Here is a 72,089-nt window from a genome sequence, read left to right as displayed (position 1 = left end):
AAGAGTCCTGCCACTTCTTCAGTTTTCCAAAACAGATGCGATATCCTGTTTTTACTAATACGGTTACATTACTGAGATTGCTACATGTACTCATTTGCTTGTGTGTGTAAGCAGCAGATCTGTAGAATGAGAAAAATAAATCTCATTTCTAAAGGATAGTTAAGAAACAGTATAGGCTATAAATGATATTTGGATTTAGGCATCCATACATTTTACAGGAGCTGAGATTGAAATAATAATTAAAATAATTGAAGTTTTTTTGCTTTCTATCTTAATAAACTTATGCCGGATACTTTGAGGCCAGACTTTGCTGCTCTTACAATTGTGCCAATGCAGAGTCTTTCCAGTCATATTGTGCATACTGGGCATCTTGTCATTCATTTGCAGTAATAATGCATGTAACAGTTTAAACCCATTCAGATCAGTCATGTGCTAATAGCCTGATTGGTGCACTCTGAATCTGAGGTAGGAGGCACACTGGGTCTCAATAAATATTTGTAAGACCAGATTTGGATCCATGTCTTTTCTTTTGAAGTACAGAGGCTGCGATACTATGTGAAATTCTCAATTAAAAATAATGATCTCTATTTTCGTGGTATTTATTTTTGTAGTCTGCTTAAACTCTCATTGACTTCACTGCATAGAGGAGCAATCCCAAAGTCTTCATCCAGCCTTGAAGATCTTCAGCACAAAAGGCACTTGGTGATACTAAATCAAACAAGATGACACTAAAGATAAAAAGTGTTCATGTTGTTTTAATGATCAGTGCGGTAGGAACAGCTGTTTTCAGAAGTATTACAGCTAAATGATTTAGATTCTTATTTTATGTTCTTCTGAAGTGACTGTTTTAGGTTGTGGTGGGACTGCCCACATAGGAAGTGTCAGGCATGTATGTGTTTGCAGGTTTGATGCCAGAATCTACGTTATTTGCAGATTAACTAAAGACGGTGGCAGGATAGTGATGTAGAACAGTGTGACTGCACTTCTTCGTGGACAAAACTGAGTACCTGAATATATAACATGCATTGCAAGTTCAAGAATTGCATGAAGCATGTCCTGTCAACTTCAGATGTTACTGTACTGTGAAATCCGGATCAGCTGGAGTCTTGCTCTGTATTAAGAAATGTAGTGTTTGTTCCTTTGGGTAGGCTTTTCCTGAACAACAGACCTGTTGAAATCCTGGCCTCCTGAGAGCCGGGAAATTTTTTCCACTGGCAAAGGGCAAAATATTCCTAATTGTGGCTGGTTTTCTCTTGAGGGATTTATACAAGCATCACCCATCCAGTCACTTGCATTCTCCACTCAGCTGTTTTTTGATAACTCCTATAATTTTTGAATGCTCATGTTGAAAAACACAAAGGTGACTGATGTCTTACCTGGCTAGATAAAGGGACCTACTCTGGGAATGCAGTATTGTTCTGTGGGCTGTCTGTGTATTACAGTCCAAATTTAGCCTAGGCTATAATTAAGAACAAAACTGAGGGAAGAAAGCACACTAATACATTTAATTTGCCACCAGTATAATTACTAACTTCTATACTCTGAAGTTAATCAGTTGCTTCCAATAGCATCCTAGCATGTGCAAGAGCTGGGTGGGATTGGGCCCACAAGAGTCCATGAAATCATACAGATAGAAGATTCAAACCAGCCCCCAGTATTTTAGAAGAAACTATTGCTATGATATGTTTTTAGTAATAACATGTACACAGTGATATTTTAAAAGTATATATCTAGCCATTTCTATAGTAAATACTAAGCATAACATAAGCTGTTTATGAAAGCAATTGAAGGAATTTCTCCAATGAGTCAAAGTCTACAGTTAAGAAAAAAAAACAATTTCTCTTTAAGAAGTTGTTCCCATCTGTTCCCAATGTGTTTACAGTGTTCTGGATCTGCTGGCAAAATTCCTTCAGTGCTTCTGATTAGCTGTCATTCCTATAGAGTGCATACACAGTATTGGCATTATCTCAGTGTTACGGTCACCTCTGTTCTAAAAGTGTGTGTAGCGATGTCATTGGGTTTCATATGTAGTGGTTTCCTCCGTTAAGCATTACACTTATTGAAAACAGTCCCTTAGTTGCTAATGTAAGTGTTCTGTTACTGGGAAATATTTTCAGTCTTTGGAATAGCAAATTGTCAGAGCTCTGGAATTAACTATATCCTTGGTACCGCTCTGTCAAGGAAGGAATTGATACTTTTATTACAAAAACAGGTATGAGTTGACAAACAAATAACTTTTAAGAAGTAAAATGTATCTGGAAGTGTGTTTGTGTATGTTTGTGTATTAGACATATACATATAATATTTCTATGTATATATGTACAATATATGCCAGTCTATATCGTGATGACTTTTATTATCCCTGATGTATCAACTAAAGAAAGAAAATGTACGTTTTTAAAGAGACTTTCAAAGTAAATGTCTTAAATCTCACCCTTTGTTTAGAAAACCCTGAGTCATGAATGTTGATATTTTAAATCGAGTAAATTTGAATGCTGTTTCCTTTTAATATTTAAAAGAAAAAGGAGAAAGCTTTCCATGGGTGTTCATAACCTTTTTTTTTTTTTTTTTTTGTGCTCACATTGGCAATTCTGATGTTTTCAGTGTCATATGCTTGTACACATTGCAGCAGTTAGCCTATTACTTACCTGTTATCTTAATGGAGAATTCCACAGCAGCGCGGTACAATACAAGATCTTCTTATTACATTTGTTTCCATTAAAGCATTTGTTTTTAGCAATACTTTTTCCTATTGTCCTATTTTAGAATCTGGGCAAAACTGGGTGGCTAAACTTTGGCGTTTTCAAAGTTTTGTTTTCACAGTTCTCTGTCATGCATATCTGCCTTAGTCTCCCAAGCTTGTTTATACTGTTTACATTTTCCCAGCAAAGTCATTCTTTTTTTGCCCTAGTTTTGTGCAAACACTTTCAATCATCGCTGCAGTATATGCTGTCCAAAAGAACAGAAGTGATTTATTTAGAGTTGCTTTTCCTTGGGAAGATGCATTTCAAATGCACTTAACTGAATGTAATGCATTAAAAAAAAAGACTTTCCATCAGAGAAGCAATGTACTCACTTCAAGAAAAGAAAACAGATTTCTCAACTGGTGTTAACTTGCATGTGTCTCTGAAATTTTTATCTTTCAATATAGCATAGATGTCACCTAGGACTTGTCTGACAGTTTTGGCCACTATTAAGCTGTACCTGACCGTAAAGATACTAGTTGAATTTTAGAAAATGAGTGTTGTATTTCTGGATTTATGCCTGGATCATGCAGGCCTTATTTGAAAAATATCCCAAACAAAATTAGTGATCAAGTTTTGTTTAATGAAGCCCATACCAGTCTGACTTCCCATATAAAACTAAGGACAAGGAGTGAAATACAGTGATTAGTGATTTTTATGTTATCATTATTGTTATGTCCAAAGCAGCTACCTCTTATACTGTGGTATACCATCAGGTGCATTTACACTGAATATCTTTTTAGTTCCTAAAAATTATGTAAACTTTTCAACATATTCTTTGATAATTCTGAGCTTGAAAAGTGCACAACCTTGATGTTTGTATGGGCATAAATTGTCACTCTTTGTATTACCATTCAGATTTTCCCCTCGTTGTTTTTCCTCCCCCCCTTACAGTGGTAAAATCTTGGAAATTAATTTTAATGACTTTTTTATTATTTTGATACTGGCAATGCTGGTAGAACTTCATTAGAGTAAAGGAAAGATGTACAGAGAAAATATTAGTTGTACCAAAACTTATTTGTTTTAGGGTTTAAAAATATTTTTCATATTAATATTATCAGAAATTAATATAGTTTGTCTCCCAGTGTTGTTTTCTGTAATCCTTCCTAGACAGAAGTTTAAATATATATATTTCAGAAGTGACTAAGAGCTTTAGACATCATGCTTCTTTCCTCTTTGATTGTATCTATGTATTTATTTGCTGCCCTAAATGGTGCAAAAAAAAATGCTACTGTATAAGCTCTCATTACTACAAGGACACATTTTTGCAGTGATTATCCTGAAATGTTCTGTATAATGGGGATATGTGCCCTTTTGTTTCTCTTGGTGAAATCCAGCAGGTGTCACTCTGGGAATTAAATAAGGAATATTTCACAAAGAGAGAGAAATTTGTTTGGGAGATGAGATATAGAATTTAAAGTATTTATTCTAGTACATTTTTCCATATTTTTGACCATGCATGCAATTTTAATTTTTAAATTTATTTTTTAATTACATGATTTAATGGGTGTATTCATCTTTCTGTGTATTCCTTTGAACATGAAAAATGACACAGTAGTTAGTATTGGACTATATAATTAAGAAGTTTTAATGACAGGTGTCAATTTTGAAACATAAAGAGCTGGCAATCAGTTGAATATTGCCTTTATTATATTAAAAAATATTTTGTTATCTTCTCCGGGAACCAAAATTATTCTTTTTGTGAATGGAAATTCTAGTTGCACAAGTAATGTGTTTTCAGTTATGATGCATCTAAGGAGGTGTGCTCTGCAGTGTGCTGCTGCAAGTGAACATATTTATTGAAACAGTCTGCATAGTTTTCTGTTTGAATCACCTAAATTGATGTGGTAGGTGGCTAATTATCTAAAGTTTCTACATTAAAAATATTTGGAGAAGAGAAACTTTTTCACATTGCACTGAGTTGCTAGTACAAGAAAGCCAATGCTGTATAGTTTGGAAAAAAAAAAAAAAAAAAAAGAAGTCTTGTTTATTGAAGTCTTTCTTTAGGGAATGGTATAACAATGTGTTGTATTCTGCTGAATATCTACATGAGTGTATAGCTCCATATTCTGTGGATTCCATATTGCATGGAAGAGGAGCATAATTGTTAAAAACTTGGGGATTTCTAGAAGGGATTCTTGTTTATTTCCCATACCATGTTAGTGCCACCTTGTACTGAAACAAGTGCCTCAGCAGGCAGTTTTGAAGACAATCACCAAATACATGTCTTTTCAAATAGAAAAAAGTTGGGTTTTAGAAATACATTTATACGTACATGTATTTTTATATATGTGTAAATGTTTTATATTTTTTTTTACATGTGTATAGATATATTTTACATTTATTTATTTTTTTTAAATCATCTCATTATAGAACCTGTAACCTCATGCCACTTTAAACAATCCAGCTTCCTTTCTCTCACTTCTTTCTCCTGTTTAAGCCCCCATCCTGTTCCGTTTTTTATTCTATTCAACTTCCTTTCCTGTGATGACTCGAATGAGTCACTTTGCCAGGCATTAAGAATGTGGCTTGACAGTATTTCCAAGGCTTATCCTATACTGGCCCATAGAGATGAAATTAACCTCTGCCTTATCCTTCCTCTCAAAGAGAAATGTCTGTCTTCACACGTCTAGTTTCTTGGAAGGGGGAGGTGGGGATGAGAACCCTTTCCATAAATGACTGTCTATTGAAATTCCGTCATATTTCTTGAAGAGGAACATCAGGTGTGTGTACCGTAACGGAATATCAAGATCGGTAACCTTTTTAAAATTGATTTAGTATTTAATTGGGAAAAAGTTAGTTTAAACAAGTTCAGGAAAGCCAAAATTAAGGCTCTTTTCCTGAGTGCTCTTCAAGTATTCTCTGCATGACCACCATTCCACATTCCTCATTTTTTATTAAATGTGGTGTTTATTGCATCATAATACATTGAAGGCCACCGGGATTGTGCTTTTTTTTCTGGGTAGCTAGCAGTAGTCGGAAAAAACACATGCTTAACACTAAGCTGGCACTTAAACAGTGAACAGAATTGTAGCCTTTCTTGTGGTGATTTGCATGCCAGTGTATTGTGGGCTTGTGGGGGTTTTTGGTTTTTTTCTCCTGTGGTTTTTTTTTTTTGTTGTTGTTGTTGTTCTTCCTCTGCTTTGGAAGGAGTGGGTAAAGAGGGATTTAAAAAAAAAATGTTTCTAATCTGTTAATCATGTATGTGCATCAGGAAATAAAAGCCTTTCTGCTGAAAACAAACGGGGAAAATTATAGAACTAGAGAAGACTAACTTTGGAAACAGTATGTAAATGAGTGTAAGAACTACTATCAAGTTAAACTCCGCTATTGCAGTCTTCTGCTTACCCCACAGAGCTGGGAAATCTCACACTCCATCAGTTTTCATTAAGGGAGATCTGAAAGTTTGTCTCTTCTATAATTTTCTGCGTGTTATGTCATAACTGTGATTAAGATGGACACAAATCACACACCAGTGAATGAAGTAGAAATAGAAAATTTCTTCATTTCTATTTACTGTCACAGTATAGGTTTTACATAAAATAAGAGTAATGGTTGTAACTGGGAAGTCAAACAATTCTGTCTGGAGTACAACCATTGGGTATTCATTTAAATTTGTTTAGTATTTAATTTTTGACTAAAGGACATGATTTGACCAGTCTTCAGATCCTTACGATGTTATTCTTAGAATGATTATGGAAGTCACAGCATGGTCTTAAAAGAGCCTTATGTCCCCCAACCCCACATGCTGGATGCTCTATCTCAGCATTTTTGGGTAAACTAGGTAGAAAAGCATCATTCAGATGTTTTTAATCTTTTAGCATGAACCACTGGAGTAGCTGCTGGGTCTAGATCTTTTTGCTTTGTTTTGTTTCAGAAGAGATTGTACAAGTAGAGTTTCTTCTCTAGAGAATATCCCTCTTCTAAAAACTATGCATGCAATCCAAAGGTAGAATTCAGACAGTGTAGTTTAACTGGCCACTTTTTATTTAGAGCTACAGAAATAAAATAGTCTGCTGACATGCTAAGCTTTTCCCCGGGTCACATTACAGCCCAGTGAAGGACATGGCAGTAATTCAGGGTTTGTTGGAAGGATGGCAAACTTGCAGCATCTCTGCAGGGGCACTGGGGCACCAGAGCATGTCAGTGTATACTGCCCTCCGTAAGATCAAGTGTATACAGTCAGGATGAAGTCAGCACCAAAAGAGCCCAGATTCAAAGCAGATTGTAGGGCCCAATTGCAATCAGCTTTCTAAGTCAGGTTAGGCAAGGAGAGAAAAGGTACTGTTGGAATACATTTTGTCCAATGAAGACAGACTGTATCTGTGATAACTCAGCTTCCTCAGGGAATGCATGTTTGCCAGACCAAAGTGTTAAAATAGCATTATAACATGCAGGAAAGTGGGACTTCTTAAGCCAGAGGTTTGGTTTCTTTTATTTTATTTTTACATTTCTTTAGCCATTCTTTTTAACAGATTTCCAAGCTTTTGTGTTTTTAAACATTTACAGCTTTTAAACAGGACAGTGGTCCAACTCTTCCTTCCTTGAGTGCTAACAGAAAAATGAAGTCTGGTAGCATGGAAGCAATGAAGATAAAATGATGGAAGGAATGACAAATGCACACACACAAAAAAAAATCTTAACCTCAAAATATAGTTCCCATAGGAAAGTAAACTGTAAACAAATTGGTAAATGGAATGATTTTGCCTTTAGCATGGCCACCTAATTGCAGAGACAAAGCTGAGTCAGGTATCCTGTGGTCAGTCAAAAGCCACTTCTTTACATATGTAGCCACATGGATAAAAAGAAAAAATTCCTTTAGATGGTGAGAAATCTGTATTTGGAGTTGTGTGTATGACATGAATTCACAGTAGGGTTGCTAAATTAATGGTCTATTCAATATTTTAATTTAGGAACAAAAGCAGATGCTGGGTTTCAGTACATGATTTGTACTAGTTAAGATGCCAGTAACTGCAGCAATAAGTTCACTCATCGTTTCTTATACAGAGGGAAGGTGAAACATCCAGTTGTCACACATGGAGGATGCTTACTACCACATCTCTTCTTCATCTGTGTAAAGGAAGGATTCTTCCTATCTCCTCAGTGTTTACAAATCCTTCAGGCATTTATAGGTAAATATTTTTACTTGTATTATTCAAGTTATGCAAAAACGTGGAGTTGTTTTGTAAGGCTCCACATACAGTTAACAGCCCGCTCCAAACTGCTCTCGGTGTGCCAGGGTCTTTTTCTCATCTCTGTTATGTGCCATGATTTGTGCACGTGCAGTCCCACATTACATTGGTTCCTTTGCTGCCATGCATCCGCTATTTAAAAAAAAATTGCTGAATGAGAGTAATAGAGAGGAACAATGGGCTATTACAGGATGTTCAAGACAGGGTCATTACAGTATATTTTCTTTTGCAATCTTGTTATGAACAAGCTTCATATTTACCAGCTTGCTTCATTTGTCAGCACCCTATTATTAGTGTTGTAAGGCTATGAACTGACAGTTTTCTAACAAAGTTCAATTTGATTAAATACAATTTTTATCTAATAACTCTGTGGAAAGCTGCTTTTCAATATTTATAATAATTTATATATTTTGTAAGCATTCACTATTTATTTGTCATAATTGGTAATAAGAAAAAGAGCCAGAAAATCTTTCACTATCAAACTGCAAATTAGCTCCAGTGTACTTAGCAAAATGAAATCACAGAAGCTTACGACGGACTGTTGAATTTAAAAGTCTAGACAGATCATTTAAAAAAAACTTTAGAGGTTTGAAAAGAAAACAGCTTATTCACAGTGCTGCTTTTTGACATTCATGGTATTTTTTCCATAATTTCCAACAGTTGGAATCCAAAGGGTCAGTTTGATGTGAAAGGTGAAGATAAGAAATGGCACCTAGTGGCCTTTGAAACAACTGTGGACTGTTTCTGTGGTGTGTGTGATTAAATTAACGATTCTCTAACTAAAGGACACCCACTAATGAGCACAGTTGCAAACATTTAAGGTTCCCAGATAATGTGAAATAAGGAGTTCAAGCAAGAGGACTCAGTCAGATTTGGAAAGATGATTTGGGGCTTGGGATCTAGTAGAATAGACTAGAAACCAGTCCACAGGGATTTGGGATGCTAATGAAAACTGCATATGTTTTCAGCATTGTATGAAAATGTCTCAATCTTTAATCAAGACACATCGTTTTCTTAGATGTGAAAATGGTCTTGTTTGTGTTCTTGGAATAAACACAGCCTAATTTGGAATACTAGGCTATATTTGTGTAATAGAGTCTAGCAAATGGAAAACTAAGGGTACTGTAGGTCAGTACTGAGGTTAGCAGAACTGTGAGGGGGAAGTCTGGCAGCAGAATATCCGACAGCATGTCTCAGTGCTGCTTTCTTTTGCATGCAAGGACAAGGGGGGTGGGGGAATCGGCCACTACAGGAATATACGTGTCGGTCTGTTTTTGTCACAGTAAGAAACATATTGACTGACATGAAGTGTCAGTGGATGAGCTTTGAATTAATGATAGTCATCAAAAGCTTTTCCAAACTGCACAGCTTTTGTCCAGTTTAACAAATGGCTCATTGGAAGTATTAGAGACCAACTGTTTTTCTTCAACTCTCTGACTCCATTTGGCTTTTGAGTCTTCAATCCCACAAAATCCTTGAACTCCCCAGTAATATATTTACACAGTTCCACATACTTGGTGATACTATATGGATGATATGCAGAGCACAAAACAAGGCCAAGGGTTTGCAAAACCAGCAACAATTTAAAGAGAGTTATAAGGGGGGTGGGGGCGGGCATGGAGCTAATGACTGGCAAGAAAATATTGAAGAGAAAGTATGTGTTGAAGAAAATGTCTTTTGTCGACTGGGTCCACACTACTACTCCTTTTGAAAGGTGAGACATAGAGTGTGCTCAGTAATTACTTACCATGCTTAATATTATTTGTATCTGTTTAACAAAGAATATTAATGTATCATTTGGTATAAGAAGGGGAGTATGCACTGCTTAATGTAAAAATAAAGCAGTTTATTAATTTCTGTCACATTAACTACAGCACCATAGTTAATGTGTTCCTCCTAAAATACTACATGATTTGTGGACATGAATGTAAGCAGTATTTTTGAACTGAAAAAGCTCCAAGAAATACATATGGATTTTCAGAATCCATTTGTAACTTTTTAAAGTGAACACTTAAATGCTTAGAGCATTGAATATGTCAAAAGGATTACATGGGATTATTTTTCAGATCAGCTGGGTTTTCTTAGAGGGTGAAAAAGCACTAGGCTTCTTGAGCATGTGTCATGCCAGGAAAGGGACAACAAATGTGGTTAAAAATTATTCTGTTGGGATTCCCATGGGGTAATCTGCAACTGATTGCTGAAAACCTTTCTCTTGACTCTCTCAAGAGAGACATTGTAAGCATACTTCAGTAGAAAATAAATGGGTTCCAGTCCCATAGAAGGGGATGAACTTGGCTTGTCACAGACAGACAGTTGTTTCCTGACATTGGGCACTTGGTTAACAACTTTCAGTGTTTGAAGATGTCATGGGTCATATGGATTCTGTGTGTTTGTGGCCCTTTGGGCTTAACAGGAAGGTTACGAAGTTATCAAGCAACTGCTGTCTGTTTGAAGAGATTCAACTGCCTTTCCTGCCCCGCTGTTACAGAACTTTCAAAGAGAAAACAGTGCTGCTCCTGTGAATTTGCCAGTATCTAGACCTTGTTTTCTAGCTAAAAACAGAAAAAAAACCAAAGAAGTGTAATTCTCTCATTTCCTTTATGTTCCATCTGATCCTATTGACCTTTTTTCATCTAGCATAATCTCTGCGGAGCAACCAAATATATCTTCACTCCATTGTTTTTTTCTGTGCTCTGATTTGTGGACTGTTGCCTTTCCAAAGCTGTCTGTATCCTCAAATCTTTAGGAGAAGGATTCCCGCTTCTCTGCAACCCTGTGGAAGAATTTAGTGTGTTTTCCACGTATCACCCAAGAATATATGTAGTAATAAAGCATAGACTAATCCTTGCTCACCAAACCTACATGGATAATACAAAGGGGGGTTGAGCCAGAAACCTTCCCCAACAGACCTTTTGATTTACTTTATCCTGATTGCATGAGAGCATAGTTATCAGAAGACCTGCTTCTAAGTGGCATTTCTTCCAAAGAAGTGCAAGATACATGGAAATTGTAGTTATGTGATCATTTGCAGGAATGTAACTGCCTCTTTTTGTAGCCGGTGTTAAGGGATAACTAACACAAAATCAGAATTGGGGTTTTTTTGTTTTGTTTTCCCTTTCAAAAATGTAGTAAGCATGTTATCATTGTTACTCATATAAGATCCCTTTTCACAGTCTTTCAATGAATTAACTATTTTCCTTGCTTTGTGTAAGGAGGGTAACCTTTGTAACACCGTTTTATTTACTATCTGTATCTGTAGGCTGCAGGAATCCTGTGTGTGAAGTCACAACACAGTGCTCAAGACAGAAATTCTTGATATTTATTAGGAAACCATTTGGTAACAAACTGAATAAAACTGTGACTCCTGGCAGGTGTTTTTAAATAGCACCAGCTAATACTTTTTTTCAAAACGAGGAAAGGGTGAAGTGATTCAAATGAAATCAGAGTTGTCTCGTGTCTTCCTCAAAATTCAGAGTGTACCATATTGTGCATTGGTGAGGAGTGGGGAAAGACAGTTTCATCACTCATCACTTTCTCTTTAAAGTTCACATGCCTCTTGCAGTTCTTACTCTTTTGCTGGAGTGGGAATCAAAGTACCAAAATGCTATGGAAAAAGGTTGCTCTTGCCTTATTTCTGTCAGGCTTACAACCTGGGAGTACCTAAAATACCATCAGATAGCCTGTTCTCACAAGGATCCTGTCTGAATTTCCAGACCAACAAATCTGTAACATTATCCAAAAGAAGTGTAGATACTTACACCATCACACAATTACAGCAGACCTTGTGGTTGAGTTTTTTGGTGTTCTGGTTTGGTTTTTTTGTTGCTGTTGTTTTGGTGTTGGGGTTTTTTTTGGTTGCAGTTCTTCCCTTTTAACTTTTTATATAAATTTTTTTTGCATAGTTTTAGCTCTTTTCTATTCTTTCACCCTTCTCAGCTGTGTAAGAACTTTCTTTGTCCCCTTCCCTTGTTAGTGGTTTTTCATTCAGGTTGATCACTGACCTTTATCTTAGAAATAAGTGTCTTTTTTTTTTTTTTTTTTTTTTTTTTTGTGAACAACAGTCTGTTAAAGTGGGTGGTGATGAGAACTTTGCAGAATGAACTATAGAAACCTGTTCATACTCATTTTCTAATTATCTGTCAGTATCGCTACTGAAGATTAACCCAAGTTAGTGGGTAGATATTATTTAAGAAAATGTTTTTTCTGTGCTTAGTTTCAGGTAAATTTAATAATGAGTTTACATTATATTGTTATATGAAATTCTCCTTACTAACAAATCTTTGTTAGATGTAAATGTTTCATAGTTTTAGACACAGTCAACTACTTTGTTCAAATATTTTTCTAGAAGTATGATACATGCAAAAAAATTCTGTGGTCACCATGAGGAAACAGCTTGTTTGCTAGACAGTATAGGTGTTGCAGTTGTCAGTGCTGTGCTGTGTTAGTATTTGTCAGTAATTAATTCCATTGCTCGAACAAGAGCGCACAGAGACCATGTTATCATTCTAGCAGAGTCCTGCCAAGCAGCTGGTGCTGTTTCTTGTTTTTGTTTTTGTTTTTTTTTCTCAGGGAAGTAGGATTGAGCTCACTGGAAATGTTTCTCATCTTTCACTGATATGAATCATTACACATAATCATTCAAAGAAAATCAGATTTGGCATACATTACCCATATGGACAAATATATATTGCGCAGCGGTGACACCTATTTATGGTTCATTGATTCTATAATAGGTAAACTAGTAAGATATGTATGGTTTAAATTTTATTTATGAGATTAGCATCCATATTCTCCTAAAATACACTTTGATCACATAAACTTAAATTAATTTGCCTTTTAGGAGGAAAAAGTCTTTATCTGTGTGATGAATGTGAGGGGAAAAACGTTGGTCAGCACGGCTTGTGACTACAGAATGTATTAGGGTGCTCTTTTAGAATTTATAGTTTTTTAGTTACATGTATTTTACTGGGGAAAATTAACTTCTCTAGCACCTACATACTGTTGCAGCTGCTCTGAGGAAATATTTGCATATAGGAATAATGTTCATTCCTCTATTAGGTGAGAGACTTATGAAAATATATTCACCGTGAATAAGGAGGGGGAAATCCAGCTCTTGGTAGACTGTTAGTGGTTTTTTGCGCTGAGCAGACCTGTGCTAGCATCTTTGTATAACCCTTAATTCAGCAAACATTAATGAGTTTTGTTTCAAAACAATAATGAGTTTAGTTTCAAAGTTGGACTTAGTAGTTAAACTGTTGTTCCTGGGTGCACTCTGTTAATAATATGGAGGAGCTTGCTTGTGCTTGGAAGAACATAAAGTATACAGAAGGCTACATGGTTTATCCAACTATGATGCTACTTCTTTGATGAGCTGAATTTGTACATCCATTCCTGATCCTTGGACTTCAGTCTCAGCACCCTCCCACCCCACCTAGTACAAATTTGCATAGAATTTTTCTGTGCATTTAACATGCAGATCAGCTGCGCTGAAAACACGTGCCTCCAAAATAAGTCAGGTCAGAGAGGACTTGCTACTAATGGTCTGTTCTCAAGCCTGAGAAGGTTTAGGTATGTACTTATATATGCTGATAAAGTTGATTTTGTTTTCCTTGGCTCTTAATTTGTGAATTGGCTCCTGGCTATTGCACCTAGCTAAGTAGCTTAGGTTTTACAAATTTTAAGTAGCTATCAGATAACTTTTATCACAAGGACTGGAAGTTTTCTGGCTTAAGCAGTTTCAAGGTATTGATGTTTTATATATAATCATACCACATATTCATGCCATATTTTATATGTATTTGTACCTTGCAACTGTAGCTGTAGCTTGAGATATATTGCAAAACTGACAAACATGACAAGTCTCCAGTAAACTAAAGAAAATGTTCAAGTTTGTTTAATTGTACTGGGACTGAGCTCTTTTTCCCACCGTCACCTTTTCTCCGATCCTGATGATTTTTTTTTCTTACGTTTATAAAAGTTTGGCTCCACAACAAATTGCTCATAAGACCAATTAATGTTGTTGTGGAAACAAATGTTTTTGATTTGTTAGCAGTGACATGTTGTTTTCAGGGGTTGGAATGTCACAGGGATATAATATTTTTGTAATGCAACTCATGCTTTTTCATATATTTTAGAACACTTAATGCTGTTTCACAGGTATAATTCAGCTGAACCTTTACACTCAAAATGGAGGATTTCCCATCTTGAATCCTATATAGGCCAGTGAGCTTTAGTATCCTTGTTTTGACTTCTGTCTGTACACTGTGCATGGTGGTTTCTGAAATGAAAAAAATATGCATCACCTTAAACTGAATTTCTTTTTGCAGTGCTTTACATAAAGAAAAAATAATTTCTTCTTGATGGTCTTGGGAATGAATTTACTACTCTGAAACTTGCATATATTTATCTAACTAGAAATTTAGCTAGCAAAGTTAGTATAGTATTATCCAGACTTTGAAAAAAGCCAGTGATTGAAAGCAGTTGAATGAAAGATCTTTAGTGTTTATGCAAGCTATATGCTGGACTATATAAAGTAACACAGTATTTTTATAATTATCACCCATTAATTGTGTTGACTTCCTTCTCCTCCTAGAATTAGCACAGAAAGGAAGGCACGCTTGTGTTTTGTTTAAAGCCTTGATCAACAACAGCTCCCTAACTTTCTTTTATCCTTTTGTAAAGTTTATGTGCTGGTAAATGGTCTTCATCACAGTAACAAAATTCACATTTGCCAGGTAGGCAGTATGCTTGTTAAGACTACAACTTCAGTTCTTCAAGAATGGTAATGAAATGTGTGTACAAAGACCGTTTGAGCATCTAGCGTTATTGAGGACAGAATCGTTTCTTGCCAGCTGCTCTAATCTTGTCCCTTCCTACGTCAACATGAGCAGATAATTGGATTAATAATGTGAACATGAAATATTCTGAATTTTAATAGTATTCCATGCCCTCACCATGATAGTTACGTTTCTATGACTGTTTTCTCTCATGATGGTGTAAGGGCCAATGGAGCATGGAGAAAAGTAAAAGAACTATGATCACAGTTTCTGTATTGAAGAAGCTTTTCAGGGAATAGTTACACCCAAGCTTCTTGTGGGCCGAGAGAGCTGACAAGCCACAGAAGAACTTAAGGGGAATAACACTGAAGAAATGACATCGAGCCGTGGATTCCCACAGCTGCGAGGAGAGAAGTAGCACAGGGAGAATGATAAATGTGTGAAGACTTGGATTTGTAGTTGTCTCAACACGTTGTCTCAACAACTGTCTCTGCAGTAAAATCAAAAGACCCCAATCAAAATTAACTATCACATGTACCAAGAAAATGACAGGACTTACAGATTTTTCACAGTTCTGAACAGCTCATAGCTCTTTAACAGTTGCATGGGAGATAAATAGTGTTTAGAGAGTAAAGACTTGCCTTTCAAAATTGTAGATTTGTGTAACCTAAGCAGCTCTGCATTCTTACTTCCATGTTTTTTAGTACAAACAAGAAATAATTTGCAAATAACACTGAAAGTTATTGAAACATTGCATCCCTTGGACATAAATGCAGCTAATGCCGCAAAAGCATAGCTCTGGAAAACAAAATTCTGAAATCCACAGCTCAGATAATAGCTTTCTGCAATAATTCCTTAGCTATTCCTATCGGATGTGGTAGATACAGCTAGGATGAAGAATGCTAACAAACCTCAGCATGTAGCAGCAAGTACGTCATAACACCTTTTGCCAAGAGTCTAATCCAGTCCCACAGTGGTCAGCTCCACCTATGTCACAGTCCTGTAGGAGAGAAAGGATGTGGCTTAGAAAAACACACTTGAGTTTTTTATGTGGTTTTTTTTTCCTCATTGCATAGATTTGCAATGAAAATTTAATATAAACCAGGTGGCTTTTTAAATTTTGGTTTGGCTTTGGATTCTTTTTTTTTTTTTCCCTTGAAGCCTAGAACAGGTTATCGTAAAGAAAATACCATATTATACTGGTTAGATGTGAAATGAAAATTATATGAAAGTGAAGTATGGAACAGACTTTTCACAGCCTAATTTTTTGTTCCCAAGAAATACATTAGAACTACACAGTGTAGCTTTCAAAGCTGACTACTTGAATATATTGAGGATAAAAAGTAATTCAAAATCATAGTTTGATTTTTAGATTTTTAGAGAGTAGGAGCCTATTACTTACAGTGTAGTATCTTCTATAAGTAAAAACACTTTTAATAGTTAAAATACAATTATGTGAAGGCTCCGTAAGCACACAGTGCACTACTGAGTGATGTTCATAACACACGGTTTTGGCTGTTGGAAGCTGTATTGTTAGGCTGCTGGCTGGGACTCAGGATATCCCTTGCTGCTTTCAGAAACTCTCCTGGGCCCTCAATTTCCACATGAACAGTCACCAAAGGTCCATGGAAGAAACCTTGAGTAAAACTTAGACCTAATACAGCAATGCGGATGCTTTGTTTGTTTGTTTTTAATGCTAGATCTGTTTGGTTATTTCAGCAATGTATGGCATTTCTTCTTGAATATATATTTCTTCATCAAACATTGTGTCTACAAAGATGTATTTCTTTTGGGCTCTTTTGGGAAGCAGAGAAGGGCACTGGTAAACTGCTTTTATAAGATTTTACCTTCAGAACTGACGTTTTTAGGACGGGCAAAACGTAGGAGTGCCGATTACAATCACAGAAGCAAGCGTCTAAGCTCAACAGATAATGATACTTAAGTGAAAATAATCTTTGTTGTGAAAGGATGCCACCCTTTCCTCCACCTCTTTTGTACTTCAAGATCATTTAATCTTTTGGTCACTTAAACTCTGGGAGGAGCTGTTTCCTGCAAAAATGACTCCATATTTCTGCGTTTGTCCGTGTTTCTGGTATACATTGTTTAAAAAAAAGCTTGCGTAAACAGAACAAATTAAACACAGCCTACAGTACTCATCTGCGTTAGTGACTGTAATAGATTGCAGTTGCTGGAAAACTGCACAAGTTGAATTTGCAACGTTCTTCCAGTTGTCTTCTGGATTCTGATAACCGTGCTGCAATGATGTTTCAGCTCTTTGTTGGGATCTCACCCAAAATTTTCATAGCATTCTTCTGGCCCTTGTCAGAGTTTATGTGGAAATTTTACTTAGCAATTAATTAGCAATTATTACTTTGTAGTCTTTGGAGGTGGTGCAGTCTTTTAAGTGTGACCCTCTTTTCACATGACGTTTGTTTTTGAGTTGTTTGATTCTGCTCTGGCCTGTCATGACTAAAGTGATTTCAGTGAAACTGCTAGGAATCCCAAAACATAAACATGCTGTATATTTTTTATTCTTCATCAAATTTTCATTTTGTTTTTGGTATGTTTTCTTTTTTCTTCCTGCTCCTTCAGTTAAGCTGTTTGTAGGGAAGCCATTAACAAGGGAGGGACTTGTTGTGTTCCATGTGGTTACCCAGCACACAGGCATCTGCTATGTGGGAAGAACCACACCAGGCAGGATGCCCCAGAGGCACTGGGGCCAGGTTTGGCAAGTGTCCACTATACCCTGAGGGCATCTCAAAGGGCATTAGGAGCCTGTGTATGGGCAAGGGAACTTTGCCTTTGGTCTTGATCTCTCTCACTACCTGTACATGTGAGGAATAGCGTTGGCAAGATGCAGGATGTATGTAGTTACATCTGTGTGTTTGCAGATTGCAACCATGACATAAATGGAGTTAATACTAAGGACTGATTATGCTACTAGCAGCTTGTAGAAGAAGCAAAATGAGAGAGGGTGGATTTATTTCTAATGCTTTAGAACTTTCTACAATATTCATATGTCTTGTTCACCTTTTGCTATTGTAAAAGCTCTATTAAAAATGAAAGGATGATTATTATTATTAGCTAGGCAGGTCCAGTTCCACTGCACCAGAACGTGTGCTGAATGTCCCTAGGGTATTTTTTGGCCAGTAAAATTGTTAAAGGTGCTGATACTTGAAAAGCTGTATTTAGCTTCTGAAGTTAACACCCCTTCTATGCCACTATGAATAAATTTGTGCAACTAAAAGGACTGTAGAGTTGTTCAAAATCACTGTTAATCTAAGAGAGTGCTTCAGAATCTAAATAAAAACTTGAATCTTATGCCTGCAGCTTTTAAAAATTGATATTCAGTAAGGATACTTATCAGATACTAATTTTTGAATCTCCTGTGGTGTAACATTGAAATCTTACATGCATTATGCATACTATTTTAATGTAAGTTGTATTCTATTTTACACTAAATGTAAGGAAGAAATTCTTCACTGTGAGGGTGGTGAGGCACTGGAACAGGTTGCCCAGAGAAGCTGTGGATGCCCCATCCCTGGAGGTGTTCAAGGCCAGGCTGGATGAGGCTTTGAGCAACCTGGGCTAGTGGGAGGTGTCCCTGCCCATGGCAGGGGGGTTGGATGATCTCTAAGGTCACTACCAACCCAAACCATTCTATGATTCTATGATTGTAATATTTTTCACATTTTTAATCTACAAATATGTTCTTTTTCAAGTAATAATAATTTTCTTATGTTTTCTGTCCCTTCCTAACGTTCTTGTGCTCTAGCACATGTGTAACAGGTCAGACCATTTATTCACCATAGTTCATTCTGGCACTATAATTTATAATAATGAGACAATGAGTTTGGCTGCTGTCACCAGGCGATCACTTTAAAAATCAAGAAGTATTTAAAACTTGATGTATTTCAGGTAAATTTATTTTATCTGGGGTGCTGTAGAGGTGCATTCAGGATTCTCATCGGTCCCAGTGGCTTGATTGACAGCTATGATTCCTTTGTGATCATGTGTCCAGGAATACATTTCTAATTCCTCTTAGGGCTTTATGGGAGAAATGAAGGTATCATGGAAATCGATGTGGCTGCTAGATTGTTAAAGTCAGGTATTTAAGTCACCTTTATTAATGCCTGTGTATTGTAGATGACTGTAATTTCATGGAATGTAGCACTAGTGTTTCATTACACTTTACTACAAAGTAGGTAGTCTTGAGTACCAGTTGAAAATTGCAAATAGTACACAATGTGAAGGAATATTGGTTTGGTTATTGGGGCACATTGTATAAGTCATGATTAAGATGGCTGAAAAAAGCTGTCATCCAAAATGCTTTCTATGCAATTCAGACTGTAGGGTGAGTGCTTGGAATGCACAGCAGGAGATGAGAAAGGGGTAGAGCTGGGCACAGGACATCACTTCAGGTAATGATTTTACCTTCACTGTATGGGAGGGGCCTACTTCATGTTTCTTAGGTGCAAAGAGAATATTAAGGTAAGAGAGTTACTCAAGTAACTCTTAACACTGGGAATTTCATATGGGATGTGTTCCTTTCAACTCAGCATCTGAAGTGTCCCTAGCAATACCACAGACAATAATGTCCAAACCATAGCCTGAGAACAATTTTTGATCTGAGACCACCTTATAGACAGGTAAGTACAGTTACAGCTGAAAGACTGGTGTAGAAAATAAATGACTGAAGATTTATTAGCAGAAATGTTGGGTTATATTTTTGTGACTTTTCATTTGTCTAGGTTTCTCTTATTTAGCCCAAGGACTCATGCTCTGTTTTTGCAGTCCTTTTGATGACAGTCCTTACAGAAATGGGTGGTAAATGCATTGCTAATTGCTGAGTAGATATTTAAACCTCAGACATGACACAACATGCAGTGTGGTGATGGGCAAGTCACTTAAATTCTGTCTAGTTTTTTTTCTCACACATCAGGGTTTTTATTCTTTATATCCTTCAATGTTTATCTGCAGGTTTTTGTAGGCCTCTCAAAAACTGTAAATCAAAGTAGACTGATTTTAAGTACTACACTTCTCACTAGTATTCTCTCCAACAGAGAATGAAAATTATGTCTATATTATTAGTTAAAAGACACTTAGATTCTCAGGACTGTCTGTGAGACATTAAGCTGGTTAAAATACCTCTTACATTAGTTATGTCCTTAAGAGACAGATATTGCCTAAGACTTCCTTCGCAAAACCCCTACTGAGGACAGCAGCTGAGTCTCAACTCTTTGATTTGGGATCAGTATTTTTTATTATCTTACTCTCATCTTCCCTTTATGTTCTTTCTTGGTGCTTCTCCGTGACCTTAAAGAAAAAGCTACATTGTAGGTGTTTGTTTGCTTTTTTTTTTTCCTGGTTTTAGAACTGAACCCATTTTCTTCATAGTGTAACAATTCTGCATTTGGTAGCACTATGTAGTTTCAGTAGCTGATTTGGCTCACACATTTGGATTAGTCTGAATTTCCCATCAGTTTGGTAGTCTGATTTTCAGCAGATGTTTAGGGTCATCCTCTTTGTGATGTCTGACCCCGGGAGTTGACCAGCCAAGAGGAGTTCAGATCTCTGGGTGATGGCCACTTCAGATTTAAAATTCTCTGTTCTTTAGAAACACTCATCAAAAGTTTATTTCTCTTCTCCGTAGCCTTGTAAAGTGGTGTAATGAGACAGCCTGGGGGTCAGTAATGACTTCAAAGTTAGAAGTTGTCTGATGGCAACAACATGGGAATGAATTTACTTAGTCTGGTGGTTGTAACTGATGCTTGCTGATATCTCAGCATCTTACTGAAGTTGTATCTGGGAGATGATGTCTTTTAGAATAGGACAAACCAAATATGGCTAAAGTTGTCAGTGTGACTCTTGACCAGGGTCTGTATCTAATCCGTTTCATGCTTTTCTTAGACAAAGCAAAAGGTACTTTGCTTCCTAGTCGATAAAATGTTTATATGATATCCAAAAAAAATTAATGCAGCCATTAAAATGCCACTAGTTTTGGAGTGATGTGCAACAACTGTTTAGCAGTGCACAGTCAGTAAAGGTTTGGGACGTTGCAAAAAGAAGTGAAGAATAAAGATGATTTTGTGATTTTTGTACACTATCATCATCACTGAGCAGTTATAAGATCTGCTAGTGAGGTACTTGTTTTCTAAAATTCTCCTGAGAAAGGGAAATATATTTATTGTGTGGGGCTAGGAACCAACCAGGTTTTATTTCTGCAAATTTTTATTTCTTTTGAAAAACTTGAAGATGTTAGGCCAATGAGCACTTAGCTCATGAAATGTCACCTATTCTTTGTATGGTGTACACCTGTAGCAATAGCCAAGCATTTTTATTTCTATGAAATTATTTACAGGGTCAGTGAGCCACCTAACTGCTATGGAATTCATTTGCATTCATTGCATCCAATTAAGAATTAGTACAGAAACTTTGTCTGCTCTTGGCCCAGTTATGTATCTGACCAGTAAAGCATTTCATAGTTCCTTTGGAACAAAGCAAAACAAAACAAAAACCAAAAACGAAGGTAGCTGTTCTTGTAGCTTCAGAAGAGAACAGAGTTCTCTCCCCACCATATATGCTAATTAATTTAGAATCTCATGTTCATTGCCTGCTGTGTTTCAGCAAATATCCTGCTCTGTCAACAGCAGGAGGAAACCAATGCAGGAGAAATCTGGATTTCACCAAAGGAAGCTTGGCATAAGCTACCTCAATAGAAATAAATGCAGGAGATTTTTTGTTTGTTTGTTTCTGAATGGTTCCCTCACATGGAATCAGTTGGGTGATGTTGTTTCCGTTGGCTCCAGCAATGTCAAGGCTATTGATGATGAAAGTTTTGTACTGTTTTTCCCCATCGCTTGGAAAGTTGTTTCTCTTCTCCTCCCCCTGCCGCCTCCCCCCTCCCCAGCCAAATCCCTGCCAAGCAAGCAGCTGTGAACAAAATTTCTCAGCAACATGAATTTCAAGTTTTGCATGCTCTGCGGAACAGGATACACAAATACGGCTTTGAGAGGGTAACAGTTGAGGAGTGCAAGTCTAGATTCTCTGCATAAAATACATATGCATGAAATAGATGAGCCTTTTAAGGTGTCTAATTAAGTCAAAAGCTGCAGGAAAAAATAAAAAAATGCATGCAAAGTTATTTCTTCATAGTAACTTTTGGTACCTCAGTCTGAGGTAAGTCATGCCTCGAAGTCTGATGTCCGAGCTTTGCTGTTAAAGTCAGTTAGCAAAACTAGGGAATATTAGTACTGCAGCTGCATCTGAAGACTGGCGCAGACCAATGTCAAGAATTGATCTGTAGAATTACAAACTGAATCAAATATGTTTAAACTTAATTTTAGTAGAGATTATCCTTATCAAAACTTCCCATTAATTTCCATGCATTTTGTTTCCACTATGAATTTTTCAATGGAGTGTGAAATCAGTACAAGAATTCTGTGGGGTTTTTTTCTCCCAGAAAATAAATGCAGGATGTGAGTGTGCAGAAAATAGGGACACCTATATTAAAGCCATCTAATATTTTCCATGCTTGCAGTGGAAATTTTCAGATGCTTGCGATTTCGACAAGCTTTAACTGAGATGTTCCATTACATGTTTCTGCCTTTATATTATTATTATTATTATTATTATTATTATTTTTACATTTGGAGGGGAGATAGTGTTCTTAAATGTGTAAATGACATATAAATAACATTTATACATGGTTTATGACCAGAATAGTTGTGCTTGATTCCCATGCCTCTGCTGTAGCTGTAGAGCTTGCAATGTTTTATTACATTTGGTATGTAATATTTCGTCTTCATCAAGTACCTTGTCCAAGTGAGACTCGAGTTTATCAAGGCAGTGATTTTTGTGTCCAATATGTAATATTTTAATGTTCATAGTTAATATTTTATTTTGGTTTGCATTCAGGTAAGTCAGGGTGGAATACTGCAAAAGGATATGGAAAAGTCTGTTTGTAATTAAAGGAACACTAACTGGACTTCAGGGACTGTGTGTAAGATACGCTAGTCTTTCCCACGGCCACACCCTGAGCATATGATCTTTCACTGAATTCATGGAAACATTCACACTGCTTCCTACAGATTGCAGCTGGCACTGTCTATAAAACCTCTGCTTCACAAAGAGCAGAGGATTTTATGTGATAACGTGCAATGATACATTGCATTCTGCTGCAGTGTTACTATACAACTATGTGAAACAGATGGAAAGCATTGAAAAAAAGACTGTAATACGCTATGCAATTATGAAATAATATCAAAATCCTAGTAATGGTAATCCTTGCAGTTCTCATTCAGAGGAGGTGAAATATGGCAGTGATTGACCACCAAGTATGTGTGTGGTTTACAGATTGCATGCCAGCTAAATTGTTAGGTGGCCCAGCAACTGCTTTTGCTATTTCAAACTTTTAACATCTTTCCCAGCAGCATACTCTCTGCAAGCAGAATTTTTTCAATGGCACAGAATCACTTTTCTATTAACAGCAAGAAAATGTAACGGGACGTCAACTGAAATATAAAGCCAGTTAGATATGGGCTTGTCCAGTTCACCACTCAGCAGTTGTTAATCTCTGGTATTTCAAAGAAAGAATTAAGACTTTGCAAGAGACATTTGATGGACAAACAGTCATCAGTGCATTTTTGGGGATTGTATGTAACACCAAGATTGAGACTCTGAAATTTATACTGGTGGCAGTTGTTTTGTGTTCTCCATGTACACTTTCAAATCTGAATGAGGAATGCATTGGGCAAATATCATAAGAGAGATTAGTGTAGTCACTTGGTAACAGCTTGCTTTCTGTTCAAAGGATCTCACTTATGATTTTGCTAAGATGTTTAGTTAATTGCTATCATCCTGTAATTACTTTTTAAACTGACAGCAACTCTAGCAAAACAAGTGTTTCTTCACTCCTGGATGCTTCAGTTTTGTGTCAGAGTTGTGCTTATGTCAGTGTTCCTCTGGGTGTGGTAGGTTGTGGATGAAGCTGAAAGGAATTCCCCATTTAGAAGACTTTGAAACATTGATGGATGATCTTTTGCGCAATTTGTCAACACTAATGTTAAATCAGATTGATGGAAAATGGTGTTAATGTAAAATGCCATTGGCTGGAGCAATATCTTTGTACATGTCTTCTACTTAAAGAAGACGTAGGTAGAGGACAGAAAAAACTTTTACCACTCTGCCTACCTCATGGCTACCTTAAGAGGATTTCTGCGGCTAGTCCCTGAGGAGAAAGAGAGTTATGTGTTAAAAAAAAAGCAAAACCAAAAACCTCTGGTTATAAATGTAAAGGCAAAAGCTTTGACGCTGTTGTGTTCTTAATCTGTCCTTAGAGCATGGGTTTCCATTCTTTTCTGTCATTAGAAGTCATTCACAAGCCTTTGGTCTTCTCCACTGTACTGAGTGTGGGACCTGATTTTGGAAGTCAAGATCCATGTCTGTGTGGGTCTCAAGATGTGCATATACTAGTACGCAGCTAGAAATCATTATTCAACACTAAAGACTTTAAAAATATATAGAAGGTAATTTCTTTCCGTATTGTTGAGATTAACTTTATCTGCTTCTGTTTTTTAACATTCTATGGCTAGCATACTCGGTGTGTGCTGAATTTAAAACATTTGCTGCTAAAAAGCCATTTTAGGAATGTGGCAGATCAGAAAACATAGGAAAGATGGGAAATATCTGTAGCTAATTAAAAGCAAAGCAGACAAGCTTCAGACCACTAGAATTCAAAAGGTTGGTTTTGGCTGCAGCTTTTTCTTGGCTTTGGCTACAGGACGGATTAGTAGTTTTGATAATTTAGCACAATATAACATGTATTGTCTAATATTCAAAGGATGAAACATTCCAGATCTCGCACTTTTGACTTCTGGCATGGGAAATTTTAAATTTAAGAGGAAATGTTCTAAACTGTGGTGACTTAGGTTGACCTGGTAAAAGCTTTGAAGTAGCTGGTTGTTATTTTGTTTTGAATAAGTATATCAAGCTGAGTTTTTCTAAAGCTGCCTTAAATTTACCTGCACGTTTTTGGAATAGTAAATGCATCAGAAATATCCCATGGGAGAAAACGTTTATATTTGTCATGAACATCCCATCTGAAATTTCATTCTTAGCCCCACCAAAATTATTGCTGGTGAAAAGAAAACTGCTTTGGGGATATTTTAGTTCTTTGTATTATGTTTTTAAAAAAAAAAAATAAAAGAAAGAAATCCAACACAAAATCAGAAGGCTGTAGTGCTTCTCACATTTCCCTGGAGAGTTTATCTATATTTGGTTCATTGGTTCTGTTCAAGTCATTGACCAATGGTGAACCCGGAGTTAGGACACCGGTTCTGATGCTTGCGGCTGCAGCAGCTCTGTGTTTGTCCTGGCATAAGCAGTTCACTTTCCTGGCCACCTGTTCCCTCCCCATCCTGCTCTGAGTTGCTAGTGTGGCATGGTCCACTTAAAAATTAATAACGTAATAAAAAAATCATACTTAAGAACTTTATTAAAATTTATGCATTTAAATATGCATGTTTCTAAGTGTAAATCTAGAAGAAACTGATGTAAAACCTGTGAGTTTCATAGAATATGCTTAACTGCCAGAGTTGGGGCCAGTGAGAAGAAACTTGAGTGGTAAGCTCTGAAAAGTCCTGATGCATTTTGGTTAACCCATTCTGCCATTCCCATTGCCTTGTTCTGACCTTGAGAAAAGTCTCTGAACTGTGGAAACACTGTTCTTGTAAAATTAGCATGTGTCAATGAAGAAATAACAAAAAACTTGTAAAACTCATCCAGCTGAGAAAATTACTTCATGCTGTAAACATTTTCACAAAGAAACCTTTGGATCTCTTTTGGGTCATTACTTGGTAAACAGCATCAAACAGAGTAATTCAAATAAAAAACTGTCTGAAAGGGATACTCAGAGCAGCAGTCCACTCTGCAGCCTTTAAACAGCAGTGTCTGAGGGAAAAAAACACCTCCAGACATCTGAGCAAGGGTTTTTATAGAAGTGTTAAGGCCTGATGAATTAATAAATTCATACTGCCATTGTTTTAACTCAGAACAGTAATCATTTTGCTTGGAGGTAGAGAAATCTTCTTTGGAGGAATATACCATATTTTTCACATATATCATAGAATCATAGGATATCTCAAGTTGGAGGGGACCCATAATGGTCATCGAGTCCAACTCCCTGCTCCTTGCAGGACTGCCTAAAACTCATGACTAAGAGTGTTGTCCATATGTAATTGTATCTAGATAACTATACCGTTTTTTTTTTTCTTTTTTTTTTTTTTTTTGCCGGTTACACTTTTATTATTAGTATCAGCAGGTGCATGCTCAGGAAAGCAAGATGGAAAATACTTTTGTTTTCTCTAAACTGGGGCATGTCTCGAGGGTCCTCTGTTCTCTCCATTACAGTCATAGCAGAGAAGTCAATGTCCGCTCTCAGTGAAGGGCTGCCCCCCATACCCTGCAGTGTTTCCTGAAGGTCTAAAATCTTTAAGACATTCACTGTTTTTAATGTGCATCTGGAATGAAGCAATAGAATTTGGAGTCAGGCAGGAAGATTCTAGTGGCATACTTGAGATGCTTTGCTATACTGTGTAATTGGGCTTGAGGTCACATCAGTAACACATACCTATGAATTTTGGGGTTTGGCCCCTGAAGCTTTGCTCCATATGTCTGCGGATATCTTGCTCCAGTTTCAATTATAGGTTTTTTGTTGAACACATGAAGAATACAAATTGGCAAAGGGCAATGGGGCATTAAAATATACCTGGTAAGAATGTGGGACCTGTACACCTTTTCATAGCATTAAATCCATGGTAAAGAGAGAAGGTCATGAGCAATCCCCTTCTATTGAAAATAACATGTTAATTGGAACATCCTTGCCACAGCATAGCAGTTGCTTTGGAGGAAGAGAAATTACAGGAAAGTTCACTGAATATATTTTTAAATATATTTTTGAATTACTGTAGCAGGAAATTAATATGGTAGAAAAAAGAGAAGTACCAGCACTAAATCATCTTAATCAATCAGCTATTGGAATTTAATAATTCATTATTCCACTCTTGTCTTCATTTCTGTTAATGATCTTTTCTAGGGTTTGATAGTAGTCACTCCAGCATTTTTATAGATAACTTTGTTGAGTAGAGCAGCCTTCTAAGTTGCTTTGTGCTGAATGAATGCTGCAGAATTTAAAAGCCATGGCTTAGAGAACATTGAACTGAACTTGGTGAGTTATGCCTAATAACATATGTAGCTATGTTAATGGATTTTAGACATAAGGTACAGTTTGGTTTAGGGCTATGGAGTGAAAAGGGTTAAGCTTGTAGAGCATAGCAAGTGTTTACAGACTGATAGTCAAATAGTGCTCACTGAAAAATCTGGAGGCATTAATAACTAAACTGTTGGAAATCAAACTGCGTGTCTGAGAATAAGCCATGTCAGCCTGTTGGTGAAGATTTGCTTTGCCAGAATCTCGGCTGCCTTCATTTAACAACTAGCTCCTCAAGAGGGAAGCACTTTGGGTGTTAGTATCACTGTCTAAGACAGTGTGAAAAATACTATAATTTTAAAAATTTAAGTAATGGGGGAAATATTATTCTGAGTTTTTGGTATTTTGGTAAAATATGTAAAGAAGTAAGTTACTGTGGAACTGATTTCTGCGGTAAAGGTTGCTTTATGTTAGCTGCCAGCTATTGCTCTCTCATTTCAGGTTAAAATAAATTTATTTTGCTTTGATTTTTTTAAGATTCATATGATGCATTCATCTGGCACAGTTAGGTATCCTGACAATTTGTAACTATAACCCTTGCCTATCTTCCACATGCAATGGCAGCGTTTGCTGCTGCTGGCTTCATATGTTCTTAAGTCACTAGAAAGTTCATAATATATGAGAAAGAGGTGGGTAGTCATAATATATAGGAAAAGCAGTGCAAGCACAGAGGCCAAGAGAGGACCTGAGTATGGAAAAGTAAGGAGGAAATACTCTGCCTTTTTTACCGGTGGAAATCCTGTTTTAAAGAGCCAAAATTGGATGATGGACAAAGAGACAAAAACATCTCAGCTCTGCAGTCTGCTATGCAGAGAGGAGTAATGTTGCCGAAGAGCAGAAATTGCAGAATATGCCAGGGGAAGAACCTCATTTGGAGGGTTTTGTTGGTGGTTTTTTTGTGGTTGTTGATTGGTTGGTTTGGTTTTTAACTGGACCTCCATAGCCCTTGTTTCTTCTCAGGATAATTTACAGTGTCATCCAAACTTGTGCACTGAACAGAAGTGTTACAAAACAGTGAGGGTTCCCTCCTCCCCCGGAAGAACTAACACCACTGTCTCTCTGTGAGAGATTCTTATGATTTTTAGGTATTATTAGAACTGGCTAAGAGTGTTGTCAATTACTCCTAGTAATTTCTGTTGGATGCAGGAGCCAAAACTTAGCTGAATGGCAGCCAAAAGCTATTAATGAGGAAAAGTACGCAGGAGTAATTTAATCTGTGTAATCTTATCTACAGATGGTTCTGCAATCTCTGCAAGGCCCTGGCAAGCAACTACAGTGATGCAAAAACAAAAACAAAACAAAAAAAATCTGCATGCTAATCGAGAGAATAAAAGATGTGAAACATCTTTGTGAACTAGGCCTGATTTTCTGCTTGTAATAAGAGCAAGACCTTGAGACATGTGTAGCATGTAGCCCAAGAAATGAATAGCAGGTACTTTCTCCTACTGAGCTGAACTACCACCTAATGCATGATGAAGTTGTTGTAAAACAATAGAACAGTAGAATTGAGATATGCTGCTCTGTTTCTTCTTTATTTATTTTAATCCTCAAGAAGAGAGTAAATGCCATTGTGCCACAACTGCTCCCTAGGGAAAACTCCTGTAAAGAAAGGTAGAAGGAGGAAGGAACATTTCAGTGTGGCAATTTTTATGTCTCCATGTGAGCAATGCTGTGGGTTCAGAGAATGAGATGTCTAACAAAACTTGGTTTCTTTATAAACATTGGGTTTATTTGCTATAGTACATTTCGCAGTGGTTATGTGAATGTTGCAAATCTTTTCCTAATTACTGATTCACCTCTGGAGATCTTCATGTGTTCTATAAGCCTCGCTGTTCTGCAGTGCAAGAAGGGATCTCAGTTTATCCCTTTTTAAGCCACTGCATTTCTCAGACAAGCTCCTCGTAGTGTTCTGTCTCTATGATTCTGCTCGCTACCAGTTGGTGGTACACATTATGATCTATCATAGCACACCTAGTGCACTCAAAATTGTATTAGGAACATTTTTTAATTTTTGTTGTTCAGTTTTCTTGGCATGTGCCCTGTTTGATTTGAAGAGAGGAGGTCGCACCGGGGGTTTGAAAGAGTGACTGCAGTGCAGATAGGAGTGCCATCTTAATAGCAGTTTGGTATCACCATTGAGTTGTACTAGTGTTTTAAACCAATGTAGTAAGTTAAACTTTATTTATTGTAAAATCCAGCAACATATGGATCTGACATACTTGGGTAATATACCGGTTCATTCAAATGTATATAAATGAAGGAGAATACAATTGAAAAACAAACAAACAAACAAACCAAGCCTTGTCACTAACAGAATGAAAAGTGCAATGAAATCTGTCGGATGATGTGAAGAGCTTTTCCTTCTGTGCTGTAAAAATTGTCTCAGGGAGGATCAAACTCTTTTGATCTCCTGTCTTGCTGGTATGTTTTTGGAGTCTGCAGCTGCTGATGCCTGGGTCTTAATTCGGAGTGGCAGTGAGTAGGGAATTCTAGTGTCGTGAAACTGTGCTACCCAGAGTTCATTAGATTTGTTCCCTAACTGTTATTTTTGAGCCTTCTTAAGCCCATAGTGGTTAGGAGGATGGAGTTATTCCCACACATACAGCTGTGAGCTGTTGCGTGATACTATCAGAGCAGTTTGGTTCCAATCCTGGCAGAAGTGGTTCCCTCAGAAATGAAGGCATTTTACTTGATTTGGAAGATTTCCAAATGGCCCTGCATTGTTCTCTAAGTGTGGAGATTTTGTAGTCCACTTTCAGGGCTAACTGAATCTGGTGTGTATTAATGTTTGGCTGGTACTGCCCACTTGCAAAGCCCTTTTAGTTAGATGAGAATCTGTCCCTCGATGGGCAGAGTGTTTCCCACAAAGTTTATTTGAAGGGAGGTATAAGTGGATGCCCTATCTGTAGTTCCATTTGAGACTGTTTTTTTTTATAACAGTGGACTACAGCAATTCAAATTATGGATGCTCTAACAGGGTTGGGCATTTTCCAGCTTGTATTTTTGCCTTTATCTTGGGCTGAAACAATGAAACATTGCCTGAGGTTTGAAATGCTTTAAGTTGTATGCTTTCCTCTAAAAAGGACCAGAAATAACAAAATAGCATGTATAGATATTTCTGGGCGATATTGCAACAAAACAAAATCAGGGAGTGCTAGAGCAACAGCAAAAGGGGTGGGAGGGCAGGCAATTTGGTCAAGCAAATAGCCGTTCTAACCCCCATTTTCAGTCAGAGAGGAAGGATGTACATCTGTATTTACACATGTTCAGCTGCAGTGTTGCAAGATTATAGCACACTGCAATATATATGTAGTTTATACTGAAAATGGTTTGGAGTTTGGGGGTTTGTGGTTTTTTATTTTCTTTTTCCTGGGCAAATCAAAGATTATGAATTAGTGAAAAATGTTTGTGCGTGTGTATGAATGTCCATCCAATGACATAAGTAGACTCTCCCTCCTGTGCCATTCCTACAGAGATGCTTTCTGACTTGAACTCAGACCTAAGGGCAACTGCTTAAGGTAGAAGTTGCCTGTGGTTTTTCTTTTGTGCTAAATGTGATCCAGTGATTGAAGTTCAAAAAACAATTTTTTTTGCTGACTACTTTTTTTAACCCTTTTGCCGTATCATTGAAATGGGAAGTGTCTGGAGCTCAGCAAGGATGACATTTATTCTTGGAAGGCTGGGAGAAGGTTAAAAGTGGAAACAGCTGATGAGGCAGGATGGTTCTGTAGAGAAAGCAGGAGGAAGAGAAATGTGAACATCTGTTAAAGCTATACTAGTGACTATTTTGGCGAAGTTGAGATTGCAGTTCCTTCTGAATTCCTTCTTCTTCAGTAGATGTCACTGCTATCAGTGACTAACACGATATAGGCCTTTGGAATATCATTATTTTGCATACCAGAGAATGTAATAAAGAGGAAAACCAGGCAATTCCTTTCTTTTTTAAGTTATCCCAGTCTTCAGTACAACATGCACTAAAAATAAAAATGAAATTTTGAAGATATGCTTTGCTATTGCAATTCCTTATTCTCTTCCCACTGATGTCCACTTTTACTGGGGAACTACTTAAGACAGAACTGCTGGTTGTAGTGTTGTGTCCCCTGACTTACAGTTTCATTCGATACCTATCATGTAAATCACGGTCCTGCTGGCTTTTGTTCAGATCCCCTCTGTCACAGACAGGAGTCAGGGGATTCTGTCTAAGCTTCCACCATCTTTTTCCCTCAAGCTAACATCCAATATACTCAATCTCAGTCCAGTACAGTTGTGCTCTCTTCCCCAAAAGATGTTTAATAGCAGAACAACTTGGGAAGCATTATTATTTAAAGAATCCTAAGAATGGGTGTCTCATTAATTTATTTTCCTTGTGCATCTAATACCTCCCAGATCTGAGAGGGAGAGAACTTTCTGAGAATTATATGTTTTGTATCTCATCAGAACAGATGGTTAATAAAAGCAGCCTGATTTTCTCAGCAGTACTGGCTTGCTACTGCCATCGATGGACTACGTTGCTGTCTGTCCTTGAGAAAGTTTATACTCTTCTTGTGAAAGTTCTTGTTCAAACTAACTGGAATATATGTTGAGTGATGGTTAGGAATTTTATTTTTTTCTGTAGATAGAAATTTTTTGCAGTTAGGAACTGTGAGAAATGAGTTGAAAGCATAGAGTGAACTTGACTTAATCTTTTATCTCCTGGGAAAAATTAACAATTTAGCACTAGATACTGGAATAGTTGATAGGAAATATCTACAAAACCACTAGATATGAAACCATTTGGACTATTAAAGGAACCAAGCTAAGAGGTGACTCTCAATATTGTGAAACAGAAATAATCATGGACTGTGAATCAAATCAGATAAATTCTGCCTTTGTTTATATGATATTTTATCTTTTTGATAAGTAAAAATAAGCAAGGCTGAGTGAGGGCAATATTTGAATATGCATTTTAAATTTAACATACAACGTTTGTTCTAGCAAAAGGACTTTTGGAATTATAGAGAAAATTATTTGGAACTCTTGTATACATATATAGAAAAACATACACTAAATTATGGTTGCTATGTTCTACGTGATTGGTGTCTTTGGGCTGGGCACATCATTTATGGCTTTTAACTCTACCTAGGTGTGCTTTGGCATACTTCAGAGAGAGAAGATTACTCAGTTACTTTACAAGTGAATAGTTGATTCCAGCTTCTTTAGAAGGCCATTGGTTTTTTTTCCCTTTATAGGTAAACAGGCAGAACTATGAATGACTGAGGACTTTTAATAGGTTTGAATAAATTTTCCTTGCTGCCAGTCATCATGCAGAATTGAAATTCTATTGCCTCTTTGCTAATTTCAATATCTCCATCTATATTTGATTTTCAGTCAATCTTTAGTCACTATACATAGATATTTAGATTTTTCTTTAGCTAACAGATAGTGATTTTTAAAATTATCTGTGGTTCTCATCACACATGGATTTTCCAGAGAAGTATTAGCTCAAACTGAGAATATATTTAATGTATGCTAATTGATCTTCCTGTTAGTGTTATAAGAGCCTTCAGAACAGCATATTTGAATTTCAGTGTCTCACTGAATTACCTGTGCAATTTCCAGCAATCAGTGTTAGAGGATTGCATGCCAGTGGTAAAAATAGAGGGAAGATTACTGATATAGTTTCAGTCTGGGTTAAACAGGCACAACGGTAACTGATTTTACAACATGTTTCTTGTATTTGCATCCAGCTGTAAAATAAAGAGCAGTGAGTGATATTGTATTTTGTAGCCAGTATATCCTACAAAATGCTGTTTGTTTTATTACAGTTAAGAGGACCCAGTCTCAGTGTAAAAAGCAGAAAAGAAGTAGATGCAGAATGCTTGCTGTTTGTGAATAAGACAGGGTTTTTTTAAAAGATGGGCTTTTTATAAAATTACCTTTGTTAGCCAAAGTACTACCAGTTGTTCATCATCCACAAATCTCTTGTAGGACGTGACTGCTGGATAAGAAAAACTTCCAAAGATAAGAGCAAGTGTGATCCAAGGGAGAGCGTGACTTGGGTCAGAAGGCAGATTTGTGTGTGGGTACTCAGCTCCCAACAGCCCTTTTGAGGTGATAGTAGTGGGACCTTTGAGCTAGGTGTATGAGGAAGGAACCTCTGGGGTAGACGAGTTTTATATCTTAAGTAGCAGTGTATTATTTCTTGTGAAAGGGAGTTAAACTCACTCAGATGTGGTCCCCTTTATTTTGGCTGATAATAGCTTCATTAATACTAGTACAGTGAGATACTTAGATTTTGAAAGGTAGTTTAGTTGTGATAATCTAAATGTGGAGAGGTCTTTTGCTGTCATGGAGGCAGACAGAAGCTCTTATCTCGGTTGCAGGCTCAGCTTTGTGGTATTCTCAGGATACTTGAGGACACAGTGAAATATGGCATGAGAAATCTCTTACACATTTCCCTTCATTTTGAGGGAGTTGTCACAGCAGGGTTATGCTTAATAGGTGGTCTAGATGCTTAATTTAGTATATTGTATATTTTAGGTGCATTTTACACTTCAAGAATCAATTCCAAAAATAGGCTGCATTGTAAGACGATTATAGCTGTTTTGGGTAGTTCTGTCTTCTTGAAACTACAGATACAGAAACTAGTTTATGGTTCACAATTAATTCTTGCCTTGCCATTGTCATCCTTGCAAAGTTATGACTTCAGGATAAAGTGGCTACTTGCTACTACTCAGTTCTTCCAGAAATGGCAAAATAATCAGAAGTCAGCTGGTATGAAGAGGACAGGAAATAATTGTGTGTGTGTTTGTGCAAGTCTAAGTCTACTCTAGAGGAGACCGAACTGCAGTTTGCTATGGTTGCCCAAAGGCAGAAATGTCAGGGAGTCAACTCATCTCTCCAGGCTGATTGCTACCTATCTGTTAGAACTGATACCAGCTACCCGACTCAGACGAACCCTCTGGAGAACTGCCATCAGTTGAGGCAAGGGAGGAGGTCGTGCAGGAAGAACCCTGCTGCTGGAATTTGCTGCTGGTGAATTGAGTGCAGTTTTTTTTCACATCATATTGTACCATCTCCTTGTATATCACATGGTGTCACTAGGCATGAATAAAAATTGAGAAGACCTCCCTTAATTTGTTTTAATTCAGAAAGAAAATACGAAGTCTTTTATCAGTTTTGGCTTTAATGAATTACTAAATTTCTTCCTACTTTTTTTGCATTGCAGTTTGCGTTCCTTCAACGACAATATAAAATTCACTGTGCTGGATATAAAGATGACAAAAATCTGGATCACATTTTTGCTGTTCTTCTTATCGGTTACTATGGTGAGTCTTATGAATTTTTAAAATCACTTCCAGTTTTAACAAGTCTGTACAGAACACCATAGAAATTATTAATATGGAAATGCAGAAACAACTGATCTTGTGTTCAAATGTAGTTTCTGCACAGCAAGATCTTCATCTACCTTCTGTTCTCCTTTTAATGACTGTGGTAAAGGAACAGAAGTAGTATTTACCTATGCTGAACCCAGCATATCCTTCACACTGCGGACCCCGGCATATCCTTCACAAGACTATCAAGAAACCAAATAGTTCTAAACAAGCCAAAAGCTTCCATGCATACAGTGTCTGGAAAGTCTCTTTTCATAAAGGGTCCTGATTCGAATGCCTTTTAGACCAATGCAACTTTGATACATCATTTTACTGAATTTTGCAAAAGCTGTTTATATGCTTTTGACTGTCTCAGTGCTTTCTATGCATTTTTCCATTAATATTTACAAATCTTGTAGATTGTTAATCCCTCATGCTCGTTCAGGAAATATTTGTCAAGATGCAGTAGTAAGAAGAATTGCTAAATCAACCAGGAAAACACAAAATCATGTTGTCAGTAATAAGTTTTGAAGATTATTTTCCTTCAGTAAAATAATATCTAAAATATAATATTTAAAAAGATTGAAGTTTAAGACGTTTATATTGGAGTCTGTACATTACTAGCTAAAAAAAAAGTTTTTTTCCTTTCAGTTTTTTGCCGCTGCTATACCATCTGAAGGGCATCAGAATATGACGGAGGACTTCACTCAACTGAGTGTTACACGGAATAAAATTATGACAGCACAGTATGAATGCTACCAGAAAATTATGCAAGATCCTATTCATAGGAAAGAAGGTAGAAGTTATTTTCTTATAAGGTTTTACAAAGACAAATGGTCAACAGATACGATCACAGTATTTTAGGTTTCATTTCTTGTCTTGATAGCAATCATTTTTCAGGCTGTGACTGTATTTGTACAACTTTATAGAAGCATCACTTTGGGATTCATGAAGATAAAGTAATATATTGCCTGCCCATAGTTCTACTTCTTATATAACACAAAGCTTTTATTTCTGATGAGATAAGAAAATCTTAATTTAAATAGATATCCAGATGAAAAAATTATTCATGCTCTTATAATACCTCTGTCTCCCTGCTCACACCTGCCTTTAAAAATTGCAAGAATCTCGATGCATGTAATTTCATTATTCTAAGGGTTGTGTTAGTGTCATTAATGCTGTTTCAGGTAACTTATTCAGAGCTGACCTCAGTAAGTCTACCTGTTGTTGTATTCACTGTTCTGACTTTATAACTTCTGGAAACTTTTAATGGCTTTTGAGGCAAGAAGAGGTAATTGCATTCTTTACGATGAGCTTTGTTATCTTCTGAAATGATTCTTTGGAGGAACTGACTGTCTGGAAGTCAGAAATGGATAAGAGTATGACAGTGTAAGCTTATGTCCAGCCTCGGGTATCACAGCTTCAGAATGATCTGGACAAACTGGAAAATCTGCAGATGAGAAGAGGAAGAATTATGTGATGTTTGGCAGCCTTTGAGATGGGGGAGCATTATAAAGTCTTAAAAAGAAAACTGAAGGAAGATGCTAAAAACACGTTGAAACTTGTAGAGAGGGTCAGTCATTCTGCATGCCTTTTGGGAAAAGATTTGTCTGTAAAATCCTAGCTCATTCTCAAGGGAGGTTTATTTCAGATGTAAGTGCAATAAGACGTAGAAACAGGCTCTTGAGGGACTCTGTCCCTGGAGCACCTGTAGAATTGTCTGTCCATGCTGACCACTGTGGGCTCATCTCTGCCTGAGGCAGAGGAGCTGCCTCCCAGCCAGGCTTTCTAATGGCTTCTGGGATACCACTGTGTTTTCAATGAACTAGTAAATGTATGTATAGGCTTGGTGTACATCCAAAATGTAAATAAATTCACTAAAATGGTCTTTCCAAGCTTAAGGCTCTTTATTAATGTGCATTATTTGATCTGAACTGGTTTAGTTTGTTTTGCCTACTGTGCTCTATATCTGAGGTTTGTAAACTGGAGATGTAGACAGTTTCAAGGTGAACCATGATGGATTTTAAAATGTGTGCAAAGAAATGTACATATAGGGAACTACTATTAAATGGAGTTTTAATTAACTACTGTTAAATCTCACATTTCTGGTTTTTTTTTCCTCTTTGCTGCAAGTGAGAAACTTACTTTATGCAGTCTCACATCTTACTTTTTAAAGACTATTGTGAAAGAAGGGTTGTTATTTCATTATCAGGTCTCTACTTGTTTGCAGGTCCTTACTGTAACAGGACATGGGATGGCTGGTTGTGCTGGAGTGATGTTGCTGCCGGAACTGTGTCAGTACAGCGTTGTCCTGACTACTTTCAGGATTTCAACCCATCAGGTAAGTGTGTGTGGGCTTCTGCATCAACATATTTCTTAATAAGATGAGGTTTTGGGTGCTTGATGCTTCCTGCTCCACTCAAGTCACTAATGCTCCAGAATTTGAGTAACTCCAAAGCCATTATTTGCATTTTCGCTTTATCACATAGAAGACTGACAAGTTACTTATTTTCTCTTCTGAAATATGTCCTTGAGGGATTCTGTAGATTAGGAAATAGAAACTGAAGTTAGATCACAGTTTTTTCCTCTTAGGGCTCAGCTTTTCTCTCTGACAGAAAAGCAGAAACATGACTTATAGTTTTACCCCAATTTAGCAGTTGAAGTCAACAAGTTTATCCTACAAGTGAATCTTTTCCTATTTCTGTAGGCTAAGCTTGGCATCTGTGAGCATATGGAAAATGTCATAGACTTCCACTCTCGTCTCTTTCTGCTGCATTGGGTATTTCCCAGGGTCCTTTCATGCCTCTCTCTATTTGATGATAGAAATCATTACGTGGTCTCAGAAGTTTTCCAGTTCGGTTCTTGAGCAGTTTCTCTATTGATGTTTTCCTGCTTGTCCAATCCTAATTTACAGTGGTAGGATATCAGACTTCAGTTTAGATCTTGGATGTTAAGCCATTTGAATATTTCTTGTCACTTCATCTGGTAGTTCTCTAACAGTCAGTTTGATATATTTTGATACTTACTCAATTGGAGGAGGGAAATCTATTTGTTTTCTTAAGAAAAACACATCATCAGTTGCCTTTGCCAAGCAAAAGCAATGGTCTCTGGTTTCTCAGAATTTATAGTAACAAGCAGTGTCTCTCTAGTCGTACTAATAAAGCTGTCATTTGTTTGCCAGTCTTTCTTCATTAAAAACTAGGAATCAGGAAGTAGAACTTCAGTGCTGACTGTTGTGCTTTCTTTTGGTTTTCTTTTGTTTTTCTTTCTATCTACTTTGACTGACTGTAGAAAAAGTGACGAAGATCTGTGATCCAAGTGGGAATTGGTTTAGACACCCAGAAAGCAACAGGACGTGGACAAACTATACCCAGTGTAATATCTATACGCATGAAAAAGTGAAGGTAGGAAAGAAATGGATGCATGTTACCAGTGTCAAGAAACTAATCTGAAAAATTTCACAAGTTTCAAAACTAGAATGGTGGCAGAGTTGATGCAACATCAAAATGCAAAAAGAAGAAAGCATGTTGAATAAAAAGGATTAATTGTGCAAAACAGACTCAAAAGACTCCAACTAATCTGCTTTGTCTTTTACAGGTTATTTCAGCTACTTGAATAATATGACCATATTTTTGTTTATGGGTATTTTAAATATGGAGGTACTAGTACTTGTCTAGGTCAGCCCCAGTCATCTACTTGTAAGCAAACTGTATGCCTTGTAAGAGCAGAGCTTTACATTTTGCTCTGTAATTTTGAAGTAGGGCCCAAGCTCTGCAGAACTGCAGGTTTGCACATCTCTGGAAGATGTGCTGCGTGCACGGGTTTATCCAACTAACTCATAGTGACAGAGATTTTCAGCAGGTGCATAAAGTTTTACTTGGGGTTAATGCATCTTCAAGGCATCTTTAAGTAGAATTTGGATGTTTGGCTTTTCTCCAAGCTGATCTTTTCTTTTATGCAAAGGTGTAGGTAAGCTGTAGTTGAGTGGATTCACCACAGGATCTTCAGAGGCCAAAGGGAAGTAAATGATGAGAAGTGTTACATAGGGTTTATTTTTCCTGTGTTTTTCCTCTGTATATCTTGTGTCCTGGGTCATAAGTGCCATTTTTTAAGTTTCTCAGATACTAAGCTGCTCACACAAATGGGAAACCTATGCTTTGGCTTTATTTAAGTGAAATTTTGCAAGCATCCAAAATTATCTCAGGCCAGGCAGCAAAATACTTCATGAGAATTGTTTTCTATATATCAAAGGTGGACTCCATGCACACACATACCCACGTGGGTATCTGTATAGATGGTATTTTTATAGATTTCCGTTTATCTTGAAGATGCCCATCCCTTGACAGACTTATGGGAAAAAAAAAAAAAAAAAAAAAAAAAAAGGCAAGCAGTAAACCTCCAAATGCCCTCTTTCTGAGATACTCTGTGATATGTGAGGATATAATGGGCAAATGCATATTTTGCCCCCTCCCCGCTGTATATCTACGAGTATTCTTTATGAAACGTTCAGTCATAGAAAGCAGCAGCAAATTGAAACTATAAATGCCTAGGAAATATGAATAGAAAATGCAGGTCAGGACAGACTGTAAATTAATGTGGACCTCACAGAAAAGAGCTCAATCGTGGCAGATTGTGTCAAGAATACTGACATCCAGTAGAGATCCTAACTGCCTGCATCATTGCTGTCAGAGTGCTTCAGGGTATTTGCCTAGAAACCACACTGAGAAAAGGTGATAACAGGTGATAATAAGACACTTTTGTATTTCTTTTTCTGAAATCATCAGAGACATTGAATACATTAATGGCAGTTAATTCTACTAGCAGAGATGCTGTAATTCATTGATTCTTGCTAATATTTGGCTGGAAACAGAATATTATTCAGACAGGAGCAGATGCAGGCAAGTCCTTCTTTATGAATAATGAGCTAGTTTCCCTCAGGCTGTTATGCCAGCATATTTCAACTCTGTCATGCATCAGAAGCTATTGTTTAAGTGGAATAATAGCTCTGGAGAAAGCCTTACTGCTTGCTACAGTTCTGTGTGACATTATCCTTTCATGTTGCTCGGAAGGCAGGTTAGATAATGCACATTCAATGTGACTGTTGTTCGTTGTTCAATTCTTATTGTTACTGCCCTCATCAGCAGTCCCTGCTGTACTGCTGTTTTGTGCCAGTTCTAAATTGGGCAGAAACCTGCTAAATCCTTAATGTGCTCATTTGCCTAAATGGGTCTCTGAGTGAGGTGGTGATACCAGACCTGGACCTGTCATAGAAAGGGTGTCATTATCTGTATGTAGCCAAGCTTTAGTGTTTCAGGGGTAACCCTTGTTTTTTCTCTCTTACAAATTTTTATGAAAGTTTCACTTAAACATACTGCATTGCTTTTTTAAAAAAAAAAAAAAAAGTTATCTCATTTTAAAAAATAATTATAATTTGAAAAATTCTAGCATGTACAAAGAAGCACCCTTTTCTCATCTTATAACCTTAATGCTTTACCTGGAATATTTTTATGTTATTTCAAAAGTCAATATATGTAGCAGGCTGTAGTTAGTCTATCTTAAATTGGAATAATAAGTTCAGAAGATACATACAGTTTGGAGTATATGAGCATTTGTACGTATGCCCTAATTTTTCCCATAGAATCCAGATAGTTGTGCTTTATTGTGATAGTATAAGGTTCAACCTGAAAATCTTCATTTCCTTATATGCAAAATTATTATCTTACATTTAATGCAACAAGAGAAATTTTGTGAGGCAGAATCCATGACTGAAAGCAGGGGTTTGTTACTACTGGAATATGTTTATTAATTCAAAGAATTAATGATAACATGGTATATATTCCAAATATTAATTTACTAGTTCCTCGTTTTTACCTTTTCTGTCTACCCAGCTTTTCATAATTCTATAATTTGTCTGTTGGCTCATTTAACATGACTGTTTAGTCTTCACTGGTTTTGAATCATTGTTAATTTTTTTCACACCCTTCCTTAAATGCCGAATGAAAACTAAATTACCAATATCTTAATCATGGCTTGTTTTGCAGGAAGTATCTTTAAATGATAAAAAAACTTTCTATGAGGAAAAAAACACATAAGTTAATATAGGAGGCACATGTTTTACTAAGAGTTGTGTCAATAGATGAATCAAGCCTCAGACAGGAATGTAGCCAGTGCAGTAGCATCAATAGCCAGATTTATGTAAATACTCAGAAATAACAGCAGTATAGAGTAGAAACCTAATGTTTTAACTGATAAGAGGTACGTCCTAGTGATGGTTTCAACAAATGTGTTGTGCGCCATACAGAAAGAGATTTTAGTAACATGTCAGTTTGCAGGATTCTGGACTTGACTCATCATTATCTGTAATATTTATATATTCTTAATCCTATTACAGTCACTTTATATGCAGAAGAGATGTATACATATGTGCTTTATCAGCAATAGTTCTGTATGCATCACAGGTGCTTGGTTTTGTTCTTGTGTTGCAGACTGCGCTGAATTTGTATTACTTGGCCATCATCGGACATGGTCTTTCAATTGCATCACTTCTGATTTCTCTCGGCATATTCTTTTATTTTAAGTAAGTATATTTAAAATCCTTCATCCCAAATATCAGTGGTTGCAACAATGCTAGCTTCAATGCTTTGAAACCAGACATCCCAATGAAATTAGATAGAGCAAGAAGGTGAAGACAGTCAGTATATTAGTTTGGCGTTGAACATTATATTGTAAAAAAATTTTAGATTTCTTTTCTCAGAAACTTAAAATCCCAAATCTGCAAACCAAAAGTGTGGAATGTATTGAAAATGGGAAAATTTTTGTTTGTTTCAGGTTTGTGGGGTTTTCTAATTAATAAATTACAGCATGGACATGCCAACCAAAATAAAGAGCAAATGGAAACCGTAATACTGATGACATATGATAGGTACAGTAACATTCCAAAGTAGGTAGCCACAAAATGTGGAAAACTGTGAAGAAAGCAAGGCTAAGAGCTGCAGTAGGAGTGGGAATAATAAAAATAATCCTGGTTTTTTATTCACCACATTATGTCTATGGCAGTTATGTCATATCCATTGACTAACAGTTATTGTCTTACCTTCTTGAAAGAAAGTTTGAGCAGTGTATCACCAGTGTCACAACTTGTAATATAATGCACAGGTCTTTTAAAATTAGTCTACTTCATGTTTTGTGAACTTCCTTTTCTTTTTGTGAAAGACTTTTTTTTTTTTAAGAATTTGATGAGGCTTAGTAGAAAGGTGAAGAAACCAGGAGTGTTGCCACACGAGCAGAACTGAGAGAGGCAAATGCATAGTGTGGCCTTTTCTTGTTAACTGGCACTAGTTTAATAATTTCTGCATCATTTTTAATTGGATAATATAGATCCACTCTACTGTCTTACCTGCTTTTTACCACTGTATCCTACTCTCTCACTCCATCTTTTATTTTTTTGTAACATTTAAATATGAATAGCACATACACCACAAACTGTGGGGCTAGCTCAGATTTCGCTTTTCTCATGCTCTGGACTTTCATTAGGTAGGGGTAGCAGATATCTGATAAAATAAATTATCCTATTTAGTCACATGTGGCTACCTACAGTGTTTCTAACTTAGATACACATGGTTCTGGGACATTTCCACAAATCCCCAACAAACCAGAGGGTTTCAACTCTGTAGCCTCTCTTTATGAAATCCAGTATTGAAGATGACTTTTCAGCTTCTGGCTGACTTCTTTGCACGAGGTCAAACCCAAAACATTTTTGGTTTTTTAATCAATTTATTTGCATACGACCTGTAGAAATGACACTTACCATTTTCAAATTCACTTTCACTCCACAAAATCAACATAGGAAATTGAGTCCTTATAAGAAGTTTGCTTTTGCATACAAAAGGGTTATACTGTTGCTATAAGTGTCACAAAAAGTTTAACAGACTAAAATACCTAATGTGGCAGGAAAAATGCTTTGACATAGACTTCTTGGGAGAAAACGAAAAGAACTGGAATACAATATGATTTTAAAAGTTCAGAGACAGTAAAGGATGATTTTTCCGTACTATAATATGAAAACCAAGCCAATTACATCTTGGCTTGTGGCACTTACTGCAAAAGCAGGTGATCTGCTTTGCTGCTCTTATAACTGTGTCAAGTTTATCTAACTCTCTAGGGAACTTTTTTCTCCCTCTGGCAGAGGGATCATCTCTCCTCAAAGAACCACATGGAATTAATCCAGACCCACAAACCACAATTTCTACACTGTGGTTATGTTGGGATATAAAAGGAAATTACAAAATTTAAAGGAAGCTAAAGAAAGTCCTCTACAAGCTGTTCTCTTGGGATGTACAGTTCCTCTAAAGTATTTTTAGTACCAGAAGGGTATTTAAGGATCTAGATTAATACCAGGATGTATTATGTATCAGCTGAAGCTTGTATAATTATTCATAGCTCTAACAGGTGGTCTTTTTTTTTTTTTTGCTATTGTGTGGGGGTGCCTTTGAATTTGGTAACATTTCCAAAGAATTTCTTCTGTTAGTCGATTGATAGTTTCCAGACAACATTTGCTGGATCGCTGACCATTAGAATGTCTTTAGGTTTGAAAAGAAAGGTGGTACTTTTCTCCATAGGAAAAATGACGGGTTTTTTTCAAATGTCTTCAACTTTTCAAGATTAAAAGGGTTTTGTGCATTTTTTTCTCATTTGAAGTTCTGGTTTTGCTTCAGAAAATTGTCTCATTTGAAATACTTGTCCAGTTTGTGACTTGTGTTCCCCAAGTGGATTGGAGTTCTTGGTTTAATAGCATAAAATGAGTGATAAACTTGGAACTCTGATCTTCCTCTCTGAAAATTCATCTATGACATACACAAGTAACTTCTTGCAGTGGCTCTACTTTCTCTTGTTCTGTTACATACTTAAATCAGGCCTATGTTTATTATAAATCTTGTCTTAAAATAGTTGTATGGTTTTCATAAAGAAAAACAAGGCAAGAGAAAACGTAAAAGAACAGTGAATTTGGAGAAAGGGCAGCTATAATTTGAAAGATGTCTTCCCAACCCCAAACAAAAAATTAAAAAAAAACCAAACCAAAACCAACCTCCACCTGAAATAAAGAGGTTGTTGATCCAGCATCATGTCAAATCACCTGACAGCAGTCACAGAGGACAGCAATACTACGCTTGAAGAGTGGGCAAACAACTGGATGATAGATTGATAGAGAGGTGGGGGGTTCCAAAGTCAATTTAAGTTAGTTTCAGCTGGATGGATAATTCCCTTTAGGTGCATATGTCGATCTCACTGGTTGAATTTTGCAGGATTTGAATACCTTAAAGACTTACATGTCAAACACATCAGGGGCCTTTTGAAAATGTTACCTTTTTTTCTGCTGGAGAAATATTGGAGAAATTAATTTTTCCCTAATGCTCAAGACATCCAGGAGTAAAATAGGAAGGGAAATAGATAATTTATCAGGAAGTCTGTTTTTATTTAACCCTGGTTTAATCCAAGGGTAGGTCATTAAAATGTTTTTAGATCATAATTATGAGAATTAAGTGATTAAAGGATGTTATGTCACTAAGAAAAACAGTCAGAAAAGGAATATAGGAAGGGTAACAGAAGAGGGAGGGTGGGGAAGCTTAGGAAAAAAATCCTTTTATTACCAAAAGCCGTTTTTGTTTCTGAATGTCATCAGTCTTGCTTTTTTGTTTCTTGACGGTTGATCCTTTCAATCCTTTTATGCATGGGTGGAGGAGGGTGTGGATGGGTGTGTGTGAATATTCAACAGGAACAGCTGCTGGATGACCCTGAGAGATGGCCCCATTAGCTGTACGTGCTTTTCCTTGCCTCTGCCTTGAATCTTAACAATAAGCAAACAGAATTCCAGAGTTCTTCAGGACTTGTTTACACAAAGCCCTTAGCTGGAATCTTGTGTTGCTTCTCTTTTCATATATAAACCCTATAAGTAAAAAAAATTAAAAATATATATTCAAAGAACATAAACCCAGCGTATTATAGCAATCAAAGCTTTATGTGTTTTGGACATTAAAATCAAAGAAATAATAAAATTAAAAAAGCTTAAAATCAAAGAAAGAAAAAAATTAAAATTTAAAAAGCCTGATGGAATGTACTTTTAAATTCTTATCCAAAGCTGTGTTCTGTATTTTGGACACTTCTTCTTTTCTGTTTTCTGCTGGCAAGTAATGCTTGGCAACCAGAGGTTTGTGCCTGGCAGCACTGGTTTCTAGAGTGATTTCCTTCCCCTGCATTTAGTGACATGAGGCTTAGACTGTTTCAGGGCTCCAGTTTTGAATTGCAGAAACTCTGCCTGGTTCATGGTATTGCTCTGTGCACATCTGAACCTGGTAACTTACTCCATGTATCTATGGCGTGCTTCACATGCTCTTGTGACAGTTGCAAAGAATGGAACCAAGAAGTGCAGTCTCCTCTCCAGCCAGTCTTTTCTGTCTCTTGTTCAGTGGGGCCATGTCGTTTCTTGTTTCATCTATCACTGTCTCAACAGATTTCGATATACTTTGCCAGCTTCGGTGATTATTGCATATTTGCATTTCTCTGTTAAACATAAAGTTCTTTTCCCTCCTGCCCTCTCAAATTAAAATTGAATCACCAATGTCTGTACTTCATCTTTTCTTCCCAGGCATGCTATTTGAAAAGACTAGAAAACTTTATTTATTTTTTTTTCCACTGTGTGACAATTTAGTTTTGTCCCCTGCTGACCTTGTCAATGTATTTCTGATTTCTCTAACAGTGAAGAGCAGTTGCATGTCTAAGTGATAGATTTTCCTCTTCCAGTTAGTAATTTCATTTTTTCAATCAACTGCACTCCATATTGCTGGCTGTAAAATATGGAGGTAGGTAGGTAGGTGCGGTTATAAAGGCCAGAGTCTTTACAGCACAGGCTTCAGTAGATGCTTTCTCTGCAGTAACCAGAGTGTTTCCTGCGAGTGACCTCAGTACCACAGTCTCTATCACTTCTCTGTGTGGGTGAGATGTTTCTCTGTGCAACGCTTACCCTGCAAAACCATGCTGTGTTCCTGACTGCCGGTGCTGACATCCTGGATGACTCTGATCGAGTCAGTCTGGAGCTTGGTCAGATGTGCTGCACACCCCCACCTTAAATCTGAAAGGATTTTACCCACCTTTGTCAACTGACCATCTGCTTTCTTAACAAAATGGATGTTACTGGCTTTTTGAGCATTAGGCCTGAATATCCCAGTGATCTGAATATATAGCCGTATAGGCTTTCTATCTTCTTTTGTGTTTGTATGTAGAGCGGAATTTCTTTGGAAAAGCTTGAATGAGAAGCACTCCTACCTCTTGGAAGGATACTAAGTTAGACTTTTCTCTAGAATAGCAGATAAACAGAAATTTGCCACAACTCTGTTCAACTTTGAGTATTTAATATTATTGAACCTATGTTTTTTAAAAAAGAAAACCCTTCAAAAGATATTTTTCCCTTTAATCTTATTGCCAGATTAAAAGCAAACCTTGAAAAGTAACACAATTAAATGCAGTTATATATTACATTTTTATAATTGTATTCTATATACTTAGTCATATGCAGAAGTCAAGGTAGGATTTGCGTTATTTTACTTATTTGGGTATTTCTCTAGCTATAGGACTAAGGAATAAAAATTACAAGAATGTGAGTAAAAGAATTAGCCTCAAAAAAATCTTAACAGGTTTGAGTAAATGGAAACGTAGGGTAAGACAGCTTCTTCAAGCTCAGGTGTGATAGTTTAATTGGAAATTCTTCAGGTACTAACCAAAAAAAGGTATAAATCTTCTGAAACATGTTATGTTATTTCTAGTCAAATCATTTTTAGATAACCACTACAGAGCAGGTCCTTCATTGTACACATATTGGACCTGAATGTGCTTGCTTTGCCTCCTGTTGTCCAAAAAAAAATGAGTCTTGGGAAGGGTGTTACCTTTCACATCATTCTACTAAATTTGCACTGGAGCTGAAGAAAGGGTTAATGTAAGACTTCTTAATAAAACAAAGAAGCCTAGTATTTCAAAATTTCTGAGTTTTCCCCGAGTACACATAGTTGTCCCCTCGTGTATTCATTTGTTCTTGTTTCTGTTTTCTAGGAGCTTGAGTTGCCAAAGGATTACTCTGCATAAAAATCTATTTTTCTCTTTTGTTTGCAATTCTGTTGTAACAATAATTTCACTGACTGCGGTTGCCAACAATCAGGAGTTAGTTGCAACTAATCCAGTAAGTAAAAGTGTATTTGGCAGCCTTGTTGATTTGTATGTGAAAAAGTTCAGCAACACAGAAGAGATAAATTGAGACATGAACACTTGATGAAACATTGTATATAGTGAGGTTAAAATGTTCAGTAACAGTGTATCCATGTCACATAGTACCACCGATGTCTGACAATGATCTGGCCATTTCACATTTGAGGTTTCAAAATAGTAAAAACACTTTTAAGAGTCAGCACATACTGTACTGCTTTTCTGAATTAGTACAAATCACTTTTGCACTGAAACAACTGGAAGAAAGTAGCCTATTCTAGATGATGTCAGTGAGGTTATGACAGTTGAATTCACCAAGGAAGGGCAGTAAAAAAAACTTTGGAGTGTATTTTGGATGTCAGCTTTAATTTTGCCATCTTGAAATTAGAAGATTTTTTTTTTTTTTTTTTTTTTTGTGAAAGCTGACCCTTAGATTCCAAAAGTAAAAAGCAAAATAAAAAGTAATCCATTTGGGTCTGATTTGTTATCTCTCATTTCCTGATGATACTGGGGTAAGTGTGAATCAGTAGCCTCTCCCAAAAGGCTCGGAGTTATAGCAACAGAAGAGCCTGAAAATGAAATACATAAGCAAACAAATCCCTAACTATGGCTTTATTTTTATTTGGACCTGGAATATAAATTTAAATTCCGTGAAAGTTAGGGCAAAACTCCAGAAGCTGAATCAAGTAAAAAGATAAATTCTCTTTCTTCTGCAAAAGCTCATCAAAGTGCTGGAAAATAGGCTTGAGGTAGCTGCTAGTAATCATCTCTAAGTGAGTTAGGTAGCAGAACATGGTAGAACAATATTGATTTTTGATTTGTTTTAAGCCAAGTGCCAGAAGTAGATCAATCAAACACAGCAATTTCTGAAGGGAAAAAAAAGGGATCTACCATGTCTGAATCTGCAAGTTACCTATTGCCGCTTTTTCACAACCGTACATTATAGTCTACACACTGTTATAACATTTTGAATGAAGAATATCTTTTGAATTATACAACTACATGACAAGAAGAGGTCTTCTGTCCAGCATCCACTATGCATGTTCTCAAGTGGCCCTAAGTGCAGTTGTGACTAGGTTAAAATTGGAAGTATCATAAGCATTTTAAAAATATAAATCCTTCTCTGGAGTGGTTATATGTTGTGACTGGTAAAACTGAGGGGGGATTACCCTCATCAAAGTACATTTTCTTGTGTGTTTACCATCAGATAATTTAAGGATTCCCTATTGATTGGAATGGTCAAATGTGGCAATGTTTGCGATAAGGAAAAATATTACAGCTTTCTGCCATCATGCTTAACGATCTCGAGGTCCTCATGTTTGCATAATAAAAATACAGACTCAGTTACCAACTTTTTTGTCACCATAAAGTATGGAATTATAATTCCATGAGAATTCTATGAAGAAAAAAAAATGTAGTGAAAAACAGAATAAACATTAACATTGGACTCAAGCAGTATTTTTTTCCATTTAGCAAATAAAACTCTCGGATTTTTGCAACTTAAAAATTTATATTGTACTCTGCTTTTTTCTGCAGGTTAGTTGCAAAGTGTCACAGTTCATCTACCTGTACCTAATGGGTTGCAATTACTTTTGGATGCTGTGTGAAGGCATTTACCTGCATACTCTCATTGTGGTGGCTGTTTTTGCTGAGAAACAACACTTGATGTGGTATTACCTTCTTGGCTGGGGTATGCAATGTCATGTTCTGTATTTTCAGGCCAATGCAATCTCTTACTCCTTTTCATGAGAATTCGAACATCTGTCCCTTTGCTTCTCTGAGCTGGTAGCTTTGAACAAGGATGACACACCCCTCTTCTTTGTCTGTAGTGTTTTAACAGGCTTAGAAATGTTAATGTAGGAAGTTGTATCTACCTCTATCTTTGCTGAAAGAGAGATTATGCATTTCTGGAGTCAGGAAGTGACTCCTCCTTTGTATAGAGAAAATAGTCTCCTATTATAAAAAAGACATTAAGAAGTAATTATTCATTGTTCCTCACATAGAAGATGTTTATTCAGGAATGAATGTTTGTTTTCAGAGAAGTCTTGCCATGTCTAGGGTGGAGGGTCAGAACTGAGTTAGAGATGGCCAAGGATTTATTTTTCCAGCAGTTCCATTTGACCTGTATTGTTCACTAAGCAAATACAGAATAGCTGTAGCTGAAGATCTCAAGTAATATCAGTATCAAAACTAACAAGCCAAACCTGGTCATTTCAGATAATGCACCACAGTATGTTCGCAAAGTGCAAGCGAGGACTTTCTCCTCAACTTCAGAGTATCGGCACATTCAGCTGAAATGTGACTTGGTACCTGGGTCACCAGCTGTCCCACCAGAGACACAACTGAGACATGGTTAAAAGATCATAGGTGCTCAGTGGTTTCTAAAAGTTAGGTACCACCAAAGTGTCAAGGACCCTAGATAACTAATTTGTTTATTCTCTTATATTTTTGAATTCAGACTGATTTCCAGAGTCCAATTTCAAATTTGTTTGGCAGGTGACCTTGTTTTCTGAGTACCCAGTAAGGATCAGTGAAGACATGATCAACGCTGTTAATCATACTATGGTCATATATACAATTACCTTTTTAATGTTATTTATCTATTTAGTGTGATTGCAGATTGCAGTCTGATAAACATCTGTGTTAATGAAGATTGCTTGTTGTGTTCTAAAAAGTTATAATTTGATTTGTCTCTTCTTTCTGTGTGTTGATATTAATTCCTGGCAAGACAGTGGGAATAAGGTTTCCTACACCCCTCAGAAGGAAATCTGACAAAACAGAAACAGAATTGGCCCCTGTTATTTATTTGCTCTGCAGGTATATAGTTTGGATGAGGTGAAAATACAGAAGATTCTTGCAAGAGATGCAAGTTTACTTAGTCATTAACCAGGTTTATATATGAAGAAAACATTGTTTTTTCTTCCCAGGTTTTCCACTGATCCCTGCCTGCATACATGCCGTTGCTAGAAGTTTATATTATAATGACAAGTAAGTAGCATCTCAATTTGTCTTGCAAAACTGTTATATTTTCTATAAGGGGAAAAAAATGAATACAACAGATAATAAAATGCCAAATGCTTTTTTCTTTTCCTGTTTGTTTTCTTTAGTTGTTGGATCAGCTCTGATACTCATCTGCTGTACATCATCCATGGCCCTATTTGTGCTGCTCTGTTGGTAAGCATTTTTCAGATAATATTTTTATTAATGTTTTTCTCATTTGTTTTCTGGCTGCTCTTCGTGGGCTTATAAGTTGGTAAGACCCTAAAACTAACATTTAGAGGTCACTGTCATTCACAAGACTCTCACTTAACCCAGTAGGTGCCTTAGTCGCACCAGATACACAAGTCGTGGCCTTATTAAGGACCTGACCCCTGGTTTTGAGAAACTCAGGTTTTGCAATGTTGATTATCATTCCACTTAAATGTTAGTGACAAGGAAGGGCAAAATATTACCTGGAGTGCTGGAAGGCCACGTTCAAATGCTTTCTTTAGCTGAGAGTGCCCAGGCCATTTGCCAGGTTGACCCTATTATAGCACCATTGTGTCACTGTGCTAATGTGGCCAGACAGCTACCAGAGTGGACCTCTCTGGGGTTCAGAAAGAGGGCTCTTAAAGGTCAGGACTGTCTGTGGGTGGCACTATGGGATAGAGAGAAATTAGAGCAGGCACTTGGGAAAGAACCAGTGGAAACAGTTCTGCAAGTATCTGTGACTGCCACTCTTCTGGTACTAATCTAGCAATGTGTGCTTTGGCCACCGGGGTATTGCAACTCCTCTGCTTCGTTAGTCCTCGTGAACTCTTAGAGCACAGTGTTCTGTCGTACGCTCCAAGTTAGTGTCAGCTCTAATAAGCAAATGTTTGCTGTTGAAGACATTAAAATCTGGGTAAGTACCTCAAGATTCCACTGTATAAAAGCAGTGTTGTACTTCAGTTACTCTAGGACTGAATTTAACCTATGAAATTGAGTTAGTATAGAAATAAGTGCATAAAAAAAAGAAAATACTCATATGTACCTACTTACACAACTATCTACATAATTAATATCTATGAATGCATAATGCAGAGAGTGCTGCAGTGCAGAAGCATTCTATATGTGACCTGAATTAGCTGCTGGCTATATATATTACAGTTGTATCTTTTGTTGTAACAGAAACTTCAAACTGATCTGGCAAAGGTATTGTATACATGTCTGCTGACTTTTCTTATGGCTTTTCAGTTCATGCAAGGAAATTAATTAAGAATTAAAACATTAAGTAACTTTTTGGAAATAATTTCCATTTCTGATCTACATGAACTTACTCTTCCATTAAATTGTTAATGAATATTTGTGGAGGGCATTCTGTGTATTGGCAGTCCTCTCTGAAGACCATTGCATAAATCCTGCAGTTCTTGTGACTCCCATTTTCATTCACAGTGAAATTAGCTGGTGAACTTATGTTTTGACGATTGTGTTGATACCGTAACACACCTGAGGTCCTCTGCATGGGAAGTCAGAGGCAGTCCCCATGTAATTATTGAGATCCCTGGCCCTTGGGGTATGAATTATTACTGGTAATCCCTTGTCCCGTTAGTCAGGTCTGACATAAATGTTAATGTAAAGACACTTTAACCAGTGCTCTCATCTATAAACTTAAAACCAATTCCAAATCCTTTCAACTTTTCTTCTCTCTAATTTACACAGAAGGTGAAATCCTGTTTTCACAGAAAGGGATAGGATTTTTTTTTTGCTCACTTCAGTGGTGCTGTATTTCACCCAGAAACTGTATGCTGCTATTCTGCATTGCCTTGTGGGTTGTTACTTCCTTTGTCCAGATGTCTCTTCACTTAGGTAAAGCTCTTTAAAGCTGAGACAGAATTTATATTAGTCAGAGCTTGCTTAAATAACAACAGGAAAAATTGTGTAAAAATTATGAGGCTACACCATCTTCCATGTGAAGTGACCTCATTTTAAAATGTAAGATCATTGTCTCCTTCCCAGCAGTGGCCTCCACAAAGTCACACTGAAAACAGTGGCAAGATGCCTACTGGTTCAAATGTACTGGATCCATCCCAAACTGTCAAGTTGTCTTTCTGCTCAAGGCAATGTTAAGAATGTCCTTTGATTTTATTGGAGGCCTAATTGGTTTGGGTAGAATCTGTGTCCATTCTCTTTGAAATTTACAAACATGTACACCTTTGGTATTCCTATATTTTTCATGAGCCAACTGAAGGTGTTTCTCTTGCATTTTTCTTGCCTCAGTACAATCAATACATTTAGCTGGAAACCATGTAGGAATACCAAAGATTAAACACAACTACACATCTTGCCTGTGATGTGAAAGTACCTTTCTGGTAACAAAAAAAAATGTAATATGTCAATTGAGAAGAGACAAGCTCAGGGATAAAGCCAGAAGATGAAATGCATGTTGTTAGGCTTTGTGAACAGAACCCTCATTTGCTTAAGCAGCTTGCTTGCCAGATACAATTTTCACACTTTACTAAGCATGACCTGCTTTAGTTTAAGCAATAATATTAAACTGCAAATTAGATAATAAGGGAGAAGACACTGTTTCTACTTGCAAGATCTCAAAGAAGATGAAGAGGACTGTCGAGTAGGTGCCAGGGAGAATTGGCAGAAGCTAATGGGAATTTACCTCTTGTACACTACTGAAAATCCTACAATTACATGAAGTTAACAATAATGCTGCTTTTACAGTCCCTGTTATTACATAACTGTGGTCAGATCCCTGCCAAAGAAACTGGAAATGGGAGCAGACATAGGTTGCATTTTGATTGGAATTGTCTTCAGTTGGCCATTTAATTGCAAATGTTTGCCTGGAGCAAGCACAATGAAAGAAATAGTGTGGGAATGAAACAGTAGAAGGGTGATGTTAGTTTTTACACTAGACAAATACTGATCAAAATGGAGGGGGCGGGGAAAGCAATGGGTCTGAACTTCAAATTTCAGTGGAGATTTCAGATATGGCAGTGCATGAGCGATTTAGTTTGCATTGATGCCACTGAAAGAGTAGATCTTGATTTAGTTATGCCATTATTCATATAAATAATATTAGAGGGATGTTTATTTTGCCCAATAATAATGTTGTGTATTGGTGTCTTAGACTGACAGCCTTTTATAGATGCAGATTCTTTTAGCAGAAGAAGTAATCTACTCACTACCTTGCTAAAATCAAGATCTTTAAGAATTCAGTTCATCCTGATCTCACTGTGTTTGTGACGGAAGAGATACTCATCACAAATTGGTGCTGCGTACTTTTATTGACACTCGTACTGCTCTTCTTGGTCCTCTGCTTTGCCTCATTCATCTTTTCTGTTGCCCTAATACCTGTTTTCAAACTCTTTGCATGCTTATTTTTAAGCTTTTTGGTTTTCAGGGTAAGTGGAACAATTAGAAAAATTCAGTGCATTTCAGCATGTTGTAAATGAAATAGTTTGCTGGCTAGTATTTTACATCTAGCTGCTACAACTTCGATCTTCAGTTAGCACTCAAGGGCAGTGTTAAAGGAATTGGCCATGCTACCAAAACACGAGAGGGCTGAAACTCTGTGTTTGAGACATGTTGGTGTTGAACTAGTAGATTTAAGTGAGAAGGATTAAATTTAGAAATGGAGGAAGGACTAATTGTCTACATGTACTATAGGAAGTTGGATGAAGATTGTAGGCTGCATAAAATCTAAATAAATCCCTCGAGAAAGAATCAGAAGACCTTGGTTGCTTAAACAAAGCTTAAAGGTATCTGGAGACTTCCAGAAGAAATTCATGCAGTAGTTTCCTATGTAAAACAATTTCCTGTTAAAATGATTTAAATAGCATGTAAGTAGAATAAAAATAACATCACATATGTGTCAAGGGCTATGTTGCTATAACAATACACAGCTGTTTATTGTGAAAACCTTCAGTGACATGAAAGAATTCTGCCAGGGCTGTGGAGGACATGGTGACACACATGGTCTGAAATGGCTTCCTTGTTTGCACTTGTCCTGCAGCAGGACAGAGGCCTCCTCCCAGACCAGGAGAGAGTTCCTCATCTTTTTAGAAGGGAGTTGTCTGCCTGCTGGCTTCCCCCCCCCCTGGCCCCTGCTTTTGTCTCTAGGCAGTTGTTGACAAGCCATTCATTCACCTGTGTACTGTCATTGTGGCAGCAGAGAGGAAGCTGCGTGGATTGTTACAGTTATCTGAATGGCCACTTGCTTAATAAGTTAGAGGAATGGCTGTGGGTAGAAGATGTTATAGCCCACTCTCAGTTACTTAAAGGTGTTTTCAAAGAGTTTTAACTCATGTTTATTGTACAATCACAATGCTATCCACATAGTATGAGTTTTGTTGCGTTTCTGATTCTTAACATCACCAAACAGTGTGTGGGATTATTTTTCAGACTATCTTCAGTGTCATCTTCTTTTCTGACAGGTGAATCTTTTCTTCCTGTTAAACATTGTTCGTGTTCTCATAACCAAGCTGAAAGACACCCACAAGGCAGAATCCAACCTGTACATGAAAGCAGTGAGAGCCACCCTCATTCTTGTTCCACTCCTCGGCATCGAATTTGTGCTGTTCCCGTGGCGACCGGAGGGCCGGATCGCTGAGGAAGTATACGACTATGTCATGCACATCCTCATGCATTACCAGGTAGGGAGCCGTACACAGGTTTTACTAACTTGAGCTAAATAGCAGTTGGCATGTGAAGCAAATAAAGGAGAAATGATGGTGTTGATGTTAATTTTTAAAGACCTTCACGGAATATTCTTGTAAAATACTTTACTTTCTCATGATGGTGAATTCTTATTTCTTAAAGGAAAGCAACATATCATGGTAGACAGCTGACCCAGTGCTTTTTAGTAATGTATTTTTAGAAACAATTCACTAAGTTGAGATTTGTCCTGCATTTTGTTTGCTATCTGTATCTGAATTTTATCAGAAACCTCTAATTATCTCAAACCTGAAGAAAAACCTGATGCATGTGAAATAAATCAGAATCTTTTTATGTTTCTTTTACAGGGTCTGCTAGTGGCTACAATTTTCTGCTTCTTTAATGGAGAGGTAGAGTAACACCTTTTAATATATTTATAATACTTTTTTATATATTTCTAGTTTGTTTCAGCAATTAAGGAGATAGTAATTTTAAAATAATTTTTTTAAAGTTTTCTAAATCAAATTTGTCAGGTAAAAAATTTTAAAAAAAATCTGTCTGCTAAGAGCAGAGCTTGGGAAAGACTATGCCATTATTCATGGCATCACTGAGTACTTTAGGACTGACTGTGCTCGGCAATTTCTATGTGTCTTGATTGTATAAGGAATTGAAGACACTTGTCACTTTGATATAAATTCTTAATGAATATAAAAGTAAGATGTAATTCAATATCCAGAAGGCATATTTGCCTATCTCAGAAATTGCATGGCACCTGTTATCCGGGAGAATCACTGTGTTGGTCCTTCTGCAGCAGGATCAGGGCATAGTGCGCACGTGTTGCTGTGCTGGGGCACTGCGGTGTTATGGCAGGTCTTTTGGAAAATTTTAGGCTGAAGTTTGGAAAGCTGTTTTTTGGCACAGCTGAGAAATACCATTCCAAGAATCAGAACTTAATAGTTCATTGTGCTTGGGTCAGAAATTTGTGTTGAATAAGAAGTGCACTTTTAAGGGAACATCCATGAACAAACTTTATTCTTACGTTAGAGGATTGTGCCATATTTCAGTAAAAAAGAAGCTAACAAGTTCTGCTGTTATCTTGAATAGATCAAGGTCCTGTAACTCTGGAGTGCACACAGTGACTTTCATCTAGAAACTCTGGCCCCCGAGCTGTACAGAGTACGCTTACGGGGCCTTACCGTGTTAGAGATCAAAGGGGTAGAAAAGCTGAAAAATATCTATACAAAATCAGTAATACGGGTCTTGCTTGCAAAAAATCACAACAACCCTAAAAGAAATAAAGAAAATCACCCCACCAAAAACCTAACTGGTACTTTTCCAACACTTTTGGCAGAGGAACAATTACAATCCTGCACTTATTCCTACACATCTTTTCATTTGTTCGTTTGTTCTACGTTTAATGCAGTTGCAGTATATGGCTGTAAGCAGATGTGTGGGAGTAACCAGATCTTTTCATGTGACTGAACCCTTAGTTTCTTGTATCGGATGCTATATAGCTGTATCATGTTATGTGCTTATGTAATGTTATTGGACAGTAATATTTACTTACAGGTAAATATTTGGCTAATACTAGAATTGATTCATGCAGATTGCCCTTCCTCCTCTTGGCTGAATTGCAGTGACACTTCCATGGGGTTACAAGGTTTATTTTATTCCCCCCAGAAACATATGAGTCTCAATGACTTTTTTGCCAAGGACGCAGAAATGATGAAGAGAGGCTTTCTCACAGTTTAGTGGACATGGGGCGGTGCTTTTGATCTGGTTTTAACACAAAGTAGATGCAGGTTCAACTCCCTGATTATATACTTGATCCAAAGCAGAACACTTCATTAAGTGTTCTGGATCTGATTTGATCACTTGCCCATGTTCAGCATTCGTATTTCACATTTTTTTCCCTTCTCAATTTTATAGTTCAGACTGCCTTCTAAAAACAGATCTTTGGGAAAAAATCAGAGAATTTGTTCTGCTCCAGTGCAAAATGGGAGGGGGAAACTTGAAATCTCTGAAGTTTCTGTGAAATAATATTGTCCACTGCTCAGCGTTCCAATCCTTGTGGATCTTATGAGGATACTTTATTACTTAAATCCTCAATTTAAAATATGACAGAATCAGTAAGAATTGTATCTGTTAATATTTCATTATTACAAACTCATAGTTTTTACGTGCTCTTTTCTGCCGTGTAAGAAAAGCAAACCTGAGTCACCCTAAATTCACCATGGGCTGATCAGTTCCACAGCTCCTCAAAATGGCAACAGATGAGTCAATTCTTGAACAGGATATACAAGCAGAATAATGTTAAAAGAGGGGCTTAGCCATTTTAATATTTATTAATTTAGGCATTTAATTTTTAGACCCTACGCCTTGACTTTGTCAGTAAACATACATACATGTGTATTTGCTCTCTACAGAGTGGAAATTTATGCTTCTTAAGCCAGTTTTGGGTTCAGTGCTTCACTGACCACTATTCACTTTTTTTGGTCATTACACCTTGTTGAAGGAGGGATTTATTGCTTTGTAAACAACTACATCAGTGAGGAAATCCATGGGGAGAATGACAGTGTAGTTAGGAAAAAAGTCTGCAGAAAAAAAAAGTATTTCCTTTGTCTACTAAGAAATTCTACTTCTGGCACGTGAGCCTGCAAGCACACGTGTGTTCTGCTGCCGTCACAGTCTCCTGCTGTCACAACAGTGCCTGAACACAGCCTGCAACTGCGGCTTAGCTGTTGTGTACGAGATGCTGCTTTCTCACCACCTGTCAGAGCAACACCTCATTAGAGGCTGTACGAAACGACAGGCATCAGAGTCGTGTTAACGCTGGTGTGCAGCGAGTCTGTGGTTTAAAGGTGAATACAGATATTGGAATCAACTCTCTGAGTGACAATGGGGCAAAGATTTTCCAGTGGGGTATTAACAATCAAAAATGCTAAAAGCACTGATTTCTTTCCATCTAAGTCTTAGCATTTCCCAACGGCTACTGTATGTTTTAATATTTTCCATACCAAGTATCAGGAGCCAAACCCTGTTCAAGTGGGGGCTTGTGGGCCACTTCTGGCCAAAAAGGGAATAAAAGTGGTCTGCTAGCAGAGAGCTGTAGTGAAAAGAAACTAAGAAACAGCAGAAAAATAGCTAGTATGTCTTGCTGACTGTAGCCAAGGAACATCTCCAAATTTCTTGAGCAGCGCAGCCAGGGCTGGTCTGTCAAATCCTGTTCTAACATGTACTGCAGCTGTTTGTCACAAACCTCCTGCAGACAAGGGCGCACGTGCAAACCCTTCATCTTTATCTTCTGTGGCAGGGCTTCCTAAGGACATTCATGTTCTGATAACGTCCCAGCATCCCAGAGTAAGATGCTTCTCCCCTACCTTATCATGTTTTCCAGTCTGAGTTGGCCTAGAGCAGCCTTTGGGTGACAGGCTGCAGTCGGAGAAGCTTGTCCCAGATCTCTGACAAGAAAGATTCCTATTGAGCTATTAACAGCAGGTGACAATAATGACCTACATTATCTATGTAAGGTTGTGGGGTTGGGTTTTTTTTCGTTCCTTCTACTGGTCTATAGAAATGTTGCAGTAAAGATTATGATCTCATGTCTGCAGGATTATGCAATCCTTTTATCAATAGGTGAGCTTGGGTTGTGGGGTTTTTTTTCTCCTTGTTGGCTACTGAGCTGTTTAATTTGTGCTAGATTGAACATCAAGCTACCAATATGTGAGAGAGCTGACTGGAAGGAGCATCTCTATTAATGACTGAGAAATACAATTATATTTATTACAACCTTTAATTAAATGTATTGCTTAATATCCTTTCTTGTAACAAAGTCACAAAGTGCTGCCTCTCCTGAGCAGAATTTACAGCTCTGTGCAACTGCTCAGAGTTTTGAGTGATAAAAGTTCTGTTTTGACTTCATGGGTAGACACACGTATTATTAAACAGAGTATTACTAGTGGTGGAAATTAGTTGTCTCATTGATTTTTCCCATCTTCTTCTATAAATGATTGATTGGACAGTTTAGAGGAGACTGAAGGACAGTGATAACAACTGAAAGGATGTCACACCCTACAAGAATAGACGTGCAGTAGGACAGAGGTGAAGTTCTGATTCAGCAGTAAGAGAGAAGCCTTGGGAAGAATGCCAGAAACACACGGCTTAGTCAGAAATGCACCGAGAGAACACGGGCACGGGGGCAGGCACAGAGGAAATGGTGTTTGCCCGCACAGGAAGCACTACTCTGTCGCTGGCCAGAGAGCAAGCCAGCCAGCCAGAGTTCTCCCCAGAAGTTGCCCGAAGGTGCTTATCTTGCAGGGATACTGGTGGCTCTTGAGCTTTGGGAACTGATGTCCTTTAGGGCCTGGTTTACAAATATTATTAGCAGTTGAAAATAAGATGAACAAACAAGTGTTAGTGAAGCAACCGGGAGGAAAGGTTGGAGAGGACCTGAGTATAAGGCTTTTTTGCAACTTGGCAAGTCTAGTTTTATTTCCCAGCTCTGCCAATGAACAATTTTGACCTTGGTTAAACCATTTAGTTGCAGGTGCTGGTGTTTTCCCATCTCAAGTCTGTGTTGCCTACAGTGACAATTGTTCAATATGTGATTTTTTTTTTGTGTGTATGTCCATGATAGAACACTGATCTGATGGAGGTAATTGACTATGGAAAGGACAACAAATTGAACAGAGCTTAGTGAGTGAATGCACAGATTGATTGACAGGATTTAAAAATAAATTCCAAGCTTTCTTCTTGGAAAAGGTGGATTTTTGAATATGCCTCTTCTCTTGACTTTATGAGGGATTACAGGAAATTGATTTAAGGCTACATATTGCTATGCAATGCAAATTAATTAATCAAAAACTTCCTGTGATGAAACAAGAACTGCATTTATACTCAGAAGAAACACACAGTTTTGGTATGCAGAGTTATGAGGTCAGATACTCAGAAGTATTAAGACACTTGATTTCTCTTCAGTGCTTGTAGATTTGTGTTTAGATGTTTTGAGTGGTTTGGAAGGGTTTTCTGAAGAGTAAGAGTCCTTTGCCCTAAAATATTAATTTCTTATGTTACTCAGTTGATACGTTTTCCCTTTTTACATTTTCTTTGTAAGGATTTTGAGAAATATTTTGTTTTCCTTTAAACAGAGCATTCTGATACCAGACTGCAGGAAGTCTAAACATTACATCCATTTTCTTCTATTTATTTTTATTTTTTCATAATTAAAGCCAGAGTAAAATTAGACAAAAGAAGCCATTGTGTTAGGGAAATGTAAAGCAAACACAAAAGAACCCCTGAAGACATAGGGAAAATCCTAAAAATATTTACCCACAATATCAACATTTAACCAGGGGAATCCTGTTCACTGTTTGGTTCTTTTGTACGTAACAAAGTGAAATGTAGGTCAGGCTTGTGAATGAGGTTCACACTGTGATTTGGGGTGCACTGCTGGATAAATGTGAGTGTCTGCGTCCCCCCAGCATTTCTTGAACGTCAGTGCCTTGCCAGTCAATGCAGGAATAATTTGTGTACGAAGTTTGGTTGAACAGAAAATTAAATATTCATGATCTGTAGGCAGTTTTTTTAACAAGAACAACAAAAAACCCTCTTGATAAAGCAACAACACTAGCTATTACTGTTCTTAGCATTCCTCACTTGGCATCTTCACTGAAAAACTAATTCCATGTGAATTCCGTGCATGTGACACTTCATCAGTGCAGTATGCACAGGTGTTTAACCAGATTGTAGGAGAGGAAGGCTACAATAAACATAACTTCCTTTCGGTAGAGACATGTAAATAAGCAGGGGCCTTCAGCTATTTTCTCAGCTTTATTTTTAACCCCAGTAGAAATATGGAGTTTGGGAAAATTGTCCTTCTATTAATTTGATTAAGGTATGGTCAAAAATTTAAGAAAGGCTTTCTTGTGCCAAAACCATAGCTGAAGTCAATTATGGTTTGTTGAGAGTGTAAACGCTTACAGCTGCTGAGGATGTGGCCTTTTGAATATAAGGGTGAATAGAAATGACCTTTTTCACCTGTAAAACTCATCTGTCCATGCTGGACTTCAAGTCCACAGGGGAGAAAGTAGAAAATTGTGTTGCTGCTGCTCCTCCTGTAGTCTGTGCTTTTCCTGAGCAACTGGTACACTACAGTTGTAAAATGGAATTATTTCACACCCGATTTGCTGAAGAATAATGTCTACTGAAATTGTAAATCTTTCAGAACATCTCATGTGACACATCACATGTAGGTACCTCCATTTTCCAGGATTATTGGGCCTTACTACCTAATTAGCTTAGACATATTTATTATGGCTCTCATTCGTCAAAGACTGAAGTCCAATAATACCTTTCCCAGTGTTTTATTAGCATTTCTTTTTGTTTTCTGGCATAGGTCCAAGCTGTTTTGAGAAGACACTGGAACCAGTACAAAATCCAATTCGAGCACAGCTTCAGCCACTCGGACGCTATGCGCACCGCTTCCTACACCGTGTCAACGATCAGCGATGTTCAAAGCTACAGCTACAATCAGGACTGCACCAGCGAACATTTAAATGGGAAGGGCTACCACGACATGGAGAGTGTCGTTTTAAAAACTGAGAAGCTGTATGGCTGACTCCCCAAAGCTCGACATGTGCCCGTGTGCTGCCCCTTGTGAAGTCCAAGTTTGATTTAATGACTTCACGGCCAGAAGATTTTACCCAACTTGGGATATGTTTTTCTCCTGAATGATACAAACTATAAACCAACACATTTTTCATACGTATGTATATATACGCATATATACATATGTTTGTGTTTCTGTGTATCTATATAGTAGGAACATCTGTACATATATAGATATATCTCTGTATATGTATGTGCATTTATATAAGGACACAAACTTTGCCTCTTCAGTTTCTACTGTGTAGACAAAGTTGGCAATTTTTTGTACAAAGGGAATCAATGAAGGATTTCTTATTTTCTCGGGAGTTTGTTTAAGACGGTGTTGTGTTGAAGCCACTTCATTAGCCTATAGATTCTTAGGGTGTAAATACCATACTGTATTGTCTTAATTCAACATAAAACAGAACAAAGGAAAATGGCTAAAGTAGGTGCAATAATAACAGTAGGTTGTCCAGGTTAATTCTGTGTCCAGCATTTGACTGTCAAAAAAGCCCAACAGGTAGTGTGAGGTACCAGACTCAAAGATAAAGATAGTTTGCTTTGGGCAAAGCTACTGATAGTCTGGATTTGTTTGGTTTGGGCAGTTTGGTTTTTTACACTATTTTAAATCAGGCATAGAGATGCCAGTGCAAGACTGAGACTCTATGTCTGTACTGCAATGGAATATTTGACAGCAAGCTTTGAGCAATTTTATTTAAACTATTTTTGCATATACAGGAGTGTCTCCTTCTCCCCAATGGAAGTTTCTTGTTGGCTTTAACACAGACAAGATCAATGAGGCCTCACTGCCAGAGAGAAAAGTAGGCACCTGGATGACTGTAAGTCCTTCCAGACACTGATACAGAACTGAAGCTGGTGGAACTGCACTGGGTGCTGAAGGAATTTACTCAGCTGGGAAAAGATCTTGGAGAGGATTTGTTGTAGTCATCAAAGAGTGTTGTTGGTTTGTTTTATTTTTAAGTATTTCCCTGGTGATATGCTTGATAATTTATTCTGTCATTTTGGGGCAGATTTTTGATTAATTTGCTGAGACAAACATGCAAGACTTAATGCAGTGCCAATGACATACTACCTTTAAAGCCAGTGGATGAGATTCGGACTAAACAAGCAAACTAATGCTGGTAATTGTCATTATTTGGAAAATCCAGTATGAAGTTTGTCTTATAAAGGTTCAAAACATTATGGATTGAGAATTTTAATATTATTTTGGAGTGCTTGATTCTGAATCTCTGTCTCAGTTAGCTTAGAACAGTAGGAGTTGTTTGGTTGGTTCTGTTGGTGACTAAAGGTCTCACCAAAAATGAGGAAATTATCAGGAAAGTCTTGAGAAAATGTGTCTTTAGCAAGCTATAGCAATCTATGTTTTTGCAAATCTTTAATGCTTTAAATAAATAGTAGTTTTCTTAAAGTGAAATGACAAAAATTCTCAAGAAAGAGGGCATGATATGATGTAAGTTTATAAAAGTCTTACTAAAAATCACAAAAGTAAAAAAATGTTTTATTGGTTCATTTTGCTGATAAGTCTACTTTCAAGAGGGGAAAAAACAAAACAAAATAGAAGAAAAGTAGGTGCTGGAGTTGGTAGATTATTGTGTTTATCTGGTGCATGTAAGTCAAAAAAGAGAGACAGTTCTTTCTGAGACCACTTCAGTTTTAGATACTTAATTTTGTATATGAACAACTTGATTGTAATTTTTAAACATTTTTGCCAGTAGCCTTTCTGTAAGCTCCAGTAGCATCTAGTTCATTTGCTCTCAGTCTTTATTGGTTTGTGACTTCACAGGCTTTAAATGTTTTGTATTTAGAAGGAAAACATTAGGAGAATGTGGTAGACTCGTGCCAGATGCACTTTTCTGTAGCTTTCTTACAGTTCTTATGTCTGGAGTTTGAATTTAGTGTTTTATTAATGATTTAGTTTCATAATATAGAGTCTCAGCTAGGATGCACAAATCAAGATTTCTGTCTTCCACAAGGCTGTCTGGTTGAGTGATGGGAATGATTTGAATATTGGTGCAACACTGTACATGAGAGTAGCGTGAAATCTGGCGATCAGATGTCACAATCTCTTAAAGGCTAAGAATGTGAGGGTCCATGAGTGTCTGAGTGTGCATAAGTGGCCGTGAGTGTCTGAGTGTCCATAAGTGTCCATGACGAGTGTTGATAACTGTGACTGTGTGTCCCTGTAAGCATCCACGAGTGCCTGTGTCTGCAAATGTCTGTCCATGAGTATCCATAGATATCCGCAAGTGTCCACAAGTGTTCCTGAGTGTCTGTGTCTGCTAGTGTCCACAAGTGTCTTGAGTGTCCCTGTGTGTCCGTAAGTGTCTGAGTGTTTGGGAGTGTCCGTAACTGTCCATGAGTATCTGTAAGTGTCTGTAAGTGTCCGCCAGTGTCCATGAGTGTCCGTGCATGTCTGAGTGTTTCTGTCTGGAAGCATCCATGAGGGTTTCCGAATGCCTGTATTTGTAAACATCCGCGAATGTCCACGGGTGTCTGTTAATGGGTCCGTGTCTCTGAGTCTCCATAACGGTATCCACTACAACATGATTAGAAGTTACTTACAACTCTGCTTGCTGATCTATGTAGTGTTACTTAAAATCCGTGCAATGTTCTGAAAATACTAGTGGTGCAGAAAATCCCTGCTCTGGCAGAGCAGCTTTACACTTGGGGGACCAGATTGTCAACTGGTATAAATCTGTCTTGATTTTCAGAATCAGTGGGTGCCACCTGAGAATCACAGCCCAGGCAGATATCTGTCCATTTACAAGTGCTTTGAAGTCCTTTATGGCATATTATCAGACAGTTATTTCAATGGCACCTGGTGGTTTGTTGTAATTAAAACAAATGTAGCAGTTTAGAGTGTGATACAATACTGGATTCTGAATTAAATTCCTTCTCAGCTAGGCAGTACAAATTTAATAGCCTATAAATTTTTTATCATTTAATACCAAGTACTAGTTGCTAATTGCTCCCTGTTCTCTGTTAGAGAAACTTGTAATGGTAATTTAGGAGGGAAAATTGGTTTTCCACAGAAATCCTACTTCTAGATGGAAAATCACAGCATGCTTCTAGGCACACGTCTGTCTTCCCTTTGGAAAAGAAAGACATCCAGCTGGATGTGCAAGAAAATGTTTGTGGCTGGGGAGAGTTACATGGCATAGGAGACTGACATTTCCCCCTCCTCATGAGGTTAACTAACCTATTTCCTATTATGCATTGGAATATAAATTCCTATTTTGCCTTCCTACCTCGTCTTTTTCAGTTCCTACACAACCAAGAGAAGGGTCTGCCTCTTAAAATTACTTTCTGTCACAATAAATTAAAATCAAAACCTTCTGCTGATTTTTCATGGCTTATTTTCTATTTTACAGAATGGTATAGTCCTTATCTGTTACCTGTTACTATTTGCTCTGTATTTTTTTGTTATTTAGTGTGGTTTTATTGTATCAGTCTACAGGGGCTGCAGAAAGTACTTGTCTTATATTTGGTATCTGTAATACCAGCATGTCAGTATTCTATGAGAGGGAACATCTGTTTTTAATGCTACTGTCTTCATTTAATAAAACGCTCCATTGCAGGGTCCCCTCAGTTTCTGTTTGTTTGAATGTTACCATATATGCTATGTATTTTTCATTGTCATGATCTACTAGAGTAACTGGCTGTAGAAATGCTGCAACACATACTCCTTTTCATGTCATGAAACATTTGGGCTGGAAACCAGGCAACATTCAAGTATTGTACTATGTAAATAAGATTAATAGAAGCTATAGCAGTGTATTTATTGCTTATGCTAAGAATGAAATGGAAAAAATGTGAAGTTATTTTTTTGGTTGTGCTTTATTTTCACTTTGTTCATATGAATCATCATGCATCTTAATTGCTGAAAGAAGTATTATGTTTGTGATCAATAAAATATTACTACATTTATTCAGATATCTTGTGCTGTAATATAGAAATAACAAAGCTGATCTAACCTCAGCTTTCAGAGATGTCTTAACTGTGTGTTAGTTAAATGTTAACCCTGGGAGAAAGTCATTACATAGAGTTACTAACAATTATTCTGTTTTTAAGTGTTTGTTTATTTAACATTTACATTTTTAATGTATACTAGTGTGTTGCATTTCTGGAGGAAGCTTGCCAGTAAGAGGTGCCATGGCCCTACACCCTTAACTTATTTCCAAATGGAAGGGAATATAACCCAGAACAGACAGAAGTAGGGCCAGATGTCTTACCTTAATCGGAAATTAAGTTTCAGTTCTGTTGAGCTGTGATACAATAGTTCTAGTTGTAATAAGCTATGACTGACTAGTTCAATTATTTTTTTTATACTTCTAAGTTGCATAAATCACTTTAGTATATAATATCTACCAAAACAGCAAAACACTGCTGGTGAGTACATTGCACTTTTAGTTTATTTTTTTTTAAATCTGAGGCTTTTCAAATTCTCTTGCACATAGTAGTAAGAATTCATACCTCATTGTCCATGTGAAAAAGATGCAAGATGGATGAAGTGGTTTAAACAGTGTTAACGGTGGGACATAGCCTGTGTCCAGTTGATGTATTGAAGTTGTGCTTAGGACACAGAATGATGGAGGACCTCAGCTGTTTGGCAGCTCTGGGGATTAAAACAAAACAAAACAAAACAAAAAAAACAAAGAAAACCCCCACGCAGCTCTACTTTTTTTCCTGTATTTACTTTTTTGGGGAAAATGAAAGTATGAGAGCTAGCAAGTACTCAAAAAGAAGAATAAATAAATGGCGTGTTACCCTTTTTTTAAAAAAAAAAAAAAAAAGTCTACAGAGTTTAAGGGATTTATGGAGTGGTGTTTTTAGGAGACAAAGCAAATAATAAAAGGAGAATTTTCATTGCACACAGAGTTGTAACCACTCTAGAAGACAGCAGAGTGAAGGTGACTTCAAGATTTAGAAGACAAGGTATGTACAAACCAGAGAACAGTGACTGACTTTAAAAAAACGCTCAAAATAATGTGGAAACTGAATTAGAGAAGGTTGTATTGGACTCAGTTGTTTAGCCCAGCTCTATTTCTTGGCAAGTTAAAGCAAAGTATTTTTAAAACCTTTAAAAAAAAAAAAAAAGAAAATAAGACCTCTGCCTCTGTTTGCTTCAAGTGAGACAGAATCCTTTTCAGGCTGGACATCAGGAGAGGACATGTGGTAGTGGAGGGTGGAGAAGGAAGAGGAAGAAATCATTGTCGTGGGGCTTTAAAACAACTTAATTCTAAAATCTTATTTCAGCTAAGGTAAATAAGCAATCCTGAGCTAAAGACATGTACTCAAGAAAAAAAGAAAGTAAGACTGTCTAATTAAGCCAAACAATAGTGGAACACACACAGATCTTAATACTGTGTGTATGATACCCATATGTACAGTGTGTTAATCTCCAATCAACAAATACACAATCTCCCAACTGCCATTCCTGACTTTTGAGCAGGAGCCTCTAATTACAGGTTATTTTGTTGATCTCTGGTTCGCAGGACTCCACTAATACTAATTTACGTCTATTACTCCAGCTAAGCATATGTCTTACTGTTTTCTACCAATACCTACTAATACCATTTACTGTGTCTCAGTGATATACATGATAATAAAATTGTACACGTAACTAGAGAAAAAGAAGTAAAGCCAATCCCCCAAATAAAAATGTTACTACCTCTGTAATTTTGTCCTTATACCCAGCAGTAGAACAGCAACACAAATTATATCCACAGTAGCATTGTGGGTTGACGGTTGGACTTGATGATCCTTGAGGTCTTTTCCAGCCTTAATGATTCTATATGCACCTAAAAGCCTGTAAACACAGTATTTTGTTCCTGAAAGAAAAAAACAACCCATAGCATCCTAACCTCCATAGATAAGAGTAAACAGCACTTCTTGCATTAGATAGACCATTTTAAAAGGAAATGCTCTTACAGCACAAATAGCCTTGTAATATTTAGACCTGCCAACAAATACACTAGAAAATAAAACAAGAAATAAAACCCCAACCAATTTCATATCACCTATTGCCACAGAATACCACTCAATTACGATAGCCATTTCACTCTTGGCAAGGTACAAAGATTACTTCCTTTGAAAATATTCCAAGTGCTCTACTAGTATATCTTGCACAGTCTTGTCACGGTAGTCACCATCAAAGTAAAAGGTCTAATCCAAAGTTGTAGCTTTTTATAGTTATCTGATTCTAAAAAAAAAAACCAACAACAACAAAAACGCAAAGCAAATATGAAATTCACTTTGAACTAGTGGGCCAAATACATGCCAAAGTGAATAATTTCTGCTGTTAACACTAAGCCTGCAAACTGATCTACTCCACATTGAAGATAAATTAACAGAATCAAAGTAACAACTAAAATTCAAACCCTAGTGAACAAGAGCAAGCCTCTTTGTAGGTAGTGCTGAACTGCAGTGTGGGCTCTCCTTTCATTGAGAGTCACTATTGCCCTTTTGAGAACAAGCTGAAACTAAATGCCCAACTCTGCGTTATATCATGTTTTGTTTGGCACAACAATTTGTGTTCAAACCCGGACTTGAAACTAGAAGAGGCAAGTGGAGGGCGGGAGGAAAGCAGGTGGATATGCCACCACACACATTCCACAGGCTACAGGCATGCAGCTGCTGAAGGCTATGATGGAGGTTATGTAGTGCTCCAACACCAGCTAGTATACCAGGGCAGAAGCAATGAGTACAGAGTTTAGGAACAGCAGGATAATTATTACATGTATTGAAATAGCAATAACATACAAAATGCATTTAACATATAAGCTAACAGGTCTGGACACAAAAACCTTAAAAAAAAAAGAACCTTTTTCAAATCTCACAGGAAAGCCTGAGTACAGTCTATTTTTACATATGCTACTCCTATAAATAATAATTAATGAACAAAGCAAAAGTATTTTTCCCCTGTCACTTCATCCTTATACACTGTGATCATTCACTTTTTTTTTTTTTTTTCAGGAGACCATCTCTCAACTGTAATAAGATCCTGACTGGAAGTTCAGAGCTGACAGCCCCCTGTTTATAATTAGAATTATTATCTGTCATCCCACAGCTGTGTATTTTTAATACTTTTCAAACATATTGCCTAAATGAAGAATTTAGATACATCCAGAGAGTTCATGCTTCATTTAAGACAATGACATGTATGATTGCTTTAAAAATTAAATTCAGTTTTATCACTACCCAAAATAAAAATGTGCACAATAAATTGTAAAGATATTTGCACTACAATTCCTAATGACTATTTCAAAGTTTTCTTCCCCTCAACCAAGCCCACCACTTTCTAAATGAAAACAATTACAAAGGGAAAATATTTTCTGATTAGGCCTAATTCAGATAAAGCTTAATACATGGTTTTATGTGAATTTAACAGACTATAAAGACAGAAAAATTAAAGCCTCTAACGCATGTTTTCTGAAAAAAAGTGCTTACACATTATTCTAAATTCTTCATTTAAAATTTTAAGGAATTTTAAGTTTAGGAATGAATCCTGAAGTTCTACAGCATATATGTACATAAGGACTGCAAAAATTATGAAAGTACAAAATAAGCTCAAATACATGTATGTATTTGCTTCGTTCCTTATCTTGGTAGTTGCAAATGAAGCCTGATAAATCTGTGCCTATAGCAGAGCAAGTGCTTCTGAAGGTCCTCCGTGCATTGGGTAGGGATCACTGTTACACTGGCGCTGTCTTTACACCGTGCAGTAAAAGTTCCTTCTGCAGAAAGGTAGGCCCAGACTGCTGCTCCATGGTGTCACAGGCCATTATGCACACAATAGCTTTACATACAAACATATAAGAACACAAAATAGAAAATTAGTAGGGAACAACAATACGTAACAGAAGTATATTGCACTGAACAGAAATACCTATCAGAGTTTTGATAGCTTAAACACAATGAAAAGCATCATGATAAAAACATTGCTGGGTATATTGGATTTAAAGTAAAGAAAAAAAAAAAAAGCACCATGAACCATTTTGTGCCTATTTTTATAAATGTGGCACAGAAAGGTTTCAAATCAGAGTATTTTTACCTTTCATACCCCCTACTTCTAGACTTAGACAAACAATAATGACTTTGTCCCCTAAATTCCATTGGATGTAAGACTTTAAACATTGGTGGAGAGCTGGGAACACAAATACTGAATCCAATTTTACTTAGCTAACCTTGAATATGAGCCAAATATGTGCATTTAACAGAGAGCTCAGAAGCACATTTAGCTAGGTTTCCTGGAAGGACCCGTGGCCATGTATTCCACAGAATAGTGTCCATAGCCTGGTTTGTTTCTGTTACTCACATGGGACTCCCAACTTGTCCTTCCTAATGGGCTCCAAGAGCTGTCTTCAAGCACTGGTTCCTTCCTTCACATTTTGGGCAGATGACAAGAAGTAGGAGTTTTCCTGTTCAAGAGTCTCTTTCTGTGGGCAGATAGTCACCATGGATACTTCAGAATCTGTGACAAGAACAGCAAGAGATCTCAGACTCAGATGACTCGAAACATCACAATGAATTTGTATTGTTCTGTGGTTTGTAATACAGGCCAGCGATACTGTCTCAGTCTTCGTATTTGCAACTCTCTTACAAAAAGCATCTCAGTTTAACTTAATTGTGATACACTTTATCCAGATGACGCAATGGACCAACTACAAGAATTTAGAAAGTTACAATACTAATTCCTTCAAAATCTTCATAGCACATAGTTTTGTGGCAAAACTAATTCAATTTCAGATAATTGCAAGGTTCAGACTATGACCCAAACAGTCCTTTCCAGTCCAGGTCTGTATTTGCTATGAAGTACAGAAAATGTTTCCCTTTCTTTTTGACAGTGGAAAATGACAGTAGCTATTTTTTCATTTTCATTTAAAGCTAATCACTTATTTTCTTCTTCTTTTTCCCCAGAGGGACTTGTTTATAACAATCAGGATTGCAGCAAATAGCCCGCTCTAGCTGTAATTAAAAATCTGATTAGAATGATCTGTAATTAAAACATACAAAATTCTGAATGAAGACATTTGAATCAGGAAGGTTTCACAGAAATAAGAAACATATTGAAAGCAAAAATGGAAACATGTTAGCACCAGAATTCTGGAAATGTGTTTTTGTTGCAGACAATAACAGCACTACATGCAGCTATGTTATTTCATTATATAATGGAAAAAGATTTCTTTTAAAGTCATATAATGTGGGGGGTTTTATAGAAATGAGAGCACTTATAGTGGAAAAATACACTTTCTATGTAAGTTCTAGCAAAATATTTTTAGTTTTACACCTGTTGTGGTTTTTGTTTGTTTGGTGTGGGGTTTTTTTGTTTGTTTTTTTTTTTTTTTTTTTTTTTTTTTATTCTTCCAAATAAAAGCCTCCTCTCATTTCTTAGTATTCACCAAAGACCAGCACCCAGCGGGCATCCACATCCCTGTGAGATTCTTTCCCTTCCACCAGCTGCCTCCAAAGGTCTTGGGAACTGGAGGCGCTACTGCTCCAGCCTAACATCTTTTTCCCAGCCCTGCCAGCTGCACAGGGACCACAGGAGGAGCACAGCAGGCCAGTCACTAGCACTCCCTGACTTTCTGTTTCAGGTGAGGTACATTTGGCAAAGGAATGAAGGAAGCGAAGCCCCAGAGAGTCTTTACTTCCTACCCATTTCCTCAGTACTGGCACTGGGGAGTAACTGGCATTGTGCCCTCCTGCAAGGCAGAACGCACCCAGCTGGGTTCCTGGCCGTACACTCCTTGCCGTGCTGTGGAATCTCTGGCCTTCTCCTCACTGACTCCCCGTTTATGTCTTTTTAATGCTGTCGAAACAACTGAAGGGAGAAGGAATCCCCACCAGTTTCCATGTGCAGAGGCAGCTGCACAAGCCAGACAAATCTCAGGAATTCATCATATTTTTAATCCAGGAAAAGCATTAAAATAAATGAAGCATAAAATTACTAAAGATACACAGACAGTATGAACACTCTGTGAGCCAGTGCAAACACACAAAGACAATATTAGCATGCAAGGCCTAGGGAGCGGTGCTACCAAAGAAAGAACGAACCCAACCAAACAAAAAAGATGTACAGATGCAGACTGTCAGTGATTTAAGAACTCCAAAAAGAGACTCTCTTCTATTATTGCAAAAGAATTGTACTATAGCACATAGAAAAATTGCATATCCCTCTATTTACAGACATTCTCCACTTGCTTTCTAGGCACACACATGCTGGTGAGAGGAAAAGTTAAAAGGGAGCCTGGAGCTTCTGCCATTAGCACCACTGGGCACGGCTCATATGCTTAAGAGAAAGGATAGCATGGCAACTTTACACATTCTTCACTTTTTCCTTTTCCTTCCTTGAACTCCCCTGGCCCCTTCTTTTATTCACAATTTAATATCATCTGGCTTTAACAACAGTGATTCTGTACGATGAACTCCTTAGCCATCCAGCCCAGTTCCTTACAAGGGATGCCACAATAAAGAAATCAGTCCTGTTTCATTAAAACAATATTTACTGTTGAAGGTATTTACTATAAAGTTTAAAATACAATCTCCTGTTTCTAGACTAGATAAGAAAGTTCCCATAGACTTAAGTAAAGCAGTTTAAATAAAATGTCTAGACCAACCTAGATGTCTAGAAGGAGCACGATCTTTTTAAAGGTTGAAAATACTTTATTTTTTAATAATGTCTCCTTTGGTTGCAGCTGAAAACAACAATATACGGATATAATAAGAACAACCAGTCTAGTAATGGTTTAATCTGATCTGTAACTAACTAAATTGTACTGAACTAGCACAGGTTTGGATTAAATACCTGTGAATGTGCATAATTAAATAAAATAAATCAAATTTGCCCTCCTTGCTTCCACCTAACCTTTGAGTTAGTATTTCCATCCCATTCACAAACCATCAGCACCTATGTGGCCTGCCCATGGAACACCTTTTTGCCATGTTCCATTCACCAACTTCTTAACAACCACAGTGAGACCATAGACTTCAACTAATGCACTCGATTGCATTTAACCAGCTCGCCCTGCAGCCTCTGTTCATCATGACTTTCCTATAGGTTCTGCACCATCTTTGTTTGAAGTCCTATATGTTTCTTTCAGAGCATTTATTTGAAGTAGCCTCTGAAACCTTATTGTCACATATGTGCAGGAAAAACATCAGGTTTTAAAACTGACAACAGAGGTGTGTTCTCTAATCAAGGGCATGATACTTGT

The 72,089-nt window shown here is 37.1% G+C and overlaps 1 protein-coding gene across 1 annotated transcript; it reads left to right on the top strand.

Moving 5' to 3' along the window:
• Nucleotides 1–34,236: 34,236 nt before the first annotated feature.
• LOC104462209 (calcitonin gene-related peptide type 1 receptor-like) lies at nucleotides 34,237–60,851 on the top strand. Its single transcript, XM_010074070.1, has 12 exons — nucleotides 34,237–34,287; nucleotides 34,984–35,128; nucleotides 36,563–36,673; nucleotides 37,624–37,736; nucleotides 40,818–40,909; nucleotides 46,432–46,558; nucleotides 48,118–48,271; nucleotides 49,509–49,569; nucleotides 49,689–49,755; nucleotides 53,988–54,206; nucleotides 54,576–54,617; nucleotides 60,602–60,851. Exons 1-12 carry the CDS (start codon nucleotides 34,237–34,239, stop codon nucleotides 60,821–60,823), a joined length of 1,404 nt encoding a protein of 467 aa, XP_010072372.1. The 3' UTR covers nucleotides 60,824–60,851.
• Nucleotides 60,852–72,089: the final 11,238 nt, after the last annotated feature.

The sequence above is a fragment of the Pterocles gutturalis genome, unplaced genomic scaffold (assembly GCF_000699245.1).
Source record: "Pterocles gutturalis isolate BGI_N339 unplaced genomic scaffold, ASM69924v1 scaffold4452, whole genome shotgun sequence".
In the NCBI taxonomy this organism is placed as follows: Eukaryota; Metazoa; Chordata; class Aves; order Pterocliformes; family Pteroclidae; genus Pterocles; species Pterocles gutturalis.
The sequence above is the reverse complement of the archived record's forward strand: the minus strand, read 5'-3'. Positions and strand labels throughout refer to the sequence as shown.

Bases quoted from the DNA above. Each gene is read 5' to 3' on its own strand.
- LOC104462209 (XM_010074070.1), top strand. From the start codon at position 34,237: ATGACAAAAATCTGGATCACATTTTTGCTGTTCTTCTTATCGGTTACT. The intron at 35,129-36,562 runs GTAGAAGTTATT...ACTTGTTTGCAG, and splicing joins TCCTATTCATAGGAAAGAAG to GTCCTTACTGTAACAGGACA. The intron at 37,737-40,817 runs GTAGGAAAGAAA...CTTGTGTTGCAG, and splicing joins ATACGCATGAAAAAGTGAAG to ACTGCGCTGAATTTGTATTA.